The 71,406-nt window shown below is 33.5% G+C and overlaps 6 protein-coding genes across 9 annotated transcripts in view; 4 read left to right on the top strand and 2 right to left on the bottom strand.

Annotated features, from left to right (window-relative positions):
* Window positions 1-239: 239 nt before the first annotated feature.
* On the bottom strand, window positions 240-8,099 carry LOC130625627 (twinfilin-1-like). The gene is made up of 10 exons (XM_057440725.1): window positions 7,980-8,099; window positions 4,831-4,908; window positions 4,687-4,737; window positions 4,329-4,456; window positions 3,834-3,929; window positions 3,642-3,740; window positions 2,568-2,693; window positions 2,054-2,204; window positions 1,321-1,442; window positions 240-800 (listed from the first exon to the last, which is right to left on the bottom strand). The coding sequence occupies exons 1-10, from the start codon at window positions 8,002-8,004 to the stop codon at window positions 636-638; spliced, it is 1,041 nt and encodes a 346-aa protein (XP_057296708.1). The 5' UTR covers window positions 8,005-8,099; the 3' UTR covers window positions 240-635.
* Window positions 8,100-9,935: 1,836 nt separating this feature from the next.
* Window positions 9,936-18,842, bottom strand: LOC130624922 (tubulin tyrosine ligase 3-like). 2 transcript variants are annotated; one of them, XM_057439982.1, is made up of 10 exons: window positions 18,731-18,842; window positions 17,555-17,675; window positions 16,345-16,601; window positions 15,013-15,573; window positions 14,130-14,676; window positions 13,541-13,739; window positions 12,606-12,847; window positions 12,390-12,495; window positions 12,112-12,272; window positions 9,936-11,137 (listed from the first exon to the last, which is right to left on the bottom strand). In XM_057439982.1, exons 2-10 carry the CDS (start codon window positions 17,640-17,642, stop codon window positions 10,023-10,025), a joined length of 3,276 nt encoding a protein of 1,091 aa, XP_057295965.1. In that variant the 5' UTR covers window positions 17,643-17,675; window positions 18,731-18,842; the 3' UTR covers window positions 9,936-10,022. The 2 variants fall into 2 exon arrangements, with proteins under 2 accessions (XP_057295965.1, XP_057295964.1); XM_057439981.1 differs by having other exon boundaries at window positions 12,112-12,495.
* Window positions 18,843-19,098: 256 nt separating this feature from the next.
* On the top strand, window positions 19,099-39,848 carry LOC130624923 (TBC1 domain family member 30-like). The gene is made up of 11 exons (XM_057439983.1): window positions 19,099-19,837; window positions 22,310-22,474; window positions 23,258-23,319; window positions 23,709-23,774; window positions 30,701-30,820; window positions 31,120-31,305; window positions 31,497-31,843; window positions 32,204-32,309; window positions 33,340-33,475; window positions 38,135-38,293; window positions 38,523-39,848. Exons 1-11 carry the CDS (start codon window positions 19,114-19,116, stop codon window positions 39,248-39,250), a joined length of 2,799 nt encoding a protein of 932 aa, XP_057295966.1. The 5' UTR covers window positions 19,099-19,113; the 3' UTR covers window positions 39,251-39,848.
* Window positions 39,849-43,808: 3,960 nt separating this feature from the next.
* LOC130625411 (uncharacterized) lies at window positions 43,809-44,567 on the top strand. Its single transcript, XM_057440504.1, has 2 exons — window positions 43,809-44,010; window positions 44,124-44,567. Exons 1-2 carry the CDS (start codon window positions 43,917-43,919, stop codon window positions 44,468-44,470), a joined length of 441 nt encoding a protein of 146 aa, XP_057296487.1. The 5' UTR covers window positions 43,809-43,916; the 3' UTR covers window positions 44,471-44,567.
* Window positions 44,568-45,516: 949 nt separating this feature from the next.
* On the top strand, window positions 45,517-57,292 carry LOC130625412 (interferon alpha-inducible protein 27-like protein 2B). Of its 3 annotated transcripts, none has more exons than XM_057440506.1 (4): window positions 45,517-45,639; window positions 55,649-55,709; window positions 56,358-56,447; window positions 57,023-57,292. In XM_057440506.1, exons 2-4 carry the CDS (start codon window positions 55,694-55,696, stop codon window positions 57,214-57,216), a joined length of 300 nt encoding a protein of 99 aa, XP_057296489.1. In that variant the 5' UTR covers window positions 45,517-45,639; window positions 55,649-55,693; the 3' UTR covers window positions 57,217-57,292. The 3 variants fall into 3 exon arrangements, with proteins under 3 accessions (XP_057296489.1, XP_057296488.1, XP_057296490.1); XM_057440505.1 differs by lacking the exon at window positions 45,517-45,639 and adding an exon at window positions 46,448-46,483; XM_057440507.1 differs by lacking the exon at window positions 45,517-45,639 and adding an exon at window positions 54,548-54,696.
* An 8,812-nt stretch (window positions 57,293-66,104) lies between these two features.
* The window catches only part of LOC130626148 (protocadherin Fat 4-like), an 18,636-nt gene continuing 13,334 nt past the window's right edge, over window positions 66,105-71,406 (top strand). The window contains exons 1-9 of the mRNA XM_057441253.1: window positions 66,105-66,963; window positions 68,985-69,122; window positions 69,424-69,584; window positions 69,713-69,886; window positions 70,090-70,202; window positions 70,524-70,645; window positions 70,808-70,924; window positions 71,041-71,171; window positions 71,367-71,406. The exon at window positions 71,367-71,406 is cut by the window's right edge and continues 121 nt beyond it. Coding sequence (XP_057297236.1) covers window positions 66,582-66,963; window positions 68,985-69,122; window positions 69,424-69,584; window positions 69,713-69,886; window positions 70,090-70,202; window positions 70,524-70,645; window positions 70,808-70,924; window positions 71,041-71,171; window positions 71,367-71,406 — 1,378 coding nt within the window. The 5' untranslated portion in view covers window positions 66,105-66,581. The remainder of the gene's footprint in view (window positions 66,964-68,984; window positions 69,123-69,423; window positions 69,585-69,712; window positions 69,887-70,089; window positions 70,203-70,523; window positions 70,646-70,807; window positions 70,925-71,040; window positions 71,172-71,366) is intronic.

The raw sequence follows: 71,406 nt of genomic DNA on the forward strand, positions 1-71,406 counted from the left end.
TTCCTCCTAAATTTAAACTAGCTGAGTATAAACAAACCAATCCTTTCAAGTCGGTAATTGTTCCACTGCAAGCAATAAGGACGAGTGTTAAAACCGCGAGGCTTTTTTTATTTAATTATAAATGACGTGAACTATACATTATTATATAATACACCCCAAAATATTATTATTAAATTTGTGTAATTTCTAATATGCAAGGAATTATGCTAAATACAAAAGTTCTTTGCAGAAAAAATTCGCAAAACTGTTTTGTACGAAACATGGAATATATTTGGTGTAGTAAACTAGCTTTTTACTAAGAATTTTGTAATTGTATTGAATGACAAAAATTGGGAATAACAACTCTATACAAAACCACAGACAAAACTATTAAATTTCTCCTCGATTTGGGAAATACTAAAAAAAAAAAAAACTAAAACATCAACACTCTTTTTCATAAATTTAAAGCAAGTGACGAGAATAAGGGCCGACTATAAACCGATAAGTGCCCATGTTGCTAGTACCCATGCTGTTAGTATCCAAATACATATTCAGAATAACAGAAAGCAGCGAGTCAAGATTACTCTGTCACAAGTCATTTAACGAATTTAATTACAGGAATTATTATAAAAAAATTAGGCAATATAAAAATAAATCTATTCTGGATTTTCTTCATCATTCGTTTTTTTAATCATTCGTTTCGCTCCTCTTCCACCTGGTGGTTTGGGTTTGGCAAATTTAGGTCTGTGTATGTTCTTCTGTGGATGAATCTCGTCTTGTAGGAAGTCTGCTGTTAGTTCACTTCCTTCTGATATTTCAAGCTAAAATATAGATTATTACTGTAAAATCTTCTTATAGTGAACATCCTTTACAGCAGAGGCTGTCAAGAACGGTTGAAATGAATGACGATCAACCTCTCATAGCAAAATCTCGATGTCCCAATTTACCCCTAGAATTACCGTTTCTAAAGCAGATACGTCTAACAATGGGATACACCAGAATCGATCTACTGTTGTTTGGGCTAAAATATTAGATGTTTTAAGCGGGTTTTTGCGAAAAAAAACCCACCAATTTCGCGAAAACAAACTAGACAGAAATTAATCCACTTAAAGTAATACGTTGCATGCATAATACATAGGTATTTTTCCAAATGAAACTTTTTTAATCGCAATTACAACGCAAAATAGCCAATATTCATCCCAACATTTATTTGCTCGTGCCAAACTATTTTTTAACTATTTCCGAGATAGTGGTGATTTTTAAGGTGGTATAACGATACGATAAAATTTGTTAATCATTTTTCTCTCAGCTGCACACAATTTGAAATAAAAGCCTGAATACCTTTTTCGCTATCTCCATTTTCAAAACATCTTCACAGCCTGATATTAACGTAGCCTTGCATGATGAATATAACATTCTTTCTTTCACAGAACATGAATATCCAGGCATGGAATAAATAAAAACTAAAAAAGAAAGAAGTACGTGATATTTTGACTCTGCTACTAAAAACAGCTGCACTAAAGCACGCTCCTGTCCATCCAGGTGCCCAATACAAAGGACTTGACAACAACCGGAAAATGGTTAGAATTTTTTTCGTCAGCTAATAAAAATTTTAGAACCTTAAGAAAAAAGTTGAGGGGTTGTTAAGGAGGAAACGTTGTGGAGTTGTTGGGGAGGTTAGAATGGGATCCCTTGGTATCAAGCTCTTGAAACCATTCGATTTCTGAAAGGTGTATTATATCATGTCAACGTTCAACTGGAAAACAACAATCATTTTATTATACTCAGTGATATACATCGATTCATATTACTGTACTTGCTGACATGCTTTACCGCAGTTTAATCTCTTTCTTTAGACTGTCATTACTTGAATTTGCGACTGGATTGTTCAAAATGTCTGACTTTTCTAGCCAAACTAGCTCACTCTAGTTAAAAGTAAAAACGGGTTGCTATTATATAATAAGTTTTCTAACCAATCAAATTTTAACCATGTTCCTTGACGCCTTTGTCTAGTAGACACCTACTTTTCACACTGGAAACACATGTAACAACCTAGAAAAGAAACATGACTTACCTATCGACTCTAAATAATCCCCTTCATGTGTATGTTTGAATAAAAAGAAGTGGTAACGAGGTTTGTCTGTTGGTATTTCACCGGCTAGCTGATCGACTTCTAACTCGCATGTTTTTTCCAAGTTGATTATCTCTTTTGTAATATCTATAGACTGGTCAAAAGCAGAAGGTCACACATACTTGTTGGAAATCGAGCAAATAGTTAAATTCAAGTTAGTACGTACAATTCAGAAGATTTCTATTAACATTGTTCATGCTTTCAATCAACGTATGTAGAGAGTCAAATCAAGGTTACAAAATTTACGTCTATCTTTGTACAATCACATTAAAATCAAGTCAGGAAACAATTCAAGTATAACTTTAACGAAAAAAATCCCCCCTTGTTTTTGCTCCCTATAACTTTAGATATGATCCATCTTTTAGGTGTCTTTGTTTAAACCATGTGATTCTTTTTAACAGCAATCACAGAAGCTTACGTCAGAGACACAAATGAGTAGTCAGGTAAGACTTATTACCAGTTGAACGTATGACACCTCTTTCTTTGCAATACGAACTAATTCATTGATAGCAGCGTCATCAATGGGAAAACTAACTCCTGGTAGAGTGGATGCTTTGGTGCTTGAAGATGCATTTAGATGTTGCTGAAATACACAAATACTGTTGATGAATATAAAATTAAAAAACAAAAAAAAAATTTCTAGATTTCTTGGTACCTTTGCACACGCCCTTTGAACAAAATTAGTAAGAAAGTGAAAAATAGTTGTTTGATATAAGGAAACAGGTGTTATGGTAGAACATCTTAGGTGCATTACAGTCACACAAGAAATGCTACAACACACTAAATGCCTATTGAATAAGAACTACTTTGTTCATCACTAACACACTGCATGGCAGTGAGCGGGATTTGATTTGCAGTCCCTAGAACTGGGAGCCGCAGACGAACCCACTACACTACGTGTGGCAATATGTTAGTGATGAACTTAGATAGTTTATCCGGATGGTGTGTATACATAGGTGGCTATTTATCATAGCACATCTGCATTTAAATGTAGCTCAGAAAGCTATTCAAATTTTTAAAAAGTGATTTTATGAAGCATTAGCTAGCAGATTAAAGGGTAAAAATATATAAAAAAAGTCTTAGGCAAAAAAAATGAACTTTTTGCAAGAACAAGTTGTAGGCCTGTGAAAAATCTATTGGAATTCACATGTGAGAAAAATCACAGGAATTGGCCTGTCGCTACCCACAGCTGCCATTTTTGCCTCATAGACCGTTAGCCAGACTTTTTATCAGACTACTCATTACGTGTTTAACCGTCCTTTTTATTCCGCCGAATTATAGCCTGTTTGCTCTTTCGTGTATTTAAAGCACAACTATAAAATTGTGCAGAGACAAAAAACGGGGATTACCAGATAGATGAAGGTTGAACTAGCCAACTACCCAGAAAATGTGCCAAAATCTTCTGGATACTTGTGGTTCGACTTTCATAAATTTATGTGATATCTCAATGCATTGTCAGAAAAGATAATTTCTACAAAAGTAACTATATATACACAATGTCCAGTAAAATGCATGGCGTAACAATACCCACTTGTTTCACTTCTTTTAATTCCATTTCAGCCATTGTAAATGGTGCATCAGCTGCTTTTGTTTCTTTATATTTGTGATACCCAGCTAAGTTGATATCACTCTAAACATTTTTTTTGAAAAAATTCTCATTTGAGAGCACAAAATAATTTTTTGTCAATTTAATTTAATTTGTCAGATAACATTTGACTTTAACCTTGTGTGTTCCAAATATTTCTTCTGTTATATGACCACCTCCAAATTGTTGTTTTAAGGTGCTTCTCGTACCAGCGTACAACATTTTCTGCCGTACCTAGGATAAAAGAAACAATTTGAGAAAAGTAATAGGAAAGAAACAAATCAAAATATAACATCTCCTTGTCTGGTTGGTCGACCAAAAAAATTTCAATTTTCCTACGTAATATTGAAAAAACAACACTTCCAAGCCATGATTTCATCTACATTTAGATAGTGAGAGCTGGGTATAGAAATTCCAGAATTTTTCCTGACTTTTAAATAAATTTAATTTATAAGAATTCCCTAACTTCTGCAGATTTTCCAGATAGCTGGTCACCAGGCGCCTTACTTTCCTGCACAATAAAATTGTGGTTGTGTAATCAGTAAAATGTACAGATAACGAAACCAAAATAGATAGATATGCTTAATAAAAATTTTAAAACACTGTACACTTTTGGAAGCAGAAGTGACCAACCTGGGAATCATCAGGGGAATATGCAATAAACAGCCATTCATATCCTTGAGAGTTTTTAGAATCAAGTCGATAAAATAAATAACAGGGCTTCTTCTCTTCCACCACACTTAATATACAAGTATCATAATCTAAAATACAATTATTTGTGGAAATAAAAAATCACATTATTTACATCTGGTCTAAGCTTATAGTTTAGAAGTACACATGATTTGTCAGGTTTCAGTCAATAGATCAAATCCTCAGGACAAATAATGTTTTTTTTACTTACATTGCTTTAATATGCCACTTAAAAAAACAATTTATTTTATAGTAATTTATTTAGACTGGAAGTATCTTCCCTTTATTCAACTCTTTATACCTTCCTCCCATGTTCCAGATGCTTCTCTTTGATCTAACAAAATCAATTCCTCTAAAAACAGGATTCATAAGTATTTATAAGTTATAAGTAGTACAAAGTGTTTAATGCATTGTGAAATTTATTAAAAATAAAGAAGAGTATTACCACTCTCAATTCCAATTTTCATTAAACGGGTGTTTCCATCTTTAACTTGTGAAAAAAACGTTTTTAAATCTTCGGAAGCTAAACAAAACAGACATTTAACACTGAGATGTATCAAAGTTGTAACTACAAGCATATAACTATCAGCATACACAATGAAAAGTCTTACACTTTTTCCCAATAGTTAGTTCTTTGGGGTAATAATTTCCACTTGATAATATAATATTTTTAAAGGAGCTTCAGGGAATGAGAAAAAACTACACACATGCTGGAAATCGCATGCAAAATACAGTCAAAATAGGAGGCCTAAAATTTACCATGACTTTAATCCTAATGTAAATTACTTTATTACTTTTCTTCCTAAAATTGAGATATAAAACCTATCAAAACAATATTTAGTAATATCTTAGTTTAGCATTATGTAATATTTAGATTTCTTTGAGATACAAGTTTATTTACTTATTCACATGGAAATCAATGTTATCAATGTTATTTGCAGTAAAAAATAACCATACATAAAAGACAGGGTAAAATAGATAAAAAAGATTTCGTAATAAAATATGCCTCTATAAAATTATTTTATTTATTCAGGTTGCTTGCCCAGTCTAAATTATTATAACCTTAGGCAAGCGATTTATTGCTTGGGTGTTATTTTCTTATTGATAGGCTTGTGATCGAAAAAAATAAATTATATATGCTCAAAATGAATAAAAAATATAAAATAATATGCAAAAAAACATTAGATTTGTTACACTTTGGATTGTTTGTTGTGTGCAATTGTAATGAATTGAAAACTTGACAGGTGTTACATGTGTGTTGGCATGTACGATTGCACACATCTTGTGGAATTTACTGCTTTGCAAACAAATGTTTTGCCCAAAAACAAGAAGACATATGAGTGACATTGATTGACAAGAAAAAAAATAGTTTGAAATTAAAATTGAGGCTGTGTGGTCAAGGGCTCATAATAAAAACAAATAATACAAAACATGAATAAAACTCACAACTGAATTTTCTTTTTTTGTGGAAAAGTTTTTACTTAACTGACTTAATTTTGTAGTTATATAGAATCTAATATTTGCGACATAATTCTTGCAAAAATAAGTCAGGTAGTTAATTTAAGAGTTAATGACCTAATCGAATATATTTTAAAAGTAGTCTTAGTTAGCTACATCTGTGACAAGTGGGTAAGTATTAAAACAATTTTGATCATAAAATGGATGTTAGAAGTAATTCCAATAGATTTCAAATCGACTTGAACACTTTGCAGTTTAACAAGGGAATAGACTTTAAGCTGATTGAATTTTTGTTCCACTCTGAAAATATCACAAAAAACACAAATTGCAAATAAGTCGCATGATCGAAAGATCTTGCAAAAGATGCCTTATTTTGGAAAAAAGAAATTTTAGGTATACTGCAATTGCAGTAAAACCGCAACCATAGGTTTTCCCTACTGGGTGTGCTACTCAATCGATGTTTGAGCTGTCTGTCCTGTAAAGTACACATAATTTGGTCCCAGTGAGATTAATATGGTAGATCTTAGATTAAGGCTAAGAAAATCATGTCATAGCCATGTTTAAGAGAAAAACGAAGAAAGTTTAATTTGAATGCAAAACTAAAAACAACTTGTGCATATATTATACAGCAAACAATCATGAAGATCATTCATGTAAAAACAATCATGGAGACCATTTCTGCAAAAGGACATTGACAACATAAAAAAGGTCCGGAGAAGATTTACTAGGATGATCACAAGTATTGGTCATCTACCATACAAAGAAAGACTTAAATAATGTAATTTGATGTCTCTTAAAATGGGGAGATTAAGAGCTCACTGATTACTTTTTAAAACTGAATGAGAAAGCAGACTTCCATTACAGGTCACTTGGTCTGAAAGATTATTCCACACTTTTGCAGCTTTAAACGGGAAGACTTTTGTGTCAAATTCTGTGTTGACTAAGGGAAGTGTGAACCTGTTTTTTGAAGCTCTTTTTGTTTGGTGATTGTGGCAGTATTTGCCAAAAGGAATTTTGAGCGCATTTCAGGAGCAATGTGATTCATGGCTATGAAAACTAATATATATGCACCGACGTATCCAGAGAGGTTTATCGGTATGGGATCACAAATTCTTATCCCCCCCCCAAAAAAAAAAAAAAACTAGTAAATTAAGTAAATATAAGCACTAAGTAGTATGTTTTCTTCAACATATTTGTGATCCTTTAAAATGATTAAACTGCTTGGATTTGATGTACATGCGTACATTTGATTGTTTTGAATTCACGAACCTACCACCATCTTTACTCACTCGTCTGTTTCAAAATAAATCGAGTGAACGATAGCTTCAGCCTATGTTATAGACCCAACGCTACATCTGTGAACGTAGGCTAGTTGAACGGTTTCCCATCAAAATCAATACAGCCCTGGGGACCAGGTTGGTAATCACAAATTTATTGGTCGATATTTGTATGTTTTCAGTGCTCAAACAATATGTAATAAAATGGCTGTTTTGGAGTGCCTCAAAGCCATTTTCCGGCGATCTAGGGACCTCAAAACCCAAAATTTCCCCTTCGGCACCAGCCTCATGGAGATACTAACCTAAGCAAAAAGTTGGTTAGTCCCAAAAAACTCTGGATACGTCACTAATATGGCAAATTATTCAGGCAATATTGCCTCTCTTTCCAAAGGACACATTTAAATCGTCTTTTTTAATTTTCCCCTACCCCTTTAGTTTTTTAGTTTTCCCTATCTACCTTAGATGGAACAAGCCCATGTATGACGAGGAGCAGTAGTTGAAATATGGCATGACAAGTGCTTGACACTTCACACACACACAAAAAAGATGCAAGGTTTCAACTTTAGAATATTTAATTAGTATATATTTTTATATTTATGTCAATAATGTGCTCTTCCAATTGCATTTTTTAATCAAATGTTACCCCGAGATATTTAATTCAGCTGTCTTTACTTGGCCAGGTTTTGCTGCTAGCTAGATAAAAACAACATTTTAAGTTTTCTATTCAGAATTAATTCAGGCAATTTCTTCCCCTGTAAATATTTGCCTCTTTACTGGTATTTTTGGTAAATAGTCTTAAGAGATGGGTACAGTTAAAATTATGTAGCGAGTTAAAATAAAGATATTTGAAAAAACGTACCTTGAATTCCTGTTTGATGTGACATTTCTGTGGTGACGATTTGTAAAAAATGGGTTGTTTTGAAACATCATGCATCATCTTCAATCGGCCTCGTTTTAAAACTATTTTTTGGGGGCGCACAGGGGTTAAAAACACGGGGCCATTCACTAAATTCTAGTTGCAAACTTTACAAAAAGTTCAACGCTTTTCTTTTATACAAATTTATAAAATTCTCACCAGCCTGGTCATTATTCCTCTTTTTCTATTGTTCTTAACAATAGATCTATTGCTTTTAACCTGAAATCTCACCCTGAAAACATATTCTTAATTTTTTTAAGAACTATTGTTTAGTTTCAAGAATTATGCCGTATCGACATAAATTATTCTTCTTTCTTCCGCCTATCGATCATGCGTACTTGATATCTCAGTAGGCGGGTAAATTTTTATTTTGACGCAAATAAGACTATGTTCACACATTGCGGATAGGTTTTATTTCGGAATCGTTTTGTTCCGGAATGACGTGTGAACATGTTTTTCGAAAATCAGAGGAGCAGAATCATTCCCTGTTTCGTGTATCGGATAGCTTCGAAACCGTGTGAACGCAACAAAAATCATTTCGGAACGACGTCTATCCGCATGCTTCTTTATTACCTTTCTTATATGTTTGCTGGCGCAACACATTCTAACTAAAAAACGAAAGAGAAACCCTGGGTACGAGACTTAAAATGTTAATCAATTGGCAACATAATTCTTTGGCTGATATTAAGATCGAAAGTGAAGAAATATTTTTAATCCTTGCCTCTTTTATAATGGCTATTGATAAATAAAACATAAGAACTAGAAGTTTTAATTTTCAGATTCTGGAGGACAGTATTCCCCGCCATCTCCTATTACAAAAAGCTATAAAATAGGCCAGGGGTGTGCGTTTTTAGATAATACCATTCAAAAGTCTTCGATATTCTTCAATTTATCGAATTTTTTGACCGGAATTTGTTTTAATCTAGGTAACCCTAAAGATTGTAAATTATTTGCAAGCATAATTAAATCATAGTTCAAACTAAGTTCGAAAATTTAATACTTTGCAATATCCTGAAAAATTAAAATAGTTCATATTGACTATTTATACCTTATGGAAACTTCCCTGACGTGTGAAAGAAATTGCTGTTCTTCTTGAGTTTTTTTCTGACATTTTGACAATATTTTGAAAATTCGGAACAATTCCCGACATTCCTGACAGAGCGAGAGACTCTGTTTAATAAGGTGTAAAATACCCGCTTCGTTTCCAAGATTTTTTACTCAGATTGAAAAAAACGATGAGAAATTAGAACGTCCATTATGTTTTCTTTCACTCAACTTTTTTTTCCAATATGATGATCGTAATATAATCCCCTGGAAGGAACGTTTGTAAATAATTAGAATAATTAGAGATAATTATTCCCAAGTAATCTTCAGCAGTCAAAAACGATAATCGCTGTCTGAAATAAGCGCAGACAATAAAGTTGATGTGTTTTTTATGTCATAAGTAATGAGAATTTGAAATCAGGTTGGGATATGCTGATGCGAAAAACAAAGTCAGGCTTAGGGCATGCTTACGTTATGCTTAGTGGAGCATGAAATTCAAAACTTGAACGTTGTCTTATGGGATAGCAGAATATAATGAATGGCTCTATTTTTAGCTTTATAAGAACAACGACAAAACTTAAGGTATATTTACACAAGGCCAAGTTCAGAAAATAACCCATAACACGAAATAAACGCACATCAGAAAGATTCATCAATACTGGACTGGACAATATGCTTAACATGTGTTTTAAAAATTCTGAATGTTTACAAGCGTTATGCTTAAAAAAGATGACATTTTCCTCGCTGGCTTTAAAATACCTTACCCGAATCAATTTCTGATGCTTAATTAGCGAGCTAAAAGTGTGGGTTTGTATTGTACCCGAAAACAGTCAATTCAATTAAAAAAACTAGTAATCGAAATATTTTAACTTAATGAGTGATATGACGCGTGAAAATTTCTACAAAAAATTCTGTAGTTGGCAAAAATAAAATACACCCTTTTTATCCTGCATCTTTTACCTGTATATTACAACCTGCTTTCACATAAATATCTTGCACTCTACTTTTGTCATAGCGATTTACAATAACTGGCGCATAATTGTCTTTTATTTTGATTCCAGTAATATCTCTCGCAGCTAAAATACCATATTGTTTGGTGTTCTTTCCGCAAGGCTTCTTTTTCTCCATTCTTCCTTTTATATCTTGCATTAGAAAAGGAGTCTTTAGTTTTTTTATGTCGTACGATTCTATTTTATGTACAGGCAGGTCCATGCTTACTTCATCGGTTTCGCTGCAGTGACTACAACATCTCGAATGAAGTTTCACTGGATTTAACATTTCGATACCTATATTTTTATCTTCGCCTGTCTTAGTTTGAAATAATTCGGCGACCGTAACGTTGTGATATTTCATATTGACTTGATCTGCCTCGCTTTTTAATTCTTGGATGACAATATTAAGTTTACTGGGTGAGAAACATTTCATTTCACCAGATGTTTGAGAAAACTGCTTTTCTTTCGCATTCTCTGCGTTTAATAATGGTTGCACATCAACTAATGACCCCAGGTCTTTACTCGAAAACGTGGATTTTGATGTGCCTCTTTGAGTTTTTACATCATTCTTTTTAGGCTCTGCCAAACTTTTTTTGACAAGATTTCCTTCCTTTGTGGCTGTTATTGACATGGCGCTGTCATCTGGTTTGACTCTTGTTTCCATTGGTTTTATTCTAGTTCTGTTAACGTTCTTTAAAGATGTTCCTTCAACTGCTATAGTGCAACCCATATAACTCGGTATTACAACATAGGGGCGTTTAAACGCAAGTTCGAATCTACCAGTATCACATAACTTATTCTCACGCCGATCGAGAACAACTTTCAACGTATCCTCTATAACATTACGACACAAAATTTCGGTTACCGGCGTGCTAGCTCCCAATGCTGGGCTGGAGTTGATTTCGATCAACCATGGTTGTAAATCTTCGCTTAACATGAAATCGGCTCCGTACAATTCGAACGCGTTTTTTCGATACTCTAATGAGTCTTGACACGACTGCAACACTGCTATGATGGCATTTTTCATACCAGGATAGATAACTTCCTCCCAAGCTGACTCGTACCCTATATGTTATATAGATGGTTTATTTTTGTTAAATTAATTTTTACAACACAATACAATTTAGTAGAAACAGTAGGCATAGCAGGCACCAAGATGTCTTTTTTGCACGAGGTTCAACATTCAGTATTGTTTGATTGTAAGACGTGCTTAGGAAAATTTACAGCTTGATTGATACGCCTAAAAACAGGCGGAGGTATTTTCAAAGTGTAAGTACGTTTTTTATATGCAATTCTATTTTTCGTTTCAACCTCTGTTGCTAAGGGCAAGATTATTTCTGATCTGACCCTTGAAGTTGCTAAGGAGTTGCCAATCGTAATATTTAGTCTTACACCTGCTAATTTTAATGTTATTTTGTCTGGAATAAACCAAGCGAAGAAAAACTGTTTTACAGTTAAGCTTTGGTTGCATAATCAGGGTGGGAACTTAAAACTCTTAAATTTTGAAAATATCCCTGATATTTCTCAAATTTCCTTCCAAAGTAGATTTTTTAACATTTTTCTCCTCAATTTTCCAAATCTATATGAGTTGTCATATGTTTTTATTTTCAAAAAAGAGTAAAATTGCCACATATACATATTCTTTACTCTTAGCATTACCTTATAAAGATTTCGCCAAACATTCTCCATTATTTTGGAAAAATGTCCTCAAAATGTTCTCAATTTTTTAATGAATATTTGACATTTGACACTATAAAAAAACTCTTGTTAATTCTTCATATTTTCAGCTTGGCCAGTTGCTAAGCAGTAACATAAGTTTAGACCCCAATCTCAACCTAAGGCCTGAGCAACTCGAAAAGGTGCAACACACGATCAAACTAAGGCTTGCTCTCTTTTATTGAATCTTTGCCTAGACTTTGCCAAGTTGTCTAACGTTTTGATTTTTTCAGATACTCTGGCTCGCAACAGAAAGATTTAGTTTACACCCAATAGAAGATTGAAAAGTGAATGATAAAGAAAAACAACAACAACATGCCTACCTCTTTTCAGCAGATGCATTTTAAATTCTTCACTGGTCCACATGTTAAAATCTGGTAAATATTCCGATCTTTCTCCCACTTCATAATGTTTTTGTATTGAATTGTTGGAGAGATGAAATTGCGCATCGAGGTTGTCCAAAGTAAATTCTTGGCCACAGAATCTGGGAATGAGCGAATAAATAAATGAAAGAATGCATGAATGAATAGATCGATCGATTCCAGCAGAACAGAAGCAACAAAAACAGGAGGCTAGCAACATAGACAAACAGGGGACACACCTGATGTAACTGTCTTGATAAAACCACAACATCAATGGGTTCCAATCCGTGACGAGAAACCATTGTCGAATATCAAATTTTGTTCGATACACGAGAAACGGACGTTCTGAAGTCATAAAAAAGTACTTTACAGAAGAATAAAGAAATCCAAAAACAAACAAACAAACAAAAAATAAACAAAACAAAAACAAACAAACCAAAAACATACAAAAATACCTATGTACTTTTGAATCACCCATTTATTTTCTTTATTCGATATATTACCAACCACATTTAAGATTTCATCCAATCGGTTTTTTATCTCAATCCCTCTTCCACGTGATTTGGCACCAGGCTTTAAAATCCATAAATTTTGGCATCCATCAATGGTAATTTGAGGGCAATATTTTTCCATCTGTTTTACAACATTTTCACATTCTTCAGCGTGTAACCAGGCGTCAGTTACCACAGCACCTTGGCTAAAAAAAGTGTCCGTGAAACTATTTTGAAAAAGAACCTTCATGAATTATCTTAAGTTTTAAAGTTACATTCTCCACTTCGTGACAACTCTACTGCGCCTTCAAAACAAAAAGTAAATCCAAAACACATGCAAGTATGGTTATTAGTTAATGTCAAGTTCTTGAACACTTTAATTGTGTAAAAGACATCTTTTGTACTCATCCTGGCCTATAATGTCTTATTATAAACTTTGGTTTAAAAATCATTATTTTTTAAATTTTCAAACCCATACTCTCATGTCTCATACCACGGGACGTCTTAACACCTTAACATAAAAACACTACTCGATTTTTACTCGGGGTTTAATAAGCGTCAAAGAGTCAGTCATCATAAAAGCTAAATCTACCATTTCGACTTTTTTATTAATACCACCTTGTGACTAATCTGACTCTAATTCCTTGGCCAATTTTTAAAGAGCGCCCCAGCGAATACGATGAGAAGGCGTGCGTTTTTTTGGTTCGAGACGTCCGCGTCTCAGAGAAGCAAATAGTTCCTACTTCTTCGTAGCTAAGATTTCGCTGTAAAATCTAATAAAAAGAAAGACAAAAAAGCCATTTTTTACTCGTTTAGATCCGCCATTTTAGTTTTAGCATCTTTTTCGTTTCTTTTTAAAATCGAAAAAATGGTATGAAGCGACTTCGGTGAGAACTTACTGTGCTATTTCGTAGTAATGTTTAACTATTCTTCTCCAATTAATTTCATCCATGTCTTGATCATCCTGTACGTAGTCTTCTTCTATTCGCAGGTGTTGTTTTAAATCGAGGAATTTGTGACACTCCTTCATCACAAGTAGCATGACACTTGATGGTAGAAACTTCACCTTTTTTGTATTCTTCCTCTTTTCGCTCTCACCTGAACACGAAGATATGAATTTTGACCGTTTATAAGTAGGAAAACCGCAACAGTCTCTGCCTAGCGACCACCAATATCCACACAGTAACAGATCAACACAGGGAAGAACAGTAACAATGCTTTAATTCGATTAGTTCTTTTTTTTCTTAAAAATATTTTGATTGAAATAACTTCACGTCGAATTGGAAAAGGGAAACTGATTTGTTCTATTTGTGGAAATAGGCTTTAACTTAACCTTTTGTTCTATTTGTGGAGACTTAACTTAACTTTATTTCCAGAACTTCTTCTTCTGTCTGTTCCTTAATTTACGTTAACGATTTTTGGAATTCAATTCCCATCTGTGCTTCAAATAGGGTTGGCTTTTATCACTGTAAAAACATTTGAACTTACCGCTTAAAGAATTTTTTTCTTCTTCATCTTTATTTGTTTCCATTTCCCTCCACATCTCTTTGTTTAAAATAACAATTTTTAAAACGCTTGTAATCGCTGTTATACGAAAGTCTTGTATGAAACCCTCTTGTTCTTCTAAGCAACATAATCGATAACATCGAGGAAAAAACGCGAGAGAATCCGTCTCAACAAAGTGATGCACGTTTTTCAGACTAGAGCACAGACCGGATTTTGTTGTAAAAGAACCGGCAGACGAGTAATGGTTCACAATTTGATCTTTATCTAAATACTGATGACGAATTTCATCGTTGCGTAGTGTCCATATAAAAGAAGGTTTCGAGTTTCTTACCATTCGTGACATTATACCGTACTGGCCATCACACAAAAAGCTGTTTTCCTGAATATTCTCACTGGTTTGGCTTTCTTCAATTTTGTTGTCCAGTTTAAGCATTTCGTCTTGCTTAAATTTTTTCTCAATCCAACCACGCCTTCGCAGGGCTGCTCGCAATGTGGCATACGGACCATTGCAGACGAATACTTTTTTGTTCTGACGAAGAGAGAGGGAAGAGAAGGAAATAAAATGCTTGAATAATTGACACATTGAAACAGCTATTCGCGAAATTTACGAATATCAATTCCTGTGAAATTTGGATTTTTTTAATTTTTGAAAACGCTTTTTTCTCCAGATTTACCGAAAACTACATATATATGTGTACTTTACTTAGACAGTCTATATTTTATGTCCCTGATAAGCGGTATAAATATGTCATCAATTATAATTTTCGAGATTTGTTAGAACTTGTCAAATGCGCAAAAATTTCTGGCAAAAATTAGTTCCCGCGAAAATTAATTCCCTTAAGGTAGTCTACTGCATAATCATTACCTTTACAGCCTCAGTGGAAATTTTCTTCATGTTCAACATATGTTGATGCTTAGCGTCCAATTCTTCCGTTCGTTGAGGGAAAGTAAAGCTACGGACACGACGCTTAGCCAACATCTCATCACTCAGACGCTGAGAATTTTCCTTTAATTTTGATTGATCTTTACCTGAACTTTTTAAGTCTGGAAAAACATTGTTTTTAACTATTGTGTTTTGATGTTTTCTCTCTGATTCCCTAGGCGGTGCAGTTGGGCAGAATGTATTATTTGATAATTCTTGATGCCTTTCTTTGCATTGTGCAACTTCTGAAGGTTTTGTAGCAGATGGTTCTTTCAAAGAGGGCGCCATATTACTTTTTGTTCTTTTTGATCTGTAAAGCTCTGCAGAGTCAAAACTTTTCGACATTTTTTGTTTTTTTCTTCCCTCTTCTTTAATTTTCTCTTTAATCATAATTTGTTTAAGATTATCTGAACTTTTCACATCCCTGGTCACACCTTCTATGTCTTTGGTTTGTACAGGTGAATGACGGAGGTTTGGATGTACTGTACTTGGTCCTTGTTCAATCTATAAAAATAAAATGAAATACTAAATTATAAATAACTGAAAATTTAGTTAAGGGTTGGCTAGTATATAGTTTTTTTCTTTTATGTAAAGCTTACATGAATTTTTTTTAATTTTTTGTTTGTTTTACCCTCACACAATTTCAAAAAATATAATATTGGAAATCAGATAAAAAAAAGACACGGTTTTTTATAAGGAAACCGTTTTTGGACCTGAGGCTTAATTTTCTTAGTAAATGTCTGAATATAGGCTCAATTTTTCTGAATTTTTTCGTAATTTTCAGACATTTTCTGTATTTATTAAAGTCTTTCGTTATTTTCAGGATAGGTCTTGTTAAGATGATCATTTGATTGTAAAAAGAAAGTTGATTGTGTTGTGTTTTGAAATTAATAGTGATTTAGTAACTGTAAATGTAAATATTAGGTCTTCAAAAATTGGATTTTCTTAAAATTTTCTCAAGATTTTGAGGTTTTTGTGGCCCATTTTTTTTTTATAAAAAAATGTGTAGAAAAGAATTTTTTTTTCATAGTACAACCTAAAAGTGAAACTAACTCCATGGGGTACAATTTCCATTTGTTACAACATGCCGAATATGAGTTTCCTTTCATTAATTGAGAAACAATTACTAATGTTGAACCTCCAGCTTTGTTGCAGAAAACAGTCTCACAGGTGTAAACCTAGTTTTCCTTGAAGTTTTCTCATCGAATAATAAATAAAAAAAATAATAAACAATTTACAAGGTAATAGAAAGCTGGTCAAAATATCAGTACATACCATCTGCTTCTGACGCTGCATGTGAATGTTTTGTCTTTCCCAGAATCCAATTTTTAATTTGGCTGCAATTTTATTGCTTCCGTCACTAACTTTAGGTTGAAATAAAAAACAGGAGTTGATTTTTTGATGTTTTTCTTTTTTTCTTCTTTGTACAATTGAAGTTCGATTGTTCATTGCAAGCTTTAGACTTGTTGGGTTCAATGTAGGCACAAACGTCAACTGATCTTCAAAACTAAGCTTCGGTTTTGCTGGACTTTCTAAAACAAATTTGTATTTCTCAATAAATATCCTGAAAACGTTTGTAATTATTTGCTAGATGATTTTATTGTACAGGATTACTATACGATTCATTTTCCTTACTGGAAAATCAGCATTACGAAAGGTAGTTTACAGAGTGATTTCTCATAATGATAAACTTGACCTTTAAGGTCCAGATTGTTATGAACAATCAGAGTTAGTTTAAAGCATTTTAATAATCAGAAGTGCTTCAATAAAATTTAGGAATTTAATATTTAAGCGGCACTATAGGCAACACCAACCACCTCTAAGAAGGCACCCAGCCACCAAATAACACTATAATAACACTATAGATCCACTTTCTGACATCAGTTTAAAAATAAAAATTACAAAAAGGTTCTGTATTAGTTTGAGGGATTTACGTCAACAACAGCTTAACTTCCGTTTTTTCTTTTACTTTATAATATTCTTTAGTATTTAGTATTTTTATTAAACTTTTCAATTGGTTAGTTAAAGGGATCCAGAGGTATAAAATGATGTTGGACTTATATTATAGAGCTTAAAAAGTTGATTAACAAGACTTTTTAAATTCTTAAAACGACACTCGTTTGCTCGAGTATCATTTAGTCAAAAAAATTTATTGTAATCAATTCACCTTTATAATATCTATGCATTGATAAAGTTTGAATGCATAACCCTTAGCAGGTCTAAAATTACTGATGTCAGAAAATGTCAAAATTTGCTATTACTTAAATATGACATCATAATTTATGCAACATAATTAAATCTAAAAAATTTTTAAATGTGAATAACTTGAGAACGAAAAGAGCTTTTAAAAATATTTAAAAAGACTTGTTAACCAACTTTTTAAGTTCTATAATATAAGCCCAACATTATTTTATACCTCCTGTTCCCTTTAAGTTAACTAACTCAGCAATAATTTAAACACATCTTATTTATTTAAACATCTCACCTGATAGAAGTTTGATGGACTTTGTCTCCTGTTGTTTACTTGTTGATAGACAATCATTTTGGTCAAGATGTACAGTAGCTTTTCCCATTGAGTTGTTGTTCTGACATATATATACTTATAACTACAATAAACGAAAATGAATGTTCTGTAAAAAAAACAAAGTTACAAAAATTAAAAACAGTTTATTATGTTGCAGGACAAATGGTAATATGCAATTAATCATTAGTTTCTTTTGCAATGTGAATTTTAAATAGTATGGAAAAATATAATAAATAATGCATAATACAGAGAATACTGGGTGATTAAGTTCTACATGTATTCACAGAGAATAATAGTATTGTGTTTTTTAAATCTTGCAATTAGCCAAAATAGGATAAATATTTTAAAGACCCAAAGGAAAAAATATGAATTTCTAAAAAAACCTTATATAAAAAGACCACCCACATAGAAGTTAGAAAATAGCATTTATATTTTTAAAAGTATAACAGACAATTACACTAAACAACTATTTTTCAAAAAGTTGTTATTCAAACATTACACAAGGGGAACTAATCTTTTTTGAAAAACAATTATATATACCGTAAACAGGAATAAAATAAAATGTGATTCACTTTTTATGCAGAAAAAATAAAAATAAAAAATGAAAGTAAATGAACCATATTTTTAATGTGTATGTATTATTTTATGTTGAGTGGCTGGACTAAAAGATGTAAAAGTGTATTAAATATATATATAGTCAAACCTGACCTAAAGTGGATAAAGAAGTCTTATATTGATATAATTTCTGGTCTAAAAGTGATGTATGTAAACTTTAAGAAAGAAAATATATTAAATGCTAGTTGATCTGTTATTTACCATCAAATTATAAATGTATGTGAGAATAATCAAACTGTACATACTTTATATATCATTTAATTACTGGTACTTTGTTAAAAAGCTGTAGCTAATATGTTACATGTAAAGAGTCATGTCTATAGTTCATTTACCATTCTTTATTGCTTTTTTACATAACATTGTAGTGGAGACATTTGCCATAAGTAGATTACAGAATGGTGCCTAGAGGCTAACAATGAATAACTTTTGTCACGCTTCACTGGCTTTATTTGTAATAGTTAGACATCCCTAATCCTCTTTTTTACAAAAAAAAATACAAAGCTTTACAAAAGATGATTTTACCATAAAGTTTCTGTAAAAACGTTTAACTACTTTTTGTTTTCTCAGCATTTTCAAAAAATCCATGTCTTGAAATATGCCACGCGCGATAGAACGTATTAATGCGCCATGTTTTTGAAAAAAAAATCAAAACAAGCCAAATCGGGTTACCTTGCCAACACTTTCGGTTTTGGTTTCGAGATGGTTACAGCGGAAGTAATTTTTCCAAAAAATAAATAATAAAACGTATAAATTTCTTTATTTTTTATATAATTGACGACAAGTCATACTAATAAGAAAGTTGCAGGTCGTTTTTTTTGATTAAAAACAATATACAAAATCTCTTTTGCTTCTCTGGCTTCTGTGAATTGTTCGGCAATATAATATGTGGAACCAAAACATAAACAATGATGTCCAGGGATTTACAAATGGCGGCGGATATCTTTCAGGAAGAATTAACAGCACAGCCATTTGGTGCACACGAATACAGTCCGTCTCATGAAAGCGACTATAGTGATTTCTTATCACCGACAAGAAGTGTTGAAAACGAGTTAGAGCACGATGCGGATTCAGATTCATCTGGTGAAGATAGAGTGTTTGAAAATAAAGCACGTGGTCAAGAATTTAAAAAGAAACTCAAAAGACGCACATCTTCTAATGTATTTACATTTAAAAGACACGCTGACAATGTTCAAAACATGCAGAAAGTTAATATAGACGAATTTACAGAACTTGATTTAGATTTAGCCAACACATACAAACATTTAAACTCTAATTCCAAACAATTATTTTTTCAAAAAAAGTCACATTCTTTTTCCTCCTCTACTGACGAAAATGATTCCAGAAGTTCTAGCTCTAAAACACTCCCCTTAAAAGCAAATATTGAATCAATTTCTTCTACATCCACAGAGGAGTGCGATGATTTGAAACATAGATCAAAGAAAACAAGTGCAGTAGATGGCCTTCTGTTTGAAATTTACGATAGATACCATAGCCGTGGTGAATTATCACATGTCGTAGACAGTGATATAACAGAGTGCTCAACTACTAGCTTTACAAGTGTTTATGTTGCTTCAAGTTTTGAAAACGATGATCGTCCAAGATTGGACAAAAGTTATTTGCAAACCAAAGGTAAACTTGTGTTGCACACATACATGTTTCTTTATGGGTAGACCTTGTTACCGAGAATCTTCTTTTATCTGTGATATTTTCACAAAAAGAATTTATTTGTTTATTATATATAAAATTTTTCCCATGCATTTCCCAAGTAAATACATTACTTGGGCAGTATTAACTTTGTACTGCAGTACAGTCCTAATGTGATACAACTCACATGAATAATTACTTCATAACACATAATAATTATATTGCTAGAAGATGACTAAATCAAGGAAACTTATTGTTCAAACAACAATAACCTGTGCAAGTTGATTTTGAAAATATTTTAATGCTGAGTCTCTAGAATACATCAACAACAACAATTAAAAATATGAAAATAAACTTTACTGTATTATTATAGTAACTCGCCATAGAATGAATGTGGTAAGAAAGTAAAATATAAAAACAAGTTTTAAAATAGCATAAGCTTTTCGGTTAAAACCATCCTCAGTGCATACATAGATGTAACATTATGGTAAAACCTCAAAAGGAATGTTATATTTTTATATTTATATTTTAAGTTTTAATAGTGAAACTTGAACTATGAGAAAATAATCACAGTATTGTTTTATCTCTCAGAAAAATCATAAATGATTTGTCTGTCTGTAATAGGAAAAGTGGATGTGTTCATTTACCTTTAAAGTCACAGAAAAATTTATGTCTTATTTCTTAACACCTTATAGCATGACGTCATTGCTGAAAAGAATAAACCTCATTTTCCACATGGGAAATTAGGCGCCACCTGGGACTAAATTGAGAACATTTTCTAAAACAAACCTGCTTCAGAAAGTTCTATAAAATAGAGAAAACAGATAAAATTTCAAAAAAAAAATGTTTTGTACTTTGGCGTGTTCTTGCTGACATCAGCAATATTTTTACACCCTTAAAATCTCCTTTAGAGTTTTAAAGGCGCGTAATCACCCTGTAGGCAACTTTTTTTGAGGTACCTATTTCATTGTAAAAATTGAAAGATATACATGAGAAAACGTTATTCTGAAAATTTTATTCAAAACTGACAACCAGAACATGTTCAAATGTTTCATAGAAATAGCAATTCTCTTCGCCTACAGAACCGCTATTACATTTCATTGTACGAATCATGCGATAATAAACGCACGGCAAAATCGATCATATGGTTGCTGGATTCATGCCATTACAGAAAATAAAATGAATGTGGGACAGATGGGTTTCCATCGTAATGCTTTTATAAATATATCAACAAAGTTCCGAACATGATAAATCAGATAAATCAATCAAAGTATCTGTGTTACTCTTTTTTATTTACACGTTTTATGTTCTTATTTCTCCTTTTATGCTCTAAATTTAATTATCTCCATAATGCTTCAACTATCTTTAACTATCACAATGTGCATTCTCCCCCGTTGGGTTTTTTTGCTTATAATATGCAATAATCCCGGTCATGCTAATAAAAAAAGACAGAGCGTGATAAGCGTTAATTATCATAATTATTAACCATGACACAATGTTGTGATTTCTTCTTTCTGTTTCGTTTTGTCTGTTGTCTCCAAAAACAATGGCTAACAGAATAAAGAGAAAATTAATTTTTTCTTCTATGTCTTTCTAATAGAAACTCCTGAGATAAAATTTCTTTCTATTTTTTGATACCATGTTTTACATTTGTTTTTTTACAAAGAAAAAACAACCAAAAATACGACGTGAACGGAGCCTACCATAATGGCGATATTATCGAACTCCATCTCAGTGCTCATTTAAAGTTAAGGCTGTTTGTTTACCTACAGTTTCACACGAACATTTTGCGACAGCCCGCTTATTAGACAGGAATAAGAGATCAACAAGATCGTTAAATATGGCGGCTAGAAAAAAACAACAATAAGTTTAAGATATTAAAGTACCATTATTTCTATTTCTAGTAAGTTTTATATCCTCAAATTTTTAGGAAAGGCATAACTCCGTCTGAACTTTAAAATAAATAAAAAAAAATGTATATGTTAATTTTTTTTGAAAAGGGGAATTACGCGCCTTCAAGCTCTATAAAATAAAGGTAACGGGCAAAGAAATTTCTAAAACAAATTTTTTCAGAGTAACAACAGGGTCATTACTGACATTAAAATTCAAATAACGAGTCTTCTCCGTTGTTTTTTCTGCCTAAGTGGATTTTTCCACAGACTTTTAGACTAAAAACAAATGTAGATGTCCTAAACATGGACTCAATTAAAGCTTTATTTATAATTCACCCAATCACTACTCTTTGCCTCTATTTGGATCACCAATTCAGATAGGGTAAAAAGTTTAACGCAAAAAGCTATTTAAAATAGATACCCCCTTAGTTATTGCCTCCCTTCCATAAGTTTCTAATAAAGTATATATGGAATTTATTAATTTATATAATAAGTTTAATTGAAGCAGATAAAGTCAGCCTTTTGTTCATCATAAAATTAAATGATTTTTTTCTTTGTTTTGCAGAAGTTGAGGAGTTAGAAAAAATGGTAAGAGAACTAAAACGTGGTACTAACATGCTATCGTCAAAACTAGTACGACTGCTCAAACAAAGAGACCGATCAGCTCACAAGATACAAGACAATTTCAATGTTTTAACTGCTTTGTTGCAAGCTATGTCGCAGAAACGACGTATGAAACATTTTTAACATAAGTATTTTTTTTCTGTGTAAATAACAAAGAAAGAAAATGTCGAACTGTAATCTGCAATTGATTTGTATAATTTCTCTGGCCACAGGGTGGCCAACAGTTATTGAATTGTGCTGAAATTTTTTTGGTACTGGAAATTATATTAATACTTGAAAAAAATCATTGCTCTTGAGTTCAGAATTTTTGACAAGCGGCTTTAGGTTCAACCTTTCTTTGGCAAAAAATTACAAGAGGGTTGTTTGTGATTTGTGGTTTATGGTTGATGGTTTGATTTAAGGTTCATCAAATATCCTTTGGTCTTGGGAGAATTTTAATTAAATTAAATTGAATTAGGAATGAAATGAGTTGAAGTTTAAAGATTTTTTAACAAAGACCTGATGCCATTGACTTTGTACATTAAATTTTGCCTCTTTTTAGCAATTTTTTTATTTTTTATTTTAAAGAAGGAGAGTGGAGGGAGGTCACCTCTACATGCCCATACATAAGCAGTTTTTAGGACATTGTTTTTATGCATTCCAATTTTATGCATTCCAATTTTAGTCGTTATGCACGTCCAATTTTAGTCCATGTCATGTTAAATATACTTCTTAATACCTTGTCTGCTTTATAGAATAAAAAACATTTACAAAAATCATGCACAGCCTAACTTTTTATGACATTTTTCTTAATACAACTAATAAAAAATTAATTAGATCTAAATGAGTTGCCTAAAGTTTTCAATTCTAAGAACTTAAATTCTTTTATTGATATATTTCCAATTTGTAGGTGTTGATACCAGAATCCGTTTTTCATTTATACCACGTCCAGGAAAAAGAGGTTTTAGACAAGTGAGTAAATATCAAAGTAATTTATTAATTGATGTAATTGCATAAGACCCAGGATTTTCAAAAATCAAATTCCTGTTATTAATCATCAAAAAAGATCTGTTAGTCCTGTAAATTATCAGTTATCTTTTTAAGTTTGTTTTAATTTATTTATGCCAGTCTGTGCTCTGCTTAATCTCTTTACAGTGTACTTTTGGTAACATTGGGTATCTTCCATATGAAAGTTTTTTTTTACTCTCCTTCAAATATTGTACCCTTTTTAAGTTTCAGAAATAATAATTGTAGCTGATCACCATTCTGTTGTAAGCAATAGTGGCAAGAAGAAAAGATATAAATGAAACGTTCACAAAACTGACTTTAACTTTTAAAAGAATTATTCTTTATTTTTTTAGTGGGTGGATGCTGTGAAAGCCGTTGCAAGAATATATCCTGGAGTTCCAGCCGCATGGCGAAAAAGAGTAAGGTTTTTAAGTGTCGTATTATATAAACTTATGTTTCTATACGTCTAAGATAATCAATAAAAAATATGAAGTTTCTTTCTATTGAATTTAAAAATGTTGTTTTAAGCAGGACTCCTCCTAAAAACATGTTAAACTTACTTTGTATCATAAATTCACTCTTACACTACATTTTATTGACATGTCCATGTCTCTCCAAATCCTTGTACAATGTATATATGTATATATATATGGTAGCTTAGCTGCGTAAGTAGTGAGACGCACGCAATGCGGTATAAAAAGGACGGGCAAACCCGTGTATTTTTCCACGGGCTAACGACTAGTGTAAAAAATTTCGCTAATATGAAAAATTAAAATGCAGCCATTGGAATAAGGATAAAAGGTGGCAACAATTTTATTTTTATTTTGTGGCCATAGAGTCTATGTCTGTTTTATTTAATATTGATTGAAAATCGAAATTAGCTTAATGGCAACCTTGGTGACAATAGGTTTAAGTTTTTAAAGAAATATATATAACAAAAATTAATTTTTTATAAGCCACATGATGGTTGCTTTGTTCTTTAATAAAACCACATTGGATTTTTGTTTGTTTTTTCATAAAAAAAGCACATTGGAAAGTTGTTTTGTTCTTTCATAAAAACACAATGGATTGTATGTTTAATTTTAGTTACTGCAACCCCTGAGAACATTTATTTCATTGTTGTGTGCAATCTTTTAGTAAAAGATTTTTAATAGAGCTTAAATAATTTACGTAATTTTTAAGATAGGATATTTTAACTTTTTAATTGTTTTGTGATTTTGGTTGTTAACCTTTTAAAGTTAGAAGAACATGTCTAAAAATTAAGGGGAGGGGGGTGTTGCATTTTATAGAATCATATTTCGAAACATCATTTTGGTGAAAAAATTAGACTGACATAATATTTTGAAATAAGTCGCTAAACCCATGAAAAAACAGGTTTGCCTGTTATTTTTATACCACAATGCGTTTCTGTACTTGCTGTACCATCTTGCGTGACAGACAGACATATACAGGTATTATATTATAGACTAAACGGTTACCCGTGGAAAAATCCATGGGTTGCCCATCCTTTTTCTCACAGACAGACAGACAAAATAAGGCTATTATTTAAGAGATTTTCTTGGTGAACCTGATCTGTAGATTATGGAACCATCTTAAAAAACTGTAGTTTCGAAGGTCGACATCAGCTACTTTAAAAAACACTTGAAATAAGTGAAAAAAATTCCAGCTTACACCTTGTTAGGCTTATTGTTTATTAGCCCTCATTTCTTTACGAAGTTTCGTTGCACTTACAAACTTGGCGAAATGGTCCACACATAGGCATACTTTTCAATTTGTCAAATTTTCAAGCTTACATGTAGCTATCTTACATGGTTAAATGTAAGAAAGCCAGGTTTACATATTGCATTGTTTATTTTTAGAAAAATATGTGATTATTGCATACCTAAATTTATATGATACATAAAGTTGGGATTCCTTTTTTCACATGTACATATCATCACTAAATTTAACATAAATAGGTAAAGGATTATGGCGTACAAGTTCAAAATTAAAGTAGTGAATGTCAAATATATTTCTGTAACTGTAAAAATGGATTTTTCTAAAACGTGACACAGTTTTTGAACATGTTTCAAAATTAAATACAACTAACCTTGCTTGTGTTTGCAGGAAATCATTTATACCATAATTTCATCAAGTGAAACAAATTACCCATGTCAACCCAATTTCGTATTTTTTGGATTTTACAATACAAAACAGTAAATTTTAGCCTTCTATAATGAGTGGTTGGTGTTAAATGATTCTTACCTTGATGAGGTAACTTGAAGGCTTCACCAGTCTCTAATACTATTGTATTGGTTACTGAAAGATAACAACAGAATTAACACAAATCGCAATATCAACATTGCCACCAGTAACACAATTTTAAAGCCAACACAAGTAGAATATCAAATTGCATGCTGCAACTGTTTGTCATAGTCAACATGACAAACAAATTAAAATCATCAAAAAAAACACAACGGTAATCACTACAATCAATTATTGTAGAGATATTTTGGATGTCTCCAAAACCTCAAGCAACTTGTTTGGAGACGCTCCATGTTTTGTCAAGCAGTCGGCTAATTGGTGTTTTCCTTCAACCCACTTGACAGTAATCTCATCTTGTTCCACCATCTGCCTCAATCTGGCTATATCAACTCGCAATCTCAAATCCTTTGTGACATTTGTCGTTTTCAAGGTTTCAAATAATGACTTGTTGTCGATAATACAAGTGATCTTTGGAACCTTCGTCAACTTGCAGATTTGCTGTATGACATTGGCCAAATAAAAACTAGCATCAGCTCCTTCACTCAGAGCAAGTGTTTCCGAAGCAATTGGGCTTTTGGTTACCCTTTGTAGTTTTTTTGATTGCCAGCAGATTGGTATAACTTCGCTCAGGTGTTTCACAAATATGATGAATGCACCTTGTGATGATCCACACTTCAAACTGGCATGAGTTGCATCTGTGTAGCAAATAATTTCACAATTTTTCATATTTGCAATTTTGGCAATGGTTATTGCAACATGCTTTCTCTTAATTTTTCGAATAATCTTGTTGGCATCTTTCAAATTTTGAACTGTAGGTTCCTTGCCATAATTAGACGTTTGGCAACTATCATAAGCCACATCAGGGCGGGTTTGTCTGGCCACCCAAGCAATTTGCCCACTCAACGATCTCAGCATGGTCTTTTCCTTGCTAGTCAATTTTCGTTCATTGTTAACATCATTTTCAATATTAACAGTTATCAAAGACTCTATATAGCTCACTTGATTAATCTTAATTTTGCTTTTAAATTGATCCACATCTAATCCTAGATACTTGAAGGTTGAGCTTGATTGCGTACTGATTTTGAACGTTTCGAAAAGTTTAGCAATAACTTCTTTGTGGAAAGCTGGACTACCACCATACACAAAGTCATCAACATGGCAAACAAGAATTCCAGTGATTTGCTTGACTCTATACCAGTAAAACACAGCAGGGTCGTAGGTACACATTTCACCACCAAGTTTCAACATTTCACTTCTCACTCGTTTGTACCATGCTCTAGATGCATCGTTTAACCCATACAAACATCTCTTTAGTTTCCACACTGTTCCCAATGACAATGTGTCTTTTGGTGGTTGTAAAAACAGTTCTCTTTCAATAGCATCTCCCTGAAGAAAAGCTGCAGTGATATCAAGTGAATTGATCTGCCAATCATTGCTAACTAAGATAGCCATAGCAAGTCGAAGACTTTGTTTGCCACAAGTTGGAGAATCTGTTCTCAACGATTGTGAATTTTCTTCAAAGCCTCTAGCCACCAATCTAGCTTTCACAACCCTTTTTTCACCTTTGAACTTCTCAGTTATGACCCATTTGCTTGATACAGTTGTTTGACCAGTGTCTGGAACTTCTTTGAAGACATCATTTTCTTTTAAATTCTGCAATTCTCTCTCCTTCGCATCAACTACTTCCTGTGAAAACATATCGACATCACACATATAGACAGGGAATTCCGGATTTTCCAGCTCGACCCATTTGGACACATCATTCCAATTGATGCTTTTTGGCTTTCTATCACCATCATTAGACACATTAACCCAATTTTTATAAGTGCCACTTTTTTTGGGTTGTGCTGAGAGAACTCTTGCACGATACCATCTTCCATTTAGATTGTATTTGATGTATGATTTTGCTTTTGGTTTCGATTCAACTTTCTTGGATTCTGTAGATGGTCTTCTGAAAATGTCACTTGTACAGCCACTACCTTCGTCTTCTTTAGTTTCATTATTTTTATGAGTATCCCTGTTTTCCTCAACTTCATTTTCACTTGTGCCAGAATCTTCTTGGTCATTTTCGTCTACATTTCTAGCTTGTTCTTGATGATATTGCTCTACATCTTCAGAATCATCATAAACATCTATCACATTCTTATCAGCTGTGTCATCATCATCATCATCATCATCATTATCATAATCATCACCACCATCATCATCATCATCATCATCATCATCATTATCACAATCATTGACGCTATCGTTCATATCACACAACTTATTCAAATGGCTTTCCTTCCTCTTGACATGATCTGACTTGAATTCACTAACTTTACAATTTTGGCTATGTTTCATCAACTGACAGGGATGCACTCGGTAAAAGTTACCACCATGTCTGACAAGCACCATTTGACCATCTTGTCCCAAAACCACACCTGGACCTTTCCAACCCTTTGTGTTTTTGCGCTTGTAGAAGACTTTTTCTCCATTCAAATACGTCTCATCAGAATATGTTCTAACATTATGTCTCAGCGCTCTTTTAATTCTCTCACTGGATTCTGCTTTAATGAAATTCTCCCTTGCCTTATGCAGAGCAGATAGATTTTTTTTTACTATTTCACTTGACGTAGTTGGCTCCAATGCTGGTAAATGATCTGTCAGAATAGTGGGTGTGTTCACATTATGGCCAAATACCAATTGGTTTGGGCTGTAGCCACCATGATTCTGTAAAGAATTCTTTGCGCTGAGGGCCCATGCTAGTGCTACGTCTGGTTCACACTTCGTATCTTCAATTGTCTTGAACATGGTCTCTGCCAGAATTTTATTATGTCTTTCCACAATACCATTGCTGAAAGGAGATTCGCCTGCTGTTGTTTTTGTCTCAATATTGAGCTTTTCATTCATTTCTTGTAAAACCTCATTCGAGAATTCACCACCATTGTCAGTCAAGATTGTACTTGGTGATCCGAAGTATGCAATCCAAAATCTAAACACTCTACTGACAATGACATCTTTATGTTTCGATTTGATAAGACATCCAGCAGAGTAACGAGTTGCAGCATCAATGATATGTAAGATGTGTTGTTTATTATGTTCATAAACCTTTAAATCCATACATATTACTTGATTAAAAGTGTTTGCCAGAGGTATACCCACAACTGGTCTACTGTATGGCCTTTTATATTTGTGACATATTTCACAATTATTGCAACATTCTTCGATGCATGACAAAATTTCTTGTCATACAAATTACTATCCTTTACAAGTTTGAGTAGCTTATCTTTGCCAGCATGAGCGAATTGGCGGTGCAGTTTCATAGCTTTCTTCATTTTCTCTGTCTTACTAATATTTTTCAAATTTTCTCCATGTAGAATGATTTTTGTTCCTTTTTGAGCATCAAGATCACAATGTGTTAGTGGAAGACAATAGTGTCCTGTTGTGGTACATATTAAGTTAATTCTTTCCTTCCCAATAAGGGCCAAGTCACTGGTAAAATCTAACTTCATACTGAGAGACTTCATGGTACTACGACTAATCAGTAGTGGTATTTCAATCTCTACTATGTCAACAGACAATTTATACTTGTTGCCACCTAGAATAACTGGTATTATTAGATTTCTTGTAGCTTTCACTTCCTTTCCATCACCAAACCTATATATAGAATCAGTACTATTTGAAACTACAGCATTTTTATCTGATTCAGAGAGAGTCCCAAGATATTCATCCATCCATTTCTCCCCAGCCACTGTCTTTGTACAGCCAGAATCCAAGACACCTCTACCAAAGGATTCTCCAACAAGACAATATTGCATTTGGTCTGGAGAGGCTGCAAAAAGGGTGATATGGATCTCATTTACATCTTGTTTCTTTTCTGTAGGTCTATTGTTCCGTGATCTGAAACCTCTTTGCTCTTGATTTCTATGAGGACATTTATTAGCAAAATGTCTTGTTGAATCACATTCATGGCACCTCATGAGTTTCCCATCCTTATCAACAGGATTCATTCTTGAACGTGTATTCCTTGACAAGCTGTCCTTGGTATCAGCATGAAGATTTCCATATAAGCATTCTTGTTTCACAGGAAGAGCTCCCAAATGTGCAGCGTCTTCTGCTGTGTTCAGTTCTCCAAATATCTTCATATTGTGTCCTTCATATTCTTATACTTGAGTTCTGCACAAGTTGTACGAGCCAGTTTTTCATTTTCTTCAGACATATTCGCAGCTGTGAGAAGAAAATATGCCCTGACAGCTTCAGGCAATGCCATATCATATTTGGATATCTTATTGTAAAGCTTCTCAAACTGCACAATAAAATCAGGAAATTTGTCTCCACTATTCCTCTTATAGTCATAAAACTCTTTAAAAGCAATAAATGCTCTTGTGCTTTCATCTTTCAAATATATTGAATCTAGCTTAGATATAATCTTGTCCAAACCATCATCTGATCCCACTTCTGCAGGTGTCAGGTCGCGTACTGCCTCCCGTGCCCGACCAGTCAGTGACAGGTATACAGCTGGACCTTGCTTTTTCTTTGGTAGTTCTGTAAACATCTGCCAGATCTCCAAATCGTTCTTCCAACTGCTATAGTCATCATCCTCTTTAAACGCTGGTGGAGCCTTCAATGTTGTTGTTGCCATTGTTCACAAACCACTTCACCAATTGGTTTGCACACACACGTGTCAACAAATAGCCAACAAAAGGGAAAGTTATCTCTCTTACCTCAAGGAACACATCCGGGTGTGTGCCCTCAATTGCTTTCTTTCAACTCAAATGTCACTCGCACAATGATCATAAATACCAGGCCAGTTGATCTGTACCTTTTAACTCTGCTACCATTGTTAAATGATTCTTACCTTGATGAGGTAACTTGAAGGCTTCACCAGTCTCTAATACTATTGTATTGGTTACTGAAAGATAACAACAGAATTAACACAAATCGCAATATCAACAGTTGGTTTTGAAATTAATTGCTTGTTGTATTATTAATCTTTGAAACGATTTTATTATAATTTGTAGTATATAATATATTATAGCAAGGATATATAGAAAATAAATGACATGCCTAGAGCTTTTTTTTTCAAAGAGATACATAATGTAATCCTCTTGTAATCTAGACCTGGTTATCACTTGCTGAATATTTTTTAAAGGACGCTGATTGGGAGAAAATAAAGAGACTTTGTTTTAATGACAGGCGGAACCCAGATGATGATGAACTAGACACACAAATTGTTAAGGTAACTTCAAAAATCTGTACAAAGTACATAATCTGAGCAGTTACTGGTACATGTGTGGTGGTACTTATTGGCAGACCTATTTTTTATACTATACAATGATATATGAAAAAAACAATGAAAATATTCTAGGTGTTATTTTTGTCCTTTTTGTTCTATATGAATGTTTAGCAAACTGAAGAATTAGATATTTAAAAGTCAGTAAAAAAAACCCAACTTGTTATTTTCCATTTTAAAAATTTGGTATGAAACAGTACGGAACACCATTTAAATTGTATTGAATTAAAAAATCAAAATTTTAGGACTTACATCGTACAGGGTGTGGTTGGTTCTTTGAGCATGACACAGCTGAAGATAGGGCAAGCTTAAAAAGAGTGCTATTAGCATATGCAAGATGGAACAAATCGATTGGTTATTGTCAAGGATTTAATGTCATTGCTGCACTTATTTTGCAAGTTATGGAGGGTAACGAAGAACATGCTTTAAAAGTATGATGTTTTTAAATTCTGTTTTTAATCTTCTTTTTTTTTTTGAATTTTAAATTTTGCTAGTTCAGAGGGTACATGCAACTGTAATAAATACAAAAATAACCAATTAACCTGTTAACTGAAATTAGTTGTCATATTTATTTTTGTTGGCAATGCTTGTGATACATATATATTCCTGTTTGTTTATTTAGGTGATGATATTTTTAGTAGACTATGTACTACCTCGAAATTATTTTGCAAATAATTTACGAGCATTATCGGTGGACATGGCAGTGTTACGAGATTTGATGTTAATCAAACTACCAGACCTTGCTAACCACCTTCAGCAACTTCAAAAGGAGGCTATGGATAAATCAACTAACTCCACAGCTAGTTATGAACCTCCACTCATAAACATGTTTACCATGCAGTGGTTTTTGACCTTATTTGCAACTTGTTTACCAAGGAATACTGTGTTAAGAATATGGGACACTGTTTTGTTAGAAGGGTCGGAAACTCTGCTACGTGTTGCATTGGCAATATGGGCGAAACTAGGAACGTGAGTGAATATAAGTTTTATTAACGTTATTTTTTTAGTCAGGCAAAATAAAAGTCATTTTGAGGTCTATCACACCAGAGTCGAATGAAATTGTCCATGTATTTCTTTCATTTACCTGCAATAAAACTTTTGGACATGTTTAATCATGTATATATAAGTTCCCACAAGCCCTATATAAAAAAAAATCCATAAATAAAACAAAATTTCATTATAGTTTGAAATCTCATTTCAGGCAAATTATTTCACCTATGGAATGTAATCACTCTCCTAAAACGTATTGTTCTGTTCAATTTTTTTATTTCATTTTCATGCAGACATTACTGAAACCAAATTTACGCAAAACAAACTTGTGTATTTTAGATATTTTGATAACGTCTTGACAGCTTCTGATTTCTACATGAAGATGGGGAAACTCATTCAAGAGCTGATCAGTGATGACTTTATTGATGTGCAGAAGCTGATGCAGGTAGGTTGGCAGGTGTTAAGTTTTATTTCTTAGTGTTAAATTTATAATAATCTTGACCATGATTTAACAAGCAATGTTTTTCTGGATGTTGGTCCTGCACAGGGTTTTTTATCACTCAATTGATTTAAATATTAAATTTAATCAAAAAAATAACAGAGATTTACTGAAAAAATTAGGTATATGATGAGCATAATAATGAGACAAACTTTAGTTATAAAAAGGTGTGCAATTTTGCTTGAAATGATTTTTTTTTAAAAAAAATACATTCCTGTCAATGGAAGGTATAGTTGAAAAATCATATTTTTTGGAATAAGCTTCATTTAGAATTTTTCGAAAGTAAACATATCAAAGCCAAATTTTCACGTGCTTATAACAAAACATATAATGCTGAAGTTTGTTGCCAACATTAAATTGTTTTACAAAATTCGAATTTGATTGTTTTGGATTGATTGACATCATTGGTAATAAGTTTGAGTTTAAAAATAAATTAAGACCTTTACATCTATTGGAACCAACCAGGTTTTAATTAAATACTCTCTTTCTTTGTCAACCTGAGTAGAGTTTTTTTTTTCATTTCCTGTATCGCTAATTAAGTTTTTGCGTTCTCTTTTTTATAACTTTCTGCTGATGCATATTAACGTAATTGCGTGCATAGAAAGACTCTTTGTATATATTCAGTAATTACTTCTTTTTAGTATTGTACAAAATACACTTTCAAAACGTGATTTAAAATAACCGAAACAGATGAAATGGGTTTGCTTAAGAATGTGCTTTTATTTTTGAAAGGATGGACAATTTTTTTATTTTTTGGGTTAATGTTAATGTTATGGAGTATTTTTTATAAATTATTTTTCTTAGTACAGTGAAACATTGATATTTGTATTTATTTTTGGGGGGTGGGGAGGAGGGGGATTGCATTGTATGGGCTGTAGAAATAAACTTCAGTTATCAAAGAAGATTGAGTCGCACACCTACGTCTTCAACACAAATCACACACACAGAATAATTTTCCTTGTTCTTCTGTCTTTAGGCGGTTTATCAAATGGCTCCATTTCCTTGGACATGCTTGATTGATCTCCGTGAAAAATATACTTACGATATCCATCCATTTAGCACATTTACTGCAGAAAAGGATGAATCCAAGAAAATTGTCAATGTCAAACCTGGTAACTAACTTGTTTTGTTGCGTTGGAAACATTTGTTCTTTATGGACTGTGCACTTCTGTTAGGGGGGACATAAGGAAACTGTTTCACTGAAGTAGTTCTTCGTAAGTAAGGACAAGCAGATAGTTTGAATGAAAGAGTGAAAATAGTGTCAGACTGTCCGGCTTTTGGAAAGATTTCTATTATTTCCTTTGTTTTAGTTAGGTAAATAAAATTTGATCGTTCGAATTAGTTTTCTTAGAATAGGTTTAAATATTCCAGTCTCCCTTGAGCGAAATTTTTTTCAATGGCTTGTGAAAAATTATGCTAATAAGCAAACAGCCACTTTTTTACTGATTTGTCAGTTGCAGTTTCTGTATTAGTCTTACAAGAAGGACGACTACATCATATCAAGCGAAATTCTCTTTATACGAAGTCTTCCTTAAGTAGGTTTTTTGTCATATTGAAGAACAACTACTTTGTTCATCACTAACACCCGCGGTCCCCAGAACTGGGATCCGCAGACGAACCCACTACACTACGTGCGGCAATATGTCAGTGATGAACTCAAATAGTTTATCCGGATGGTGTGTATACATATAGGTGAATATTTATCATAGCACATCCGTTACACATTATACTCGCCCGTCATGATCAGAGGTCCGATCGGGGTGAAGCATTCTCTGTTGAGAATGAAATACGGATGTGGATGTGGTTGTTTGTTTTGTTTTGTGTTTGTTTGTTTATTTGTTCTCCTCAAGTAAAATGTAGTACTAACCCTAATATTCCTGCTGCAGGATTAGCCTTTTAACCTTAGAAGTAAAGTCAGTTTGCTATAAAGGCGGGAATATTTTTTATAACACATTTTAAAAACGCGGAAAAAGTGGAGATACAGTATCTTCTCATTAGCAGCGTAACCTTTAATGGATTTCTAACCACAAGCATCCTTCGCCTGAAATTTAGTTCAATTAAAAAAAATTCATTTCCACAAGAGTTGTACATAGAGGCTGATGATGTAAATAGTTTTTACGAAAAGCTTCTCTCATATTTTAATCGTTTGATTTTTTACCGTCTATGCTTGGTATTTTCATTTCAATAACTTTAAGAACATTTAATTTTGAACACGGTTTACATGACAACGATTGAAAGAAAAAGAAAAATGCTTTTTATCGCATTTGGAAAATTACATTGTTGAACTTCCACTTTTTTACAGTATACTTTGTGTTCGTGCAGCTTGTATAGTTTTCTTGTGGTATCATTTATGGTTAAAAAATTGCAGCAGAAAGCAGTTGGAGGTAAAAGTTTGAAATCATGCTGTTAATTGAGAGTTGGCGAGTTTAACTTGTTTAATTTATTGTTTGTTGAATGTGCGAAAGATTTTCTAACTGAATTTCCGTTTTTTGTTATATAAGATTTTTATTATCTGGGCGGGGTACGCGTAGGGGGTGGCAAAGAGTGCTCGATAGATATAATTGAATGCTTAAAATATCTTGATTTTGTATTTGTTTGGCTCTCGTGCAACAATATTCACTCTAATTATTATTGTGTAATGGTGAGGCAAAAAATATGAATGTGAATGAATGCAATCTTTGCTAATTTTCACATTTAAAATGTTTAGCCTAGAAAGAAATACCACGTTACTTTTTTAGTTGCAGTAAAAAACAGTTAGGTTTTTCTGAGTTAAATTTTGTGCTTGTTTTTTTAAACGAAACGAGATCGACATGTGCAAAGCAACATACTTCGATTCTGTTAATTTCCGCACGTTATTAATTTTTTGGCGGTTTCTTTATTTGCTTTTAATTTTCGCATCCAAAATGTGTGTATTCACGCAGATTTATTTTCGCGCACCTAAATTTATTTTTTTAATATTTTCATTGATGGTAAGTGTTGGAACAGATTTGAAATAAAAACAAAATGTATCTTCGGTTAACTGTTTCAACAACAACATGAAAAAGTGCAATTTAAAAAATTTATTTTAGATGTCAATAATGCATGTCATTAACGATAATTAAAAAGTCATTACTTGTCTCCTACGTTCTTTCAACTTATGACCTTCATTTTTTTTCGCTTTTTTAGTTTTGACAAGAAAAGCATTTTTTTCGCGAACTTTTAGTTAAGTCCACTTAAATGCGCGAAAACAAGACACCCAGTTTGATACCCTTAAATTTTTTTAAAGCAGGATTCCTGTCAATTTATCCATTTCCTTTTTTTAATTTATCAATTTACTTTAGCTATAATCTCAGCCTCAAGTTAAGAAACATTGTGTTTGTCATAAAAAAGACGTAAATAAAAATAGATGCATAATATTAGCCACGTGCGCGAAAATTTAGTCGCTTCTACCCACCGACATATTCAACATATTTTAACATTTAAAATATATGTTTTTATTTGAGCTTAACAATAAAGTCTTCAGGAAAACTTTTCTTCGCGATGGTTATACTTTATGCGAAGTAATTTAACAAACCCTCCTTCAGTTATAACAATTTTTAATCATTGTCTCATTTTTCAAGAATATTGGTTCTTGATGCATTATAGCAAGGAAAAGCACAATCAGAGTTTTGCCAGCGAATAACAGAATTAGCACATACGGTTGGGCAGCAAAAAATAAGGGTAAGGCAAGGGTAAAAAAATTAACTGGAATCAAAATTTGGTCCCTTTTTACAATTTTTTTTTTCTGATAAGGCAAATAAGAATTTAAAATTTTATGATAATAGCACTTGCCCTGAAGCTGTATTTAATTTCGTTGATACTGGACACGAAGTATTTACCGCACACGTGCAAAACTATTAACGTTGGATTTTAATGTTGTACTTGTTATTTTTTACCATTTTTTAAATAAATTTGACTAAAATTCGAAATCAGCCAAAAGACGATCACATTAAGTTTACTGACATTACCATATGTCGTTTCTAATTGGATAGCGGAAATTGTTGTTGTTTAAAAAGCATTTGGAGCAGCAGTTTGTCCTGATAGCAAACAAAAGTTCTTTCGATTATTTCGTTCCGCGGCGTCTAGTTAAGATCACCTTAGGTAAACTTAGTCATTAATAGGTCAATTGTTTTTTAATTGTTTTTTATAAATGACTGAAGAAATAAAAGGACTGTAGTTATGTTGCTCATTTATTGACCGCAATGTATATTATATTTCCTGTCTGTTCGTATAATTGACGTCAGATTATTATAGTCGATTTTAACTGTTTTCAAGTTTAAATTCCTTTTATTTTGCAAAAAAAAGTTTAAGTCATTTTTTCTGGTGATAGGTAAGCCACATCTGATCGGCAAAAGCATGGTTGTTCTGAAATATTTACCGGTCATAATTTGTTACCGGATCAAGTTTAATCGCCGGTCTTATGTTTTTATCCGAAATTTCGTCAGTTAGAGGTCGACGCTAAATTTAGCTGACTAACATTAAAGCAGGCCGTGGGCAAGTTTCATGTGGCATTTCCCATAAATTGAGATTTTAACATATCTGGCTGAATTTATTTATCCTTAGCCCATGTTTTCAGCGGTCTTACTTTCGCCATAGTACCGACAAAGTTTGGGTAAAAAGATCTGAGCTTCGCATCAATTTAACAATCACTTCGCCAAAAGATGTATGTTCCATGATAGATTTTAAAGCTTAAAAAATTTGCAAACAACAAGGAATTCCAAATTGTTATCCGTTTAATAGAATTTCAAAGGTGTTAGCTAAAATCTAAACACACAATTGAATTTGTGTCGTTGCATAAGGAAGTTAATTTCGTGTTTAAAGTTCCGAATGTACAAATTTTGTTAATCCTGTTTGCTGGTCGACTGATTTCATTAGCTAGCATCTTTTTGTGGGACACAGTGAACGTGTTGAGAATCTTATCAGCTATTTTGATCCGCCATCTTGTGTTGTATTATATGAAGGATTTATGAAAGTAATGCAATTTTTATTAGTTGTACTTTGTTATGTTTTGTTGTAGTATGAATAAAACCAAAGATTTGTGTTTTGTCATATTGTACGGAGATAAAAAAGATCTTTGTAACTGCACGCATCCGAGTTTTCCACAACTAAAATTGATTGATGATGTTAAGAAAGGTACTGTTGTACTTTTTCGTTGCGGTGATGTGGCTTGTATGGTGTCGCATTGTGCGATGTGATGGCGTATGCATGGCTGTGTGTGTTTCTGTTCTATTTCTAAGGAGTGTGTACAAATGAGAGTAGCAAAACAGGAAACACTAGCAAAGTCGTACATATGTGTTAAGGAGGTGATGTGGGGTAAAAAAGGGGTGGGAACTTTGTGAGGTTCGCCTTTTTGTTGTTGTGCGGAATAGTTCGGCTGCGTGTAATATTTTCGTCCTTTTCCCCAATGACGGTTCTTCTTATACCAACATTAAAATGCGACTGAAAAGCGAATTTTTAAATTTGCAGTTTTTGCGAGTTTTTCCGAGAATATTATTGTTTTCAACAAAGATGTTAAAGATTGCAGAATCTTTTTGGGATTTTTTATTTGTCATAGGTTAAACTCCATTGGTATCTGCAAGATGTACCTATCATAAGTATCTATAAGAACGTTGTTATAAACATGAACTAAATTTTACACATGTGTGGTCATACTTTGCGTTCTGGCGTGCATATCCGTTAGAGAAAGTAAAGTAAACGTGAAAACTTCGTCTTACAAAATTTGTGAGAAAGTAGCTGCAATGTTTTTTTTATAGTGAGTGACGAAGAAGTCGCTGAAAGTGAAGACGAAGGAATGGTTGGTTGTTTGGGTTTCGTGTCCAGCCAATCAGATTCACCGATTAAGCATCGATCGAAAACAGAGGCGCGCAAGACAATGCGGCAAAGTAAATCTGATATTACAAAAGCCACTCCAGGTGAAAGAAAATTATTTCGTATGGAAGCTATGTGTTTTACGCTATTCGCTCTAATAACTCCTTAAGTTCCGAAATTGGTAAAAAGTTTGCCTCGATTACTTCTAAAATTAATTCTTCTTGAATAATCCAATAATCAGGAAATCTCTGAAAATCTGGAAAATATGTAAAATGTATTTTTTATAGTAGAGTTACGCCTAGTTTCACATCTTATATAAATGTTTCATTCCAGGTGCGTATATCACTGACCAAGACACCCAGAACGCGTATAAAGCACAGATTAAAGAAAAAGAAATATTACGAGAAACGGAAAAAATGGACCTAGGTAAATTGCGGAACCAATATGGTCGAATGCGAAGGTTACAACAGAAAGCTATGCTTGTTTTTAATTCCAACGACTTTAAAGACGAGTCGAACCGTTTGAAGAACCCACCCTGTGCTATCAACCATTTATTTGTCGACGTCAGCAAAGTTGCTCCTCCAAGGACAAGATACCGAAAGCCGTCGAATTTTCCCGCCTTAAAAGCACCGAGCAAAGGTACACCATCTTTAAAACCCGTCAAAGAATCTTCAAGTAAAATAATACACGAAAATGACTTCTCAAATAGTATAATGACGACTTCGCAGAACAACAACAGAGTTAATAGTAGTATTTCGCCAAATGTTATGGCCGACAACGCTTCATTTACGAGTCCGTATGTGACGCGCGAGATACAAGCGATTCCTGATGAACCTGAAGCACACGCGTTTTCTAGTTGTGACGATACTGCGTCTACACCAAACACAAACAGTTTCCACAACAACGCTAAAATACCTAATACCATTCATTTTAACAAAAAGAATGACGCGGAATTGAAGTCAACTTCTCTGCTGTATCAAATCGATAAAAGCGCTCTTTACCCTTCGAACTTCAAACCTTTTCCGCACCGAAACTCAAACGCGAAAAAAAAAGTAAGATGAGATTACCCACAATGCTACTTTTTATTTACGTTTCTTCGCAATAGATGATATCTTTTTTCTGGAGTTGGTGAATTTATTTATTTAATGATTTATATTATATTTTTTCAATCATTTAATTTTATTTTTGGTGCGTTGCATGGCATATTTACACTAAACTTTATAGTGATGTGTTTGGAAGTAATCTAAGGAACATATACCATGTCGGGTAAAAGCGAAAGAATTTTTTTTCCGTGTTTCGGTAGCACAATGTTTTTCTCGCGCATAAACAGACAAACGGAATACGGCTATTATTAAAGAGAGATGTAAAAAAATCCACGTGACAGTCTTCTTCTTTTGCGTTGAGAACAACGGACGGAAAAAATAGGCGACAGAACGCCGTGTTTCAAACTTATAATAAAATTCTTGCAATTTGTTTCTGAAAAGAGAAGAGGATAGCTGTATGGATCAGCTATTCTGTGATTCCAAGTCGTTTTTTTTTCGTTGCATATTAAACTGTTTATTTATTACAAATATATTTTTGTTATGAGAAAGAATTGAACTGTATATCTTATTGCAACATAGAATTTATTTATTTGCGAAAATATTTCTTTCACCGTAATACTCAGTGTTTTAACGCTTTCTCAGAAGCATGGTATTTTTTTGTCGCGTTTTTATTTCCCGTTGCCAGAGTTTGTTTTTTAACCTCGTTTCCGTGGTTTGTTCTTTTTTAACCTCGTTCCTAGCATTTGTTGTTTTTATAATCATTTCGCAGCTTTTTTAACAAAAGATATCTTTTTTATCCTCAGTTGCCAGATGTTACAGGCGCTGTACATGTAATGCCTGCTCAAAAAATAGAAGTTTTCTGGAGAATGTGAAGTAAGCGCAAAAAGTTTCCTAAAAACTAGGGTAACAAGAAGCTGAACGTTTCCTGGGCACTAGAGTGTCAAGAAAGCGCCGAAAGTTTCCTGAAAACTAGAGTTTCAAGAAGGCACACAAAGTTTTCTGAAAAATAGAGTGTCAAGAAGGTGCGTATAATGAACTCTAAAAAAGTTTTTATACAAGAGAGAAATGAAGGGAGTCTTAGAAGTGTTGCGTGTTTAAGGGCGTAATGATTATTGTCATTTCTTCACCATAAAAATAACGCCATAGTTTTTCGCCTTTTCATCAATACACTAGTTTCCCAGGAAACAACACAAAATAGAAAAACCATAAAGAAAAAATCAGGAAAAAAGGCTCTTCTGCGAAAACTTGGATGTGCTTTTTTTGTTTATTTTGTAAACATTTTAAAAAATCTCAGATTTACAACAGATAAGTTTAGTTTAAACGAATGTACTAGACGCGAGGAAACTCTTTGACATCTCACCCAAAGTCTTCCCCTCCAGACTAGAGCTTCTTTTTCGATTTCTGACATTGGAGGCCTGCTCAGGAACCGTATTAAGAAGCCCTGGAAACGAGTTTGTTTCATATTTTACCTGGTCTCTACGTGGAGTATAACTTATAATATTTTGTTTGCGAATAAAGAGGGGACCAATTCCTGCTTTACTCTAATAAACATCAAGACAAACGAGACGGTTTAAAAAAGAGACAAGAGGCGCTGGAAACGAGGTTGGCTATTAAATTCTGAGAAATTTGTTTGTGTTGTTTGTACCTTGAAAAAATTTAAAACATTAGTTACAAGAGTCCATTGGTAGGTTCAAAATTTCGCAAAAAAATAAAATAATCCAAGTTCAGCCAGTATACTGCAAAGCAATAACTCTTATCCAAATCAGCCAAAAATACTCATAAATACGTTCATACTTCATCCTCCAGGCTTTCTTTGCTTACATGCCTCCCCCCATCCCCCCGCACGTCATGGGATCATGGAATTTAGAGGAAAAAATCACAAATTAATTGATTTCGTTTTTTTCTTAACAGATTTAGATAGTTCTTAAAATTAAAAATAACAAAATAATAACAGTTAGCTTACTTAATGTGAGGGCTGAAGTCAATTGCAGCTGGAACAAAACCATTTTTTGCGATAACTTCTTTAAAAAACATAGTGAGGTATGTCTTCGCATTTTCTGTGGAACCATTCCAGACATTTGTTGCTTTCCACCATATTCTTATCTTCATTTTTATCATTTCTGCAGTATGGCATTCTACAGGAGCAAAGTAATTAAACCGTTGTAGATTTTCTTTAGCAACGCAACATTTTATTTTTAATGGTTGGAAAAGGTTCCTTTTTGTTTTGTGTTGAAGCATTTCACCAAATGGCTACGTAGCGATGCATTCCCAGAGCTCTTTCACTTCCTAGATATGCATGTTTTGATTTTTCAAAACCGTTAGCCAACGCAAGCGTTGTATCATGGAATCTATCAAATATTGGGAACTGTTTACGCAGTAGTTTTTGTGACATGTTGATGGATTTATCGGTCAGCATTTTGTTTCCCAATATAACGTCTTTCTCCTCATGTGAAAAACAAAGTTTCCTCTGGGTTCTTTTCGGTCCTTCCGTGGGACCATTTTTGCTTATGATTCGTACTTTGTCATTTTCCAAACAACCCACATGTACATCACAATCGTTTGGCAATGATTTCCTCTACCCCTACAGCGTTGTGTGGCGCTATAGATTAGTGGTTATAGCTCTCGTACTCTGTGTGGGAGACCGGGGTTCGATTCCTCTTGACGGCGATTCAACATGGGCGAGTGAATGTTACCATAGCCCCGGGTTAACCAAGGCCATGTGAGGAGGGAAATTGGGGAGATGGATCCATGTGTGGGCCGTTGGATGTTGCCGGGAGTTGTCTAGTTGAGCGCGGGCCCTAATTAGGTCTGCGTAGCTCAAAATGAGCATTAAATACTCTAGGACTCTCCATCTAAGCCATGGCCCCTCCTGGAAATAATAGACAGGGTATATCCCTCGATATTAGTGAGGCTAGCCATGTAAAATATGCACATCATCTATCTTTGTGTTTTCATTGTCTTCAAGATTCTCATTTTTAATCTCATTTCATCATGTTCCATTCCATTAATTAATTCATTCGCGATAGCTTTTTAAAATTCTTTATCACTCGATGGATCTTAAAAAAGAGGTTTTATAGGACTATTTTTTTCTAATGTAACGTAAGAACAAGCAATTTCTTTACAGTTCTAAACTTACCTAACGAGATTGGATAACATTTAACCTCCGCCATCTGGTAAAGAAAAACATTTAGTTGGTAAAAAACATTCAATCAGTGAATGGAAACCAGACCAAAGACTAACAATAACAGATAATAGCCATGGTTAATCAGCCATATATCTTCTTCTTGTCCTTTCCAATCTGTTTACCTCCCACGCCAAAATGAAGACGAATCGATCCCGAAACGTTTTTAAATGAAATGAATTAAAATTAAAAAAAACACGAGTTATCAATTTTATATAAATTGCAAATTTCACATTATTCTACTAAATAGAAAAACCACGTCACGGTCATTTACGGCAGGAAAAAAAGTGTGCGCATGCGCCATTATTTGTTATCAAATTTTCTGCCGCAAGCGATTCATAATGGCCACCATCGCACGTGCTTCTAATTTCCCTTAAAAACAAATGTTTTTTGAGCCTCTGCGGTAGAGATCATCCCCTAAAAAGATTTTATTTAGTAGAGCAGGCCTTGGACTATACAAAAACTCTAGATTCGACTACCCGAACACTTTTTTTGTTTTGTTGGGAGGAGACAGAAAGAATAGCAATGTTTTGATTATAAAATTTTATAAGTTGGTGGAAAATGAAGATATTTGCCTTCCAACGCAAAGTCATACTTTAAGACATGTTTTTCCTGAAAGCTGATATCCTGTTTTATCAAATAAAACCAGTGGTTTGTGGCTGCCACTTTTTTTCTGAAAAAAAATTGGTCCTCGGAAATGACCTTTCACAAGACTTCATAAATCGGTAAATATCATTATTTTAAATGAGAATTGTGCACTCAATAAGATAAATATAAGCAATAAACCAGTGTTAGATGTGAAAAATGTTGCTTGTGGCTACCCCCTAACTTTTCACAGTCAGGGTAAACACTTAATTAGGCGACGTTAGGCTAATTAGGGCATACCACCTATTTACGCGACTCATTGTACCTTGTTAGACCATACGTACGTGCGCAAAATTTTATGTTAATGTGTTGCTTTGTTCGGTATTTTTCCAGCTTGCCCCATGTTCAGCATTTCTCCAGTGCATGTACGACATGATAAAAAAAATACGACCTACCAATCGACTCCTGTAACTAATGTTTTCCTGAAAAAAATATATAGCTACCGAAGATGCTTTATCCAAAATGCCATTCCGTGGTTTTGAATTTAAATTATTATTAGAATTACGTCATTCAAATATGACGTTTTGTTGCGTAATACACCGAAATGCATTGGGTGCGCATTTAGCAGGAGTTCGCGGAAAAAGCCTGCTGGAGGCACACGCACGTGTTTTTGAGATTTTGTATACCGTTGAAGTTTTCAACTAAAATAAAACCTTTCGAACTTTAATCATCGTTCAATGATGGAAATAAATAAAACGAATAATGAAAATCTAGATGATAACTTGTCAAAGTTTTTTTTTATTATTCTTGGATATTATAAAGAAAAAATAAAAGCTAGAAATAAATCAAAATCGAAATTTTTTTTCCACCGGATACTTTGTAGATTGTAAAGAAAAACAGAAATATATATTCGAATCCATGGAAGATGTCGATGTAGCAGTTAGAAATCTCGAGATAAAATCATTATCCCATTTCTCTGTTTATCAAAAAGATAAATCATTCGGAGTTGCTGGTGAGTTTTAAGTTATAATAAAAAAAATTGATCTTTTGACCAAGAGAAACAAAAAGCAGTAGTCTTCTTTAAAAAAGAAAATCTTTGTGTGTGTTACTAACTTAATTTTTTAGATATTAATTTAAAAAATCACAAGATTCTCTTCGAAGATATCAAGAACAAGGAGTCACCCCAACAAATCCTTTGGTCCGGAACTCCTTTTGTGATTGTTGGAAAAAAGTCGCTAGATTGCACGCACGGCGTAGATCATGGCATATTGAAAAAGAAGAAAATACAGGATGAAAAAATCAAAGGAAAAGTATGTTTTACCTTTGCTTTGAAATCTGAAAAGGAAAAAGAAAGGAAAAATAATAACCTTTTTCTTATCTATAGGATTCTCAAACACATCGCAAGGTATACAGTAAGGCTCGGTTTATGGTTCAAAATTCGAAAAAACTTGGTTGTCCAGCAAAAATCATAATTCGTGACATCGCCTTTTTCCCAGATTTCAAAGTAAGCGCATTTATTTTTCCATTACTCGTTTTGCCGTTTTAGTCTGACCATTTTCTGCTCATCTATCTAACTACCACAGGACGAATACACTCCTGAAGATGACGAAGTTATGATAACACATGTGTCTGAGTGTGACACTCCTTTGCCGAAAAGAAGGAAGTTACTTTTCTCTAAAGAAGAAAGAAGCGCCATTGTTAACAAACAAATGTTAACTGACGAGTCAATAAACATCGCACAGAGTCTTTTGGTGTCACAATTCCCAACCATAGGCGGATTTCAAGACACGGTTGTTGGGAAGACGTTTTGACATCGTGAAATACGAAGAAAATTACATCCAGTTGCTTCATGCTGGTTCTTTGCACTGGATATGCGTGGCAAATGTCAACAACAACAAAATTGACAACAGGTATTGCCAAATTTTTGATAGCTTGACAAGTGAAAACGTTTCCGTAGATGTTGCAAATCAAATTGCCGCCTTTTCTTACTGCCAATCAGAAGAACTTGTCATCAATGTTATGCCTGTTCAGCAACAGAAAAATGGAGTTGACTGCGGCCTGTTTTCGATTGCTTTTGCTACATCATTAGCATTCGGTGAAAACGCACGCGATAAGATATATGGCAATGATTCTCTTCGTCCACACCTTCTGTCATGTCTAGATGCTGGTCAAATGACTCCCTTTCCAAGTAAGCTACGCGCAAGAAAGAGAACTTTAAGGCCGAAAAAACAAATTTGGTAGAAATATATTGCGATTGCCGTATGCCATACAATACGGACGATGAAATGGTGGAATGTTCAAAGTGCATGGAGTGGTTTCACGATAAATGTGCAAACATTGCGAATGTCCAAGCTTTGTCACGAAGGAAATGGTTTTGTAAAAAATGTAAATAAATTTTTTCCAAAAAAACACATCATCATTCAACATTTCTTTCCTGCTTTACCCAAATATCTACTTCCGCAATAAAATCTGGGTAAATCGGGGATCTGGGTAATAAGTGCGGCTAAAGGAAGCCATATTTAATGCCGAAGTATTTTGAATAAGAGTTAATTTTAAACCACGGAATGGCATTTTGGATAAAGCATCTTCCCGTTTTCTAGCCATATTGTTCTGAAGATTTTTCAAGATTGCTTCAAAAAAGGCAAGTAATATTTAATACATGTTCATTTTTAAAAAGATCAGTTTGTTGTCTAGTGGGCTACTTAATACACTCAGAATGTTGAGAATCAGATTTTGCCAAGATAAGAACATAAAACGTTCTCAGCCTGAATTCCTTTAATATATATATAAAAATAGTGTGGGCTCTTATCTGGAAAAAACGTTCCTTTGTAAACAAATAACAACACAGCTATTTTTTTAAGCTTCTATTCCCAAGCCACCAAGAAAGAATAAAAATGCATGTTCGATTTTATTTTTTTGGAATTTAAGATCGTTCGATTTTAAACTTTTGTGCTTTCACAAAACAAATTCGAATCATTGTTTATATGAATTGAAACGAAAAGATGGTTTTAGGTGAGCTACTTTTATATTTTTTGTGTGCCAGGAAATGTTTTTATTTCTTTACGTTTTTATATTACCATTTTATTAATGGCTTCCCAAACCAGTTAGTACTGCTCCATACAAAGCCCTGTTTTGATAAGCCATAAACCAATCAAATCATCAGATTTCTTCATACTAACCGGTTTTTTGTAAGATGCATTACAAACTGTACATTGTGGAAATTTTACAATAACCTTTTTTGTGTGACTTACAATTTTTTTAATGTCTGATATACTATTCTTCCTTATATACTTCTTCTTCATTTATATAAAATACAACCTGGAACACCTGTTCAAAAATATGCGATAAGTTGTGGAATTAGGCTAGACTTGTGATATATACTTTAGTTCCCTTTTGACAAGCTCATCAAAGTAACAAAGAACTCTGGCCTTCAATTGTTTTCGTTCTAGGATTCCAGCCTAAATATGGTACTGATAACAATGGGGGTGAGTGTTACTGAAAGTAATGGTGGAAAGATGTCTATTAATATAAATGCAGTATATTTCTTATTTTTGGTGGACTTTAGTCAAAAAAATGCAATATTATATAATGATTGTTTTTACTTTGAAATAAGCCAACATGTTTTTTTAGGAGGTAACCTGGTGGCCATGTACTGCAAAATTCATCTATAGAGTGTCTACACATGCAATAATTTCGGATTGGATGAAGTTTTTACACCAAATTTTAAGACAATGTTGCCAATAAAATTTTTTTTCCAAAATTAAAACTTTTTCTAAAAATAGAATTCTCGGACTGGGGTAATGACCAAAACAGTAAAACATGAGTGTCAAATTTTTTCAAAAAATATTAATCCAGTAAAACCTAAAAAACATGTTTTTTCAAGCTATAAAATCAGAAATTAAAAAAACTCAAAACTCATCACACTCATTGCATACTTTTCATAAAGACACAACAAAATACAAAATTTGGTAGATTAGAGAATTATAACCCGCAGAATGTTTTTACCCCCGGATTTGCGTAAACTTTAGAAATGCAATAGAAACTATAAAATGCTGTATTTTAATTAAAAATCAAGCAAATCTGTTCTTTAAGAACTATATCAAGGATGCACAATATTATCAAGACTTTAAATATCCAAAACAGTTTAAAATTAAGATGTTTTAAGGCATATGATAATGACCAGTAATCCCGAGAAAATTAGCAAAACAAAAAACAAGAAAGAAATTACAAAAACACAAAAAAATGTAACATTTATATACATGTAACATTACTGTATTACTGTACTACCATATCAACTCTTCTGCTGTGTTATATGATTTTAAAATGGGGATGGTAGTGTCATCAACAAATACAATTTGGACTTAGCATTGTTCAACTTTCTGTAGTAGAGGTTTTGGTGTCGGTGTTTGCTCAGTTGCCAGTGTGCATTCCACTGTCATTTTCCGCCCCGTTGTTGGTTTTGTCCCTGTTGTCAGTTTACGCTTGGATTTCATTTTGACTGTCATATCCTCGGTTCATCTGAAAGCCCAAAGCGGCTGGCATTATAGCTACTTGCTAGTTTGTTTGAAAGCTTGTCCCTTTTCATTTTCTTCTGGCTCCTGTTGATGCGCCTTTGTCGTCTCACGTTTTCAAGAATTTTCTTTGCTGCAAACTTAATTCTAACACTGTTCTCTTTTCTCAATGCCACAAAGGTGTCCCTTGATGGTAGTGAAGAGGTTACAGATTCTAAAATAGCAGCCCTAGATCCAGCACCTGAATTAAAATGTGCAACCGTGCTGGAAACTGCCAAAGAAATTTTTACTTTCCCACAAATTTTTATTTTGGGCATTTGTTACTTAAGTACTCTGTTCAAACTCTCATTTTGATTTTGAGTAAACTCTTTATTACACCTTGCAAGGAGATCAACAGTAGTTAGGTTATCAAAAATAGGTTTGAGCTCTGAAAGAATCATGGAGGGCGATCTTCCTTTTTCTGTGTACTGTTGTGTATTTACATGGTACTTGCACTAGGAATTTTTTGGACAAAACTGATGTTGCTCATTCAGCAGCTTTAAATTGTCTCTTATTTTGTGGTAATAAATAGCCCATATTGCATTTTTCATTCCTTCCACGTCACCAACATTATTTTTGATTGCCTCACCATAATAATTTTGGATCTGGTCAATAACAACATCCGTCAATCTACCAGCGCCACCAACTGATTTACCATCTTGTAGCTTCATACTGCTTTTTTTTGTTTAAACTTTCTTAAAGCTGTCCCCATTCTTTTCTGAATATGGCCCACACATTCTTCTTTCACTACCGTGTAACTTTGGCCATATATCCTTAAACAATCATCTCTCACTTTGTCAAAAGTTCCAGTGTCTCCGTCACCAATGAGAGTAGTGTACTTCAATGACCGTGAGTCAATCGATCGTAAAAACATTTCACGAGCACCACTAGCTTCCATTTCACCTGATGATCCAATGTGATTTATATGGCATATCATGTTTTGTATGTTTCAGATTCTTTATCATCTTTAGCATATTTTTGACATGTATGGCAAAAAAGACTTTTGATGATGTAGTCTAATACCTCACCTATTTCAATTAAAATGATAAATATGACACCATGTTTGGAGCAATGTCCACGGTGCTGCCATGTTCCATCAATGGTAACAGCAACACTGGCAATTTCTTTCTCGTTTGCAGCTTTCTCAACATTCTCTGGCTCTGTAGCTTTTGTCAAATTAATCAAACATTTTGCTGCGTCGCACATTAACCCCTCGGCTTGAGCAACAGATTTTTCATTCAGGTTCTTCATAATCTTTTGGTAAGGATGCTCTCCAATGGGAGCTGGCAAACCCATGTTAGCTAAAAAGTTTTTGAGTCCTAAGTGACCAATAGGTTGGGATGCAAATACTGATTTTTATATTTACGTCAAAAGGACAGCTTTTTGAGTTATCTTTGATGATCGGTTACTCGTATAGAACAAAGGCTGCTGGAAATTACAATAATTACACCTCAAATATAACTTTTCAGCAAGTCCTTTTTTGGCACCTTTTTCTTCAAAGAGTTCCACTTTACCTTTCTTACAACTGGAACATTTAACAGTCGCTAAACTATCATTGAGAACGGAGGTGTCAATAATCTTGTATTTTACGAGATTTTACGAGAACTGAAAAGACCAAGTCTAAGGGATCTTGACCTTGTCATGAAGCTTTCTTTCCCGATCTTATGAAAGAGGGTATTGTGTAGTTTTTCTTTACTTCTATTAGGAAGAGAACGGTAGGTCTTAGAGGTGATAACATGCGTCACAGTATTGACAGGAAAAACGGCATGGGCGTTGGTGTCGGTATAAAGGTTAGCGAAGGTTGCGGTGTTGTTTCTCGTGGAAATAATCTTTATGATGATGGTAATAAAGCAACTGGTTCTTGGTCAGAGATCACTAAAGGATTGTTGGTTACAAGGAGTTCAGAATAAACAGGTGCAGTGGGGTTATTGACGTTATAAGACGTGGGGGTTGTATGATGTCGGCCATTTTGTTTTTCACTGTGAAGATTAGCCCAACAGGGAATAAACACGGGTATTTGATACATATATTTGGGGGAAAAGTCCCTAGCAACAGGATATACACTGCCGTTGCTAAAGGAAAAAAATTGTTAGTGACCTGAAGTTAAGCTTGAAGAAAAGAACCTTCTGTTTATTTTACCGTTAAGAAATCTTCAGAGAGTGTTTTTAATAGGCGTACGCGTAGTTTGGATAACAAAAACTGAAAATTTTTATGCACTGTATTTTTTTGCAGTACATGGCCACCTATAAATTTACAAAAGAGGAAATAAAATCAGCTGCGAAACCAATTAAGAACAACAAAAGCCCTGGCAAAGATGACATTAATGGAGAGCTAATCAAAAACTCACCAGACATAATATACGAGATCATAGCAAATATCTTCAAAAAAATTGCAGAAACAGACAAACACGAAATAGACCATGGTTAAATCCGAGCACTACAAAAACTGGGAAAACCAAAGGAACCACCTTCTAACTTGAGACCAATCATAGCTACTACTATCCATTCTTGAAAAATTCTAGCACTGTGTTTAATGAAGCGCATTGGGTTAAGACTAGACGTCAAAATTCCAATCAACCAAACTGCATACAGAAAAATTCGATCAAGAACTGAACACGTATTTACCACCAACTGATAATTGATAGAACAATAACATCAAAACACGAAACTGTACACCTTATTCCTCTCGATATGAGCAAGGCATTTGACAGCATCAACCGTCAAATGTTAAAAAACGACTTTAACACCATTATCAATAAAGACGAATTACATCTAGTTCAGATTCTCTTAAATGTGAAATTAGCACCAAAATGTGGTCAATACATGGGCGAATATTTTTCAACCGATACTGGCGCACCACAAAGTGATTGTGCTACTTTATCTAGCAAAATCGCTCGAATCAGACAACAATAATTATACACCACCAATACAACACCATACATATGAAAATAGTCAAAACACTACAAATACAATCGCCGATCACCAAACAGAACACAACTACTCACAAATCAAATCAATACAAATAACGTCAAACTACAGCAATAAACAAGAATTCAAAAGTGAACTACCAGACTTATTAAGATTAAGAGGGTTACAAATAAATGAAGACAAAACAGAGGAATATAAAATCAGTAAGAAGAACTGTGGCGACAAATGGGAAAAAATGCAAATTACTAGGGTCACTATTGGATACGAAAAACGACAACAATAGGAAAAAACAGCTTGCCATAACATCCGCCAGAAAATTAAAACACATCTTTAATAGTAAAAAAATAACTATCATGAAAAAAATATCTGCCTTGCAATCATACGTTGAACCTATCTTCCTCTGTAACTCAGAAATATGGACAATAACATCAACAATCAATGAAGAAATAGACATGTTTCACAGAAAATTAATTAAAGAATTTGTGCTAAACATAAAATGGCCAAATACCATAAGCAACGAAGATCTAAAGCACACATTACAGAATGGTCTAATAACATAGCCAAGAGAATATTAAAGTGGTTCGGAAAAGTGTCTAGAATGCGAAAAAATACACCACTACAACAAGCAATGACATACGCGGTGCAACCTTACGGGAAACCAAAAGGAAGACCGAAAACAACATGGTTAAAAATGATGGATCAGCAACTGAAAGACACGCTGAACATTAACATCGCAGAAGCACTTGAAATTGCAAAAAGCAAAGAGATATGGGAACAACATAGACAAAATAGATAATAGACCTATCTCAAATTGTAAATATATGCACGGCAATGTAAACTCGTTTACGAATAAACCGTTAATAAAAAAAACAAAAAAAATAAACAGACTGGAATATTTGTATTTTTCTATTTCTAATGTCTATGATGACGTCGTAGGTCATTTTTGTCACATGTTAATCCAATTTGTCTTGATTGAGTAGTTACTGACATAAATGCGCATAGATATACAAGGTTTTATTCCAAGACAGCTACTAGCACCAAGGTTCTCAAATATCGATTTTTCAAAAAAATTATTTCTTAAACATTTGAATTCTGATCGATTTAGAAAAATCCTTTGTCTTCATAACACTTGTAAATGTTCCTAATAATATCTCACATTCTTATATTAGTTTTTAAATGACTAGTACTGTAAATAGTTTTAAAAAAAATATAAAAGAAGATTTTCAAAAAAGACATATTTTCATTGACCCTTGTCTCATTATGATGTCAACACTTGCTGTGGTGAGATATCAACCCAAATATTTTGTCACTAATTAAGTCGCAACATATTGATGCTTTAGAATTGATTGTTTAGCATTGACAATAACCTTTTTATGCCTGCTCGTTAGAAAAGAATGAATTCATTTACCAACACTGCCATCAATACCTAATTTAATACGTTTTGTTGCAGCAATTTGAAAATCAGTGTTATCAAATGCTTTAACAAGTTTAGGTATATCATCGTCAATGTTACATCGTCTTCTAGCGACTCTATCATAGTGTTTAAGAAGTTCATTTAGGTGTCATTTGCCTTGTCTGAAACCATGTTATGTTGGATTAAGCAATTTTTGTTTCTCCAGATGTAAAGTGTCATAATATTTAAAGAAAGATTAAAAATTTGATAACATGACAAGACTTTGCAACTGGTTTATAGTTTGATGTTTGTGCATAACTTCTCTCTTTAGGAACAATTTATATTTCTTATGTCTTCTTCTACTATTTCCTTTTCAAAAGTAGGATGCACAGTTTTTATAAGAATGGATGGGAAACTTTCCAGATCAACTTCTACATTTGTTGATAGTTCATAGCATCCGCAAAGTCGTTTTTGTTAAAAAAGATATTGTTCACTTTATTGGTACTTCTATGGAACATTGTTTCAGCATTGTCGAGGTATTATCCGTGCATTAAATACAGGAACTGGAATGTACCAAAAACAATTCAGCTGCTTATACAAATGAAGTCACTAAATATTCAGACTCATTCCGTAAGGGCCAATAGGGCATTTTATTTAGGTGCTTTTTTGTATAGTTTAAAATTTAGAGTTATTTTTTCAGCTTGATTTACTTTTTTTCATTGTTTTGCTTTGATGACCTACTGCTTTTATAAGTTTTTTTTAAAATATTAGTATTATACAGTTTGTTCGAATGAAATTTAATTGAATGTTTCAGCATAAGTTTGAAGGTAACGACTATTTTTACGACAAGCTTATGTCGTCCGCTTCATGCGAGCATGGTCACACAATATTTTAACAAAATCATTGTGGTATAAAATAAATTAAAAAGTTATAATAAAATTAATGACTCGAATCTTGAAATAAACATTGGCGATAGAGTCATACAATCAGAAAGGTCCGTAAAAGTTTTAGGAGTAACAATTGATGATAAATTAAATTTCAACTTGCACATTAGTAATCTTTGTCGAAAAGCCTCAGCCCCCAGGTGAATGCATTATTTAGATTTAAAAAGGTACTGTCTTTGCAAATAAGATCTTTTTAGCGCAAGTCTTCGTGTATGCAAATTTTAATCATTGTCCCTTAGTTTGGCATTTCTCTTCTTCGAAATCTCTTTTGAAAATTGAAAAACTCCACAACAGGGCTTTGAGTTTTATTAATGATGACCCAAGACCAGTTGATTGCCTTCCAAATAAACATTATATGGAATTACTAAGGCACAGACATTTATGCATAGAAATATTTAAAATTCTGAGAAACATCAGTCCTTCTTTCATGAAAGATATTTTCCTTTTTGAGGAAACTGATAGGCCAGTAAGAAGTCAAAACATGAACAACCTAAAAACCATCAGTGTAAAAACAAGCACCTTTGGTCTAAAGAGTTTGTGATGTTTAGCCCCAAAAGTTTGGAATAAACTTCCTTTTCATACGAAGAGTTGTGAAGATCCAGTTAAATTTAAGCAAATAATTGGTCGGTTTTGATTGGTTTTTTGCAGAATTTTATTTTTTAAAAAACCATTGTATATAATAACCGACGGTAAATAAATTAGATCAATCAATCAATCAATCAATCAATCTAACCGACTTATTAAGGAATGGTCGATATTGCTCAATGAGCAAACTCTCCTTTAGCGTGACTTTGCGTTAGAATATTAAAATTGTCAAAAGATGGTGGAGAGCATTAAGAAGAGTCCAAAATATGTTGTAATACAGCAGAAGGTTGCTAAACCTTAACTTTCTTACCAGTCAGTGGCGAAACTCCCATGTGTTCATTGCAAGTGACATTACAGTCACTACACGTAAGCTTATAAACAAGTCCGGAGCATAGAAGTTTCGGTATACGATCTTTAAATGAAAAATAATTACTCAGGCGTATATTAGAGGTAAATACTACTTTGATTCTACAATGAGGTAATAACGAACTAAATAGTTTAGATAATATGGTCCGCATTTGTAATGGCACAGGCCCTAAAAATGGTAGCAAAATACACATCTCTTTTTTAGGAGCTGTGATAACCCTTTTCTTACGTTGAAACATGTTGTTAAGAAAGTTACATATGCAGAGTTAAACAACGCTATCAGAGTAACATAAACAGCTTACATAAACTTGTCGTAAAAATAGTCGTTTTTTTTCACCGAGATACCGTCAAACTTATGTTAAAACATTTGTTAGCGTTAGTTTATTATACAATTTTATTTTCTACTAGGTGATATTTTGATAACCAGGATTTTGTTGTAGTTCTTTTTCACATTAAAATTTTTCGAGTTGTTGGTGTTTTTATTAAGATTGAAACACGTTTCGATTGCAGTCAAAAATTGTGTGACATTTTTTAAATTCGCAAAAATAACAAAAGTTGAATTTTTTGCTATAAAATCTCCTATTTTGTGCTACACGTATATGTCTTTTGCATCTACCTCTATCTGTTTTTGGTATCTACTCCTATCTATATTTTGTATTTACCTCTATCTGACCAGGGTAGTTTGTAGTCTTCAATTTGTAGTTCCACATTTAAATGACACTCTGTTGAAATGTCAGTGAGTAGCTACAACGAAAATTGATTTTTTTCAGGAAGACTATCTTTTATAAATAAACCTTGGCTGGACTTGGTTTAAAACAGAGTTGTTGGATCGCCTTATAATGGGGGTGAAGAATAGTTTGGAAAAGATTCGTGTTGGCTTTATAATTTGTGTTGTTCTTTGCGTCCTTTATTGTGAGGAAACCATCTGAAAATGTATGTTCTTAGAAGGATTCTTTTAGAAGAAAGCAGAACCCGTCATGTCTTCAGATTTTCATTGAAATTAACCAATCACCAAGTTCTGCCTGACAATGACTCGGGAAAACTGCAGGAGGTCAAGCAAAACAAGTTCTATGGATTGAGCTAAACGTCCCTAAGTATTTAAAGATTTACACACGCTTTTCTTAAAAGAATCCGTAAAATCTAATCTGACACTGGCTGTTTATAATGAAGCCTTGACTTGTTTCTTTAGTAAGGACACAACTTCAGAATCTGTCCTCATTTTGCTCTTTTCTTACGGCTTCTGGAATTTATGTGTTTATAATTCTGCTTACAACCAATATAAAAACGATGTCCTGGATAATTCGTGTCCTGGACGGTTTTTTATTTTAGGAAAAATTCGGGCACAGGTTTGGCTGATTTTATTTTTTTATTTTTTTTATTTCGATGAAATCTAAGGTTCTTGTTCTTATGAAAAGTCTTCTTTGAAATTTCAAAAATTCTATAACTTATAAATTATTGACTCTTGTAAAAGGATGTGCATTTTTGTTTAAAAAAAATACTTGCAGCGTGTGGCCTCTCGAAAATAGACATAAGTCATTTCTGCCTTTTTATATTTTCAGGCTAAATTTTTACAATAGTAACAATAAAGTTCGATAAAAAGTTGTCTAGGCGTTATTGTTATGCTCCTCCCGATCAGATTATAAGTTGACAGACAAGAACAAAAAAGGTTTTGACTTGGCTGACCGTAAAATAATAATTGGCAGGAATTCAATTTTGCAGACGACGAGGCATTATATTTGGCGGGAATATAATTTGGCAGACATCAAGAGATTGTATTTTCGGCAGGAATGTAGAACTTGGCAGGTTTTTGATGTCGTATAAATATATACATCAGAATTTTAGCCAAGCTAACCATGGTAACATGGATTTGTGATGTTTTATTTAGATTGGATATTTGTTGGTTAACGCACACAAAGCTGCCACTGCAAAAATGCAATTACCAAACGGTAAGTTTTGAAACAGAGAATGTCAATTTAACTGTTATTCGTGGCTTTCCTTTGATAGACTTTCCTTTAACCTTATTTTGTCTGAAGGTTTTCAAACATATTTGTCCAGGCGAATTTTTTCGCCACACCTAGACTTTCCTTAAATAATCAACATAAAGAAAAAAATATTATTATGTTTTTGTTTGTCAGCACTTTTTCTGTCACATTAACAGAAGCCCTTGTTATAACCTCGTGCAAAAATCCACTTAGGTAGAAGGACAATGGAAAATTTTAAAGAGCTCAACTCTGGATTGTAAATAAATAAAAAAAGTTTCTTTGGTGCATTTTATGGAGCAGCGACATTTATCTCGCGCATATAATATTCTCCGCAACAGCAATGAGAATGCATTTATCGCGTATTATTTCACGCAAGTAAAAATTTCCTCACACCAAGCAGGGAAAAAAAGAAAAATTTAGGGTTTCATGGACAAAATATTAACAAAAAAAAGTTTTGTATTAAAATTTTACGCACAAATTCTTTTTTTGCGCGAAAATTAGTACGGAAGAAAAATAGTAAAAATAATTGGATTTACACTAAAAATGCTGCTACCGTTTTCTTTAAACTGTTCATAAAATTAACGTTTTAAATTTCATATTTGTATGATTTAGTAACAAGTGTTGTTGTTGGGACAGGAGTGGGGGTTGCAGCAGTTGCTGCTACCCCTCTTGTACTTGGAGCTGTTGGATTTACTGCAGGAGGTAAGACCAAGTTGATTTTACTTGCAAATGAAAGGGAAAATTTTTAATTCAAATTTTGTCGGGCTATTTTTTGAAACTGTTACAATGTCTCACCAGAAAATGTTTCCGCAGTATTTCCTTACTTTTTTTTCTCCCAGTGTTACTCCAGACAATTTTTCTCACAGTGTCACCCCAAAACATATTTTTTTGAGCCTCACCACACATTTTTTTTTCTCAATGTCACCCTAAAAAATTGCTTCCTTAGTTTTACCCCTGAACTTTTTTCCTCAGTGTCAACCCAGATCATTTTTAGTTCTCACTGTCACCCAAAAACATATTAGTTTTCAATGTGACCGCCGAACAATTTTTTCTCAGTGTCACCCCAGATCATTTTTAGTTCTCAATGTCACCCCAGATCATTTTTAGTTCTCACTGTCACCCAAAAACATATTAGTTTTCAATGTCACCGCCGAACAATTTTTTCTCAGTGTCACGCCAGAAAATGTTTTCCTCAGTGTCACCCAAAAACATTTTTCCTCAGTTTCGCCGAGAACATTTTTTCTCTGTGTTTACTATTTTTTCTTAACATAATTTAGGTGTAGCGGCGGGAAGTATTGCTGCAGCTGCACAGAGTACATTTTATGGAGCGGCGACCACCGGTGTATTTTCTGTCTTGCAAAGCGTTGCAGCTGCCGGTTTGGGAACAGTTGGTGCTGCTGCTGTAGGGACAACTGCAGGAGTCGGTGCAGCAGCGGCGTGTGATGCATGTACAAGTGAAGATAAAAAATAGACTGACACATACACGCAACTTAATTACGATGTATAGTTTAGATTGTGGTATAGTTATAATATAGTTTTATTTTCTCCGTCTCCGTCTCCGTTATGTACTTAGATACTTGATATACAACCAAACCGCACATTGTACTCACAGTTCATGCGACACTTTTAGTGAAGCTGAAAGAAGTAATATACTACGCTAGTAGATTGGGCCGTGAAAAAATCTAATTAATTCAAACGCAGAAGTAAAATGCAATGGTCTCACTAATTTTAATGAAACTGTGAGGTCTAATTTATAAACGTGATTACGTAATGTTAAAATGGTAAATTTGTCAAATAAGATGTAGAACAGATAAGATATAGAAGAAGGCGCATGTCAACATTGCACCTCATAAACATAACCGGTATGTAATAACCGTTGTGAAAACCGTTTCAGGTTAAACCACACAATTTTATGCTAAAACTTTGTCTGTCGGCTAAAACCGAGTAGTGGGGTAAAGTCTGCACGAAATCTTCCAGCCGTTGTGACGGGTGAATTTTCGTGGAACGTTTACGGGCTAACGACTAGACTAGTTGATAGGCCGTGAGAAAATCCACTTAGGCAAAAGAACAACGGGAAAGAGCCGTCACATGAATTTTGATGACGTCAGCTATGACCTGTCGATACACAATAACAATTTTTTTTTGAAATTTGTTTACCTATTGCCTTTATTGTGCAGAGCATAAATCGCGAATTAAGAAATGTAAAGAGAATCATGTGCTTTTGACAAACGGATAAATAGATATTGGGATTAACAGTTTTCCAGATGGCATCATCAACCAACTGTTTCTAATTATTCGACCTGAAAGTTATAATTGCAATGCAATGATTTTATTAATTTTATTAAACGCATTGTCTCTTGCATGACTCGGCCGGGGTTGAACCCAGACCTCCCGCACTGGAAGCGAACGTTCTTCCCCAAGGCTGCCAGTTGGTTTAGGGTACGATTTCGAAAAGTCAACAAGTAAAGAGTTAACATTCACCAGACAACAACAGTCACTGGAACGGATAAAATATGGCAATTTAGGTAATAACGTACAAATGAACTCTTTCTAGTAATACCAGCGTGGAATTTTCTTGCTCTGCACAATTCCTCAAGCATTTGAATAATTTGAATATATTGATTCACAACATAGAGTATTCTTATTAGAATTCTTGTGGCTTATTTGCAAGGACTATTTTTTAAATAATTAGATATGGAAACGAGCTATTGACCTGGATACGAGCAACTTAGCGGTGTCCAGGTTCTGTACTGTCTCTCTCTCTTTATGTATACTGTCGGCTCTCTCTAATTCGATTTTCCAGGGGGATAAAGTTTTTATCGGATTAGAAAGAGAATCGAATTAGGGAGTGTCTCTCTAATTCGAGTTTTTAGGCGGCAAAGTAGAAAAAATCAGAAAAAAGAATAAGACATACATTTTTGATATGAACAGTGCAGTACGAATAATTAAGGCTTTTCCCAAGGATCTTTTAAGATCTCTGGAAATAGTCATCAATATTTGACTGTTTCTTATTCACCATATTATCCAAATCGATGGCTATATATACATCTTTTATGCAACCATTACATCGTTTTTTAAAGTTGGAAAAGCACTGTAATCTTCTAATTGCTAATACCATTTAATACATCTTTGTATCATCTGATTCGTCATCACTGGAGTCCACAGAGTTCCCAGACACTAGCAATTATGTCAGCATTGTACAAAGTACCACTGACGGATGTTTGTAAGTCCACATCTACCAGTTCTTCGGATGTCATTCGATAATCCACAAGGAAGTTATCATTCATTTTTTTAAGATCCGCTTTCAATTCTCTCACGACGTGTTCCTCTACTTCCGAACCAGCAAACGGTACCGCTCTTTCCACAGTTTAGCTTGATTTTCTGCATTTTTGAAACAGTTCGTGCAAATTTAATTATGAACAGAATCCCATGTTTTTCGCAACATTGTCATAGCACTTAGAATTTGAAAGTTTATTGCTCTTCTCCAAATTTAGTATCTGCTATTTCACTGCGAGAGAACGATATTTCGTTGTGTGATTGAAGTGGTGTTGGGAGAAAGGAAGATTGCTGCACCCATTGCAAACCTGGTACCTCAGAATCATTAAATCCATTCATTCCAACAGTTATACACCTACACCTTGAAGAAAGAAAAGATAAACTTTTTAGTCTTCCTTGGCTTTCGAACTCGTTTAGCCAGCTATACTTGCCTACATAACTCGTCTTTAACTCGTCCATAATAACAAATAATGTGATATAATAAACTTTAAGCTAAGTGAAAATTAGAAATAGTTAAACAAAATATTAACGATAAGTATATATAAGCACATAAAGTTAAAGGGTTAAAAACAGCAAATTGAACCTGCATCTTCATATGTTTTAAATACTGACAACCTTACAATAATATTTCTAAAATAATAAAAGAATTTGATTATCATTATTTGCTTTTGGATATATAAAAAAAATTGTCAATGCAGTTTGTTGTCGATTGTGTGACAAAAAAGTTTGAAAAAAAAGATACCTCCTTCTTCTTACTTGATTTCGCACGTACTTATTGTCGCGCGTGCGCACAAACAAGTTTGTCAATACACGCCAAATTATATGTTAAGAAACAAAACTGATTGTACATAGGCGTTTTAAACATACGTTGTGTCACACTCTATTTTTCGTATTAAAATTTTTTATTCCTGTGGAGGAGTGTAGAAATGTAAATTTCGTGAAATATGTGAAGTAAATCTGAACAGTGATGCTTCATATACAAGCATTTAATTCTTAGACCTCGACTGTTTTAGCCATCCCCCAACCGCCCAGCTTTTCAGGCGCCGTCAAAAGTACAAACTGAATATAGCTAATCGACACATCTTTGGTTGTTAACCAGAAGATGTTGTTTTTAAATTGTTTCTTGAAAGGGTAATATTTTGTTTAACTTAATCATAAAAACAGCATTCAATATAATAAGCAACATACAGAATAACACAACTCGTGGGAGGACGATAAATTAAATCGTAAGCTAATCACGTTTATAATCTAAATATATATGACTTTCAATGAGCATAACGAGAGTTATTATATTGGTTTTTTTATCTTAAACTAATTTACTTTTGAAAAATCAGACTTAAATGTCATGTGTTGTGTTCCTTAATCAATTATTTTGACAAAAAAGTATAGGACTAAGCTTGTTTTGATTTTAAGAGCAGAATGGAACTGTGTTGTTTGAATTCAACATTAAAAGTATGATTTTTATTTTTATTAATTTATACTTATTTACTTTTTTTTGTTTTATAAACAACAACAGAAAATTGTAGGATGATAAGTTGGACTATAGCATCTCCCGACAAGCGTTTAAAAACGACGCTGAAAGAGAACTAATAACGCCGGGGATTGAAGGCTCTGGCAGTGTTGTTTATTAAACCTATGCTAAAAAGCTGTGCGGTGGAGAATCGAACCCATAAAATATCCAGAGCAGAAGAACTGTTATAGTAAGTTAGGCCTGTACATATTTAACAAAGTATAAGCTTTTTTGATTCTTCTGTCTACATTTTTAACTTTATACTTTTCTCTGCTGGCAAGATGTCTGTTTTTCTTCTTCAGTCAATCATAGCGCAATGCAGTGAAAGTTAAGTGGTTTCATTTTTGTATTCAAATCTCTTTAAAAACTGTACGCAAAATGAACCATAGTTTGGCAAGGCAAACTTTACTTTTTTTATAGACTCACATTTTTATATTGATATTTATAAAGAGCACCTGAAGAAGAGCTGTTGCAGTCAAAAACATTTTAATCAGCGAATCAGATCGCTTTTGTTTTTTATTTTTGTTTTGAATAAATTAAAAAAGCAGAAATAATTATGGCAGAGCAGAAGTTCAAATGGAAAGAATTTTACAATACCATATTTTACCGTACTTTGAAGTGAAACGTGTGGGAAACAAGGGAAAACTATGAAGAGACAAGGTCAAATAGCTTGAGAGCGGAGTGAAACGAACTGGAAACAAGGGGAAACGACGACGAAGCTGGGGAAACGAGTGGAAATGATGGGGAAACGAGGGAACAACTGGAGAACAGGAAAAACCGAGAGAGCTTAATTTTCATGTGATTGTTATCATGGACTCGTAAAACTCGAAAATAGCTAGGTCGTTTTTTGAATGAAAGCATGCTGATACGTTGCATTCACACATGAGGAAGTGATTTCCCCACAACTTTATTCAAATTTTGATCAACAACACTTTTCGTTCATTTGTTTACATATTGTCGCAGCACAGCTACCATTTTTCTGAGCCGTGTAAAGTACAGCTGTATCGATGTAAGTCCAAAATACATTATAACATGTTTTTACTATTAGTATTAAGATATCAAACTAGATAAAAAAAAGTGAGACAGGAAACAAAATTTTTCAACATTATAAGCTTTCATTTAGTTTTAATAAATCAACTTTTTAATTTTTCTTGTTTGAACCATGGTCTTAAATTCTGACAAAAATTCTTAGAAATTCACGTAAGTCCGGGGCCAAAAGAGGGACTAGGAATGACCGAGCGAAGCACCTACTTCAAGTGGAAATAACAACTGTTTAAACGTGACCGCCATTATTGATTCTGTGTACCACACCTCCGATCGTTTCCTATTTTTTTTTTAAGAAACAGAAATATAAGAAACCAGAAAAGTTTCCTGGTTAAAAGTGCGATCATTAAACCTGTAATTATTGTCGTTCCCGGGCCCGTTCTGACGCGATCTCATGCAAAACAACTCTTCAGGAAAAAGTATTTTTTTCATTTCGGTTTTGTCAACACCTGGGTCCAAGGTAATCTTCGAGAACATCTCGTGCTGTTTTAAGAAACCAATCAAAATGCTTTCATTGTACATCAAAAGTCAAGGGATTCCCGAAAACAATATTATATTCTGCTAGTTTACTGAAACCCCATATCCGTTAATTTAAATAGAACCTCATAAGAACTGAGTATGATTTAGTGTTGTAATATCCCCAACGCAATTTCAGCTTCCTTGCCGTGAAATCTAGCAACTCTCCCCTCGGAAACTACCTAATTACCCAACTCCACGACATTCATCACAAATCGCTTCTTAAAAATCGAGCCTAAAAGAACCCAATCAAAATTTCCAAGATGGTAGCCTGTATTTAACAACAGTGTGTTGCTATAATTTTGTAGTTTAACAGCTATGTGTATGCTTCAGCACGACTCCACTAAGCATTTGGTTGTATACAACTACTCGAGTCAAGCTGTGCCAAGTATACTTTCTGAGTTCCACTCAGCACAGCACAGCTTAACAAACCTTACTTTGCAGGGGAGAGAAAATAAAAATCAAAAAAAGTGGAACTAGCTCCTGAAGTAGCTGACTTGAAGTTCCTAAAGTAGCGACGTGAACGAAGCATGAAATACATAAAAGCTAGGTGCAAGAAAAGATTATCTATCTTGCATTAATTTCCTTTCCTTAAAATTAACTGCCTTCGGAAATCTGTTTTATTGATAAATTATTCTTCGCAGAGACACAGGCACAGGAAGCATCTCTTGGTGTTAATTTGCTGATACAGACAGTAACATAATCATTCTTTTCTTCTTTGAAATTTATTTTTCCATGTCGAAAAACAAAAATGGCTATTTTTCCGGTATGTAAGTAATTTACAGACTCGAGCATATAGATATATCTAGAATTTTTATCTTCTCCAGCCTTGGTCATGTTTTCATCCAGAATGAGTCTTGCTGAAATATTTCTTTCTAATATAAAATTAAAAAAAACAAAAAAAATATTGAACCAGCGACCAAAGTGCGCTGGTCTGTTTATTGCGCAAAATGCGTTTGCCAGATTTTTAATATGTGCGCAGGATTTGCGGAATGTGAGCATTTTAACCGGTTCGTAGCCCCTTTAAAACGAAAGTAAATGTTAAATGTTCTTTTTTGTTTATCTCAAAGTTTTTTTCAAAATTAGTGTGATTTATTAAAAGAATGGATGGATTAATGAATGAATGACCACGTCCCAAAAGAAAGATTTAGTCGCGTTTACTTGACATCTCTCACACTTGAGAGAGTTATTTAGCATATATAGTCTAAAGTATTTTAAGGCCTTATCATATCTGCAATCTCTCCTCTTTTTAATGTAGTTGGAACTTTTAATATTTAAACTCGAATATTTAAATGTGTGAGAAAACATTTTTTTTCTGGTTATCTCGACATTCACAGGCGGACATTCCTCAATAAGTCATAGTACAAGAATTGGCGGCAAAATTGTTAATAAAAGTCTTGCATGCTACTGGAGGCATGCTACTGGAGGTACAAATCAAATACAATCAAATCAAATCAAATCAAATCAATAACAAGATACTTAGGCGATGTAAAAGTTGTAGTAATGGTATCCAAGGACATAGGCTTAGTGAAAGCTCTAACCCAATGATGTAGATAGTAATGCGCAAATTTCCTAAATAAAATTCGGCCAGCAGATTATGGCGAGTCAATTGCAGAAATAGATAAAAAATAATTATTTATTTGTATGAAATTGTTTACCCAGGATAGCCTCTTCAGTCTTTTTGGTACTGCTATCAACGAGGGTCCTGCAAAGGTGGTCCTAGTGCATTTGAAGCTCCCATTTGAGGTACGAAAGTCGTGCAACCACAACAATTTCCCAACTAGACAACCGCCTAAGATATCAATCCTATTTCCATGCTGAATGCTAAGCAGAAAGGATAGATTCACAATTTTATAGTCTTTGGCATGACTCGGACGGGGTTTGAACCTAAGACCTCTAGCAGTGGAAGCGAATGCTCTACCACAAGCCCATTTCGAATGAAGAATTATGTTGTTGTTACTTACTTGCTCATATGAAAGATTTGGGTGTTTTGTTGCTGGTAACGTTTTATAATTGTGTTAACGCTAAATATGAATATTTCTTCGCAGTTATTGTAGAAGAGAAAAAGTATGGATCACAAAAAACAACTTTTATCAATAACTTCATTTTATGGGAAAATTGTAAAACAGCCCCGGCGAAGGAATTTTAAAAAGGACTAAAAAAATTAATTATCTGAGAATTTGGTATGATGAGCAAGAACATTTGAACCCTCAGATTGGATAAAATTCACCTTAGAATCTATAGCGTTCAGGCTCCTAAAATCCATTTTAAATGTTTCTACAAATGACTTTATCCTTAGAGAAAAAAACTGTGTGTGTAATCAGAAAACGTACGGTGTTTCCTTAGTTGAAAGACATAATAAACTATTATACAATTTATAAAAACGGTTACTGTGTATATCTTATGGTCGATGATCGTAATCAACACAAAATATTTTTACGTGAGCATAGCAAGTTTTGCTATTTCACAAAAAGGCGCGAAAAAAAGCTTTTTCCGCTTTTTTAAAAAATAATGATTTAAGCTTTGCTTTCTCTCATATTATTAAGGCTGAACTCCCAGGAAACGAGGGTGATCTTTGAAGGTTTAAGTGCAATGTGTTATTCGTTTAAAAAACACGTGATCACATGATTGTGTTATCCAATGCTAAAGCTTGAATGACTCAGACGATTAGATTTATCTTAACTAAGCGTATTATACTGCCTTAGAACAAGACGCTTTGCGTCAACACAGACTTTTGGATTATTGAAGAAAGTTATTACTGCCAGAATTTTTGTTGGTAGAAAAGTTCTGTAAGAAAGCCCTAAATAGTAACGATATAAATCTAAGAATGGCAATATGACTTTTCTATTTATAGTTCGTAGTGTAAATAGAACCAAATTGAGGCTGGATCTTTCGAAATTTATACGTTTTTCCATCTTTAGTAATGGGGTGTCTTGTGAGAAAATTTCAGAATTAGGTACTTGTTTACGTTCCAAAGCCCACGCTAAACATATCTATGCAAACTTGCATATTTTTATGCGCAGTTAAGCTCTGCAATTTGTACACAGCCTCCTACACGGTCGCTGTTTTAAAATTATATCGCAGTTTAGCAGGCTTACTGTGTGTGTTCAAGCTGAATTTCGCGACTTATGGAAAATATTGAAGGATCATTCTACTTTTCCTGAGCTGGCATGATATTTCTGCCAGCCAATCAAAATATCCCAATGCTATGACTTGCTTGTACATTAAACAATCCGTAAAAATATCGTCGAAAGTGGAGAAGAATTCGGCACTTTGTTGTAAAAGGCACCATCAATAATAACTTCCGTTCAACAGCATGTGTTGGTGACAAATCGTTAGAGAAATTAGGCCTTCATTTCATTATATTTCTAACAAAAAACGTCCTGAATTCTTGAGAAGCCAACGTTCCTAATTTCTGAATGTTCTATTCAGGAGCTATAATATTAACACGATCTTAAACAGTTTGCTAAAAGCTAGATGCTAGACTCCCTATCAACATGCATCTAAAGACTGCCTATATATATTAATGAAGTTAATTTTTTATTTTGTTCTGATTGTTTTAAAAATTGAAGTTAAATAAATGTCAAAGTTTAGAGACAGAAATATTGGTTTTTACTTACAGGGTCACTCTTACCTTTCTGGAGGTTTATTGCTGGGATATTTTTGAGTTTTTTTGCTAAAAATGTATATATTCCTCTATATAAATATCCCTCTCAATGCATAAGGAATTTCATTAGTGAAGGGCTTCTTTCTTTAAAAATTGGTAAAATTTTTAGACTTTCTGTATCGCTCAACTAGCTACAGCTGGTGACGATGTAAATTAATATATAAAAATACTAAGTATAATAAATGATTACCATTCTTATGAGTTGAAACTGCTTCCAATATGAAATATTGAAAGAGGGAAACAGAAGACACAAAGAGAGATATACTGCCTAATAAGGAAAACTTAGAACAGGGAAGCATTATCCTTCAACTAGATTAATTAAGTTCGAATTCACGTCTCGAAAGTAAAAGAAAATGATATGTGTATGTAACTGTCTTTTCTTTTCGTCCCCCATGTCGAAACTACATGAACACAAAAGCGCATTTATTCGTCATCCCTACGAAGGAGTGTGAAAAAAATATGCTTGCACTTGTCGAAGATAAACAAGTGTGTGTTTATTCTTCTTGTTGACATTTTTAAAATACATCCAGAGCGAAATGAAGCAAGATATTTCAACCACTCTTTCCAAACTAGGTATTAAGAAGAGCGGTGGTGTCGAAACTCATACGTCATCTCAATCTTCTTTTACGGTTATATAAATCTGTTGTCTGTTAAAATCATCATATGCTTTTTATACATCAAGCTGGCTAGATAATAAAAAAGAAATTGTTTGTATGTATAAAAGACAATAGTAGAGAATATTTTAACGTAAAGTGGTTTGGTGAGGTCACTTAATGAGAGTAATTGATAATCCATAAAAAGATATTAAAGAACGCAAGAAGCAATGAAGGGAGTTTTCTTGACCTTCATCGTTGGCGTGTTAATTTGTATAACTACAGCAGAAAATATACCAAGGTATTTCTCGCTCAACCAATTTTATCCAACAAAAGGTGAGAGAGATCCAAGACTAAGCGAGACGAAATCCAGTGGTGCTATTCGTGATGTTATCAAACGTAACTCGCCAAGGTTTCGAAAAGTTTTAGTTCGAAACGCGAATCAAGAAATAGTTTTTCATAACGAAGATGCACGTTTGATGACGTCACGAGCGAAAAGCAAGTTAGATATTTTGGCGAGTTTGACTCGATCTCGATGGAACATGAACATACGGGTATTAAAAGCTTGGACAGATGATGTCAGTGCAGATTTGCTCTCATTGCATTATGAAGGTAAGAATTGAACTTTTGTTATCAATTTTGAGACTTCTCTACGATTTTGAGACTTCTCTTGCACAAATTGTATTAATTTAAAACCTGGTAACGTTCATCTTAAAATTATTTTTGCCATAAAATTTACAAGCGACAGGCACTAAAACTTTATACTTCCAAAGTTTTTTGCATTGTAGACAAAACGGAGCAATTTTTAAGAAACAGAAATATAGAAATTTCAACATTAAGCCGCAGTCAAAATCATGTGTTGCTTATAAAACAGCGTGTACATGAAGTTAATGACAAAATATTCTTATTTTCACACACTTTTAATGAGAGAAGTTTAAGTTGAGTCATATTCTTAGTAAATGTCCGCCTCAAAAATCCTACCGCAGGCTTGTTGTTTGCAATCTCTCAGCACATCGCTTTAACTATCGCTACATCAAGCACAACTTATTTCATAATTTTAGCCAAGGCTTCCATGCACCAGTTAGAAACACATTACTTAAGCAAAAATATGGACAAACATTGGCGCGACAGCTCTTGTTTAAAATGACGCAATCTTTTATATACTGTCGCTGTCACTTCATGTAAACATAACGTTGGCGTGAATTTTTTTTTCAAGACTGTATCATCGGAATATTCACTTCTCACTTTTTGTCCAAAAACGGCAAGGATTTTATCGTTGGATGAACTGCTGCAGGGTTAGGGAAAATTTTTATCAAGGAATTTTCGACTTAACCATGTCGTACAAAAATTTATCACTTTTACACGAGAAAGAGGTCTTGAGCTATAGCTGTTTTTAAAATCCCTATTGTTTGTCCTTTTCTTTTGTTTCCTTTTTTTCCATTTTTTTATTTACTCAGTTCAGTCTGCTTATTGTAGCTTACAACGTTTCTTATTAAACAAAATAGTGTATTGAAGTTATGTCATCCTTGACTTAAACTCTCCAAGCAACATTTTAAAGAGTAGAGAGAAAGCTCTAAAAATAGGACCGGGCATCGCGCCATGGACAGCCGTGTCTCAAAGCTAAACAGAAGCCTTGAAAGGAGACTAATTTAAAAACAAATTTATGGTCGCGACACAAAACAGACAGTATATATAAAATATATAAAACACAAATTATACTAACTTATACTAATTATACAAACTATAAACATGTGTTGGAAGGCTTTCAAAAAAAAAAAAAAAAGAACAAAAAAAAACAATCACATGATTACAATTGTTTAAAAACATTCTAGTTGACTAACAAGCTAAAAATTTAAAACTGACGTCAGCAAAATATGAACAAAACATTTTTTTTATATTGTGACTAAGAAAACAATAGTTTTTGTTCTTAGGACCGTTAGTCACAGTTTTCTTATCTTTTTATAATGTGCGATTAGTAATTTGGAAATAAAAACAACATCTATTTTAACTTCAAGTTTATGAATTCAACCTCGCTTCCAGGACTTATACCGTTTCATTAAAACGGCTGGAACAGATAATCCAACCTCATCCCTAGTCACTAGTATTTTTTTTTATTAGCACAAATCCTTTTCGTCCCAATATAAAACGCGTAACAAGTCCTGGGAACGAGCTTGCAGACATTTAAGATACAACATTTGTCGTGTAATTAATTTTATTTACCATTAAGTGAAGACGTGAAACTTTTAAAAGATATTTTCAATCTAAATTTTCTAAATAAGTAAGCCCTCTGACACAGTTACTTTGAGTCCGTATTATTTTAGTCATAAAAGATGATATGTTTACTAGCCAGAAGCTAACCGTCGACGTTTCCCTGGGTTTGTGACCAAATATCAAAGCCGCAAGCGCTTACCTGAGCGTTGTACAACTGAACTTTTTATGCAAACTGTAATGAAATGATAAAAAATCGCATTTAATAAGAACTTCCTCTTTTTGCCTCTGTTCGCACAGATAATAATTGTCAACAAAGATGGCAGCGTGTAATATACATGTTTAGCAAGTGCGTTTTTCGTGTTGCAAAATATGATGATTTCCAAGATGATGCAAATTTAAATGTCCACCTCTTTATTCATTAGGTCGAGCCATCATAGTTCGGACAAATGACAACAACAATGGAAGAATCAGTGATTTAGCTAAGTTAGCTTTAGAGGCTGGATTTGATTGGGTTCACTATAAAGACAGAGATTATATCCACATCAGTGTAATTCCTGACGGTAGGTTGTTTTACATTTTATTTGTTTGTTTATTTAAAAATTACATAGGGTAGTTTTGTCCATAAGTACAATTTTAAAAAGGAAAGCTGTAAAGCTCTGTTGCTGATTGTATACCATGAGGCATCTTCCAAAGAACTGTCTTTTTTAAGGATACCTTGGAGGAATGCTCCCAGGAATATATATAGAATATGTTTGTAGCTAGTTTAGCTATATATGTGTGAAAACTATAATGTACCATTGACAGAAAGCAAACATTATATATACTTATTGGTCGAGAATGATAAAAATTATTTTCTTTTAGTATGTCAAACAAAATTGGATCTTGCCATTGTTGTTGATACTTCAGGAAGTGTTGGTATACACAATTTCAATAAAATCAAATTATTTCTCAACAAACTCATTGATTTCTTTAACATTGGTATTGATGAAACACACATTGCTCTCATCTCGTACTCTTACAGTGTATGTTTTTTTCTTAATCCTGCGCATTTATTATTTAGAATATATATATTTAACAACTAGTTAGTTATACTAAAATAAGTAATAATAATTATTAGATGATAAACGACTTCTGGTTTCCTTTTTTCTAGGTCAAAGTAGAATTTCCCTTAAATCGATACTACAATAAATGGGATCTAAAGCAAGCGATCAATCGAATGTGGTACCAAGGTGCCAACACAGCCACTGGTAATGCTCTCATTGCACTGAAACAGCAAACATTTACTCTGCAAAATGGAATGAGAGATGATAAAAGTATTCCAAAGGTGGGAAAATATTTTGTTAAAATTTTTTAAGCAAGACAAGGGTCGATGTTCGTGATTAATGACTTCAATCTTTGAAGTATTTAAAGTTTTAAGTTCTCTTAATAGGCTAAACAGCATTTTTATCTGCTATTGTTGCAATCGTCATTTTCATTCATGTTACATTTTGCAATGGTAATATAAAGAAAAGTGGTTTTTTAATTCAGATCGGTATTCTTATGACTGATGGATATTCAAATGGAGGAATGAGTGTAGCTCAGGCTGCTAGACAAGTGAAAGCTGCAGGAATAAACATGTTTGTTGTTGGTATTACAAACAAGTACGTAAGCACCGTGTGTATCATATATTAAGTAGCTCTAAGTCCCATGGAAAGATCAATTGTGCAAACGGACTATAATTAGGTAGACGAAGAATCGAAGATATCAGCAATGGTCCATTCATATACATTTTTGTAGGAAAAATTGTTAAGCGTTGCGGAGCTCAGCATACTGATCAAATAATGCATATAATTGTGTCTGTGCTTTCGATAAGTGGTTGTTAGGGCAATGTTAGAAAATTTTGCAGACCATTTTGTCTTTCACAAAAAGGCAACTTAACAGGAAAGACAGAATCAGAAGTAAAAATTTGATTTATTTTGTAGTCCAAGACGATCGGAAATCAATGCTATTGCTAGTCCACCAATCGATGAGCATTATATTGCAATTGCAAGGTTTACAGATTTGTCAAGCTTTGTTGATCAAATAAGTACTGTTTCATGTGATGGTAAGTGAAACAAGTAAAGAAAAAAGCCTGTTTTTTTGCAATTTTTAATTTGTCCCTCATTCATACTGAATATACATATTTTTCTCAAATTGAAAAGGAAAAGGAACTGGCTATTTACCTTCTGAATTTCTTATGTCAGCATGTTGTTATTTTCATATTAAGAGGGAGCGCAAATCTCACAATGTGAAAATGCTGATACTGATGTTGATGGAGGTTCATTTAAATACTTCCGCGTTCAAGTCAAAAGTAGCGTTACAATCGAAGTGCAGGATAAACAAGGTAAGTAGCAACATAATGGATCTTGACTTTTGTTCTCGATGGGATGCATCTGCAACTTGTAATGAACAGACACAGTTTTGAATAAAATGTTAGACACTTTTTTATTTAAATTTTAGGACAGAGCTTTCTGTATGTATCGTTTAAATTGAAGAATCCTGGTCCTCTGTCACAGGGAGATATTATGAAAAATGAGAATCCATTATCACCGCGAACAATCCCAATAAATATTCCATCAGGAAGTTCAAAGGTTTGTTATGGTTTGAGAACAAACTTTTGAAGTGCGGTATGCGTGTGCTTAGTAAGAAAGTAAGATTAGAAGTTACATGCCCTGTAGCTTTCAAAGTGCCACAAAGTTCTTTTTAAATAAATTTCGTATTCAAAAACATTTTTTTAGCTTTAGATAATTATTACAGAGTGTAGTCTATTTTTCATTTGTTTTCAGATCGTTTACATTGCTGTGCAGGGACAAAAGGAACATAATC

This window comes from Hydractinia symbiolongicarpus, chromosome 14 (assembly GCF_029227915.1).
Source record: "Hydractinia symbiolongicarpus strain clone_291-10 chromosome 14, HSymV2.1, whole genome shotgun sequence".
Classification (NCBI taxonomy): Eukaryota; Metazoa; Cnidaria; class Hydrozoa; order Anthoathecata; family Hydractiniidae; genus Hydractinia; species Hydractinia symbiolongicarpus.

Coding starts and splice junctions, on each gene's coding strand:
- LOC130625627 (XM_057440725.1), bottom strand. CDS start 8,004: ATGTCACATCAAACAGGAATTCAAG. Junction 3,930..4,328: donor ATTCCCCTGATGATTCCCAG/GTTGGTCACTTC, acceptor CTTTTATCCTAG/GTACGGCAGAAAATGTTGTA. Junction 2,205..2,567: donor AGGTGTCATACGTTCAACTG/GTAATAAGTCTT, acceptor GCTTTTGACCAG/TCTATAGATATTACAAAAGA.
- LOC130624922 (XM_057439981.1), bottom strand. CDS start 17,642: ATGGGAAAAGCTACTGTACATCTTGACCAAAATGATTGTCTATCAACA. Junction 12,848..13,540: donor CATTACTACGAAATAGCACA/GTAAGTTCTCAC, acceptor CACTTTTTTTAG/CCAAGGTGCTGTGGTAACTG. Junction 12,496..12,605: donor GGTGATTCAAAAGTACATAG/GTATTTTTGTAT, acceptor TTATGACTTCAG/AACGTCCGTTTCTCGTGTAT.
- LOC130624923 (XM_057439983.1), top strand. CDS start 19,114: ATGATGTCCAGGGATTTACAAATGGCGGCGGATATCTTTCAGGAAGAA. Junction 19,838..22,309: donor AAGTTATTTGCAAACCAAAG/GTAAACTTGTGT, acceptor TTTGTTTTGCAG/AAGTTGAGGAGTTAGAAAAA. Junction 33,476..38,134: donor AATTGTCAATGTCAAACCTG/GTAACTAACTTG, acceptor TTTTTTTTATAG/TGAGTGACGAAGAAGTCGCT.
- LOC130625411 (XM_057440504.1), top strand. CDS start 43,917: ATGGAAGATGTCGATGTAGCAGTTAGAAATCTCGAGATAAAATCATTA. Junction 44,011..44,123: donor TAAATCATTCGGAGTTGCTG/GTGAGTTTTAAG, acceptor TTAATTTTTTAG/ATATTAATTTAAAAAATCAC.
- LOC130625412 (XM_057440505.1), top strand. CDS start 46,463: ATGGTACTGATAACAATGGGG. Junction 55,710..56,357: donor AAAAATGCAATTACCAAACG/GTAAGTTTTGAA, acceptor TGTATGATTTAG/TAACAAGTGTTGTTGTTGGG. Junction 56,448..57,022: donor TGTTGGATTTACTGCAGGAG/GTAAGACCAAGT, acceptor AACATAATTTAG/GTGTAGCGGCGGGAAGTATT.